This window comes from Haliotis cracherodii, unplaced genomic scaffold (genome assembly GCF_022045235.1).
Source record: "Haliotis cracherodii isolate W230 unplaced genomic scaffold, xgHalCrac1.p SCAF_13, whole genome shotgun sequence".
In the NCBI taxonomy this organism is placed as follows: Eukaryota; Metazoa; Mollusca; class Gastropoda; order Lepetellida; family Haliotidae; genus Haliotis; species Haliotis cracherodii.
This window is the reverse complement of record NW_027266268.1, coordinates 21,473,510-21,545,598: the sequence shown is the minus strand read 5'-3', so window position 1 is coordinate 21,545,598 and position 72,089 is coordinate 21,473,510. Positions and strand designations below refer to the sequence as shown.

The following is a 72,089-nucleotide window of genomic DNA, read 5'->3' as shown; positions in this document are numbered from 1 at the left end:
GAACGCTAGTGAACGTCGGTGATCGCCGGGAATCGGCGGAGAACGCTGGTCCGGAAAAAAAGTTTTGAACATGCACAAAAGTTCTCACTGAGACCAGCGTTCTTCAACGTTTAATTTTAAACGCTGAAGAACGTTTAAGAACGTTCGTGGAACGTTTTACTAACGTTCGCCGAGCGTTGCACGCGTTCGGCTATCGTTAGTCAGTCGTTACCCTAGCATTACTTGGTTGTTACTAATCGTTTGCTTTGCATTGAACGACTCACTGGCGACCTGTCAACGACCGCTGAACGGTCCCCTAGCGCACCGTAAAAATAACACGCCAGCAAGACGCTATTCTGTCGTTATTCACACCTTAGTCACAAGCTCAACACGCTCGTCTAACGTTGACAGATCGTTCGTCGCGCGCCAGTGGCACGTTAGCACACGCTAATGGTTTTCAGGGGTATCTTACTTGGTCGCTGTTACACGCTTCTCGTGCGTTAGACACACGCTAGTCATGCGTTAGGCACACGTTAATCACACGCCAGATGTGTCATCCTCATTCTAGAACGCTAAAAAATTGAACGATTGAAATGTTCAGAGAACGTTGACCAGAACGTCATGGTGTGACGGCCCCTTTAGATACAAAATGTGAGGAGAAAAGTCTAATTCACTATGCTACATGTTATCCTATCAAAATGTGTTAGAGTTAAATCCAACAGCTACAAGATGTTATCTTAGACTGCATTTGTGGCCCATCACGTGATTGTTGGGTTTGTTTTCTTACCGTTGTCGAATGGCAGGCGTAATTCTGTGTGGCGTCAGGCAACAAACACATACATTTTTGTGCAAATTGTGTGAGAAGCGGGTGCTACATTTTTACACTTTTCACTGATTTTCAGTGATCCATTCACATAATTTTCATCTCTATTATGCCTTTTACGCCCAATCGAATCTGTTTTGTCGGATAATCGAACCTGTTTTTTTTCAGGCGTTGACGTTTTATATCATAGTGTATATCTGAACTAGGGATGTAGGTATTATTGTTATGGTCATCATAGGCGAAGAGTTAAGAATCAGTTGTTGTGATATAATGAGAACATATTCAATCAATCAGATAGGTTAGTTATTCGGGTTTCTGACGTCTATCTCGCCTGTTGATGACAACATTTAAGACCAAATGAGTCGGTAGTAGGTGGATTTTGATTTGTATGGATTAAAATATACACCTTTGTACAGTACGCAATATACCTTTACTTGGTCTGAAATACAAGTCCCTTGGGATTTGAACTACTTTTTAAACAAGAAATGCTAGCAAAGCGTATTTCGTGCTTGTTTCCATATACCAGGGGGAATCTTAATAGTCTTAGAGGTACAAACATCAGTGAATTACATGTTTTGCTCCAACCCACAATTTGAATCAATGACAAAAAACAACAACTGAACACCCTTGAAAGAAAAACACAGAACAGGAGAATGACAAATGAATCGATATATCTTACATATCTAAATTTCGAAAACTGTACATATTATTTAATTAGTTTGATAATTATGCGTAAGAAAAATGTTGTGTCAGTTAATTTTTCACCCCATTAATTCCACTTATCAGTATGTTCAGTTGTCATTGAAGCAGATATATCACACTAACTATTGTTTGATTACGTTACAGCTTTCTAGACTGATGCCATGTCAGCCTCAAGCCTGTTTTCTATTGATGTGATGAGTGAGCATTTCACTTATATTTTCCCCACCAAGAATACTAACATACACTACTGGACATACATTGGCTCTTTGATCCAATGATAGTTGATAAGCATACATAACAGATAACGGAGTATGCTTTATGTGAAGTAGGAAATTATATAACTTCAAAGAATTTGAGTGACGCGCCAATGCCCGAGAAACACTTTTGTAACATTCTAATCACAAAGTTTGTTTTCTGGCACCATAAAGTCCAAAATAAATAATGACCCTTCTGACGTAAGTATTATTGTGAAACTAATAAATGCATTGCATGAATTGATTGTTGTCTGACATGTTTTTTGAAGATTCCTTTGGATTAACCAGTAAACATCAAACATTGTTAGAGCCCTGTCTTTAAAAACGAGACAATGTAGTTGTTGATTTTCATTTTGTTATCTGTGTAGTGCACGGTGTCCACTTACTTATCTTTTCTTATGATTTAAATTGCACACACGAATATATACTGTTGTAACAGTGAAAGTAGACAAAGCAATTAATGTGAGTTAAATATGTACATAAGGGAACTGAAGTTCAGTATGGACAGGTATCACATAAACGTGAGTGACACTTAAGGTCAAAACCAGAGGTTTTCTCTTAAGCCAAGGTATGTTTTTGGGTTATGGTGAATTTTCATTGTCAAGAGATGTTTGAAATTTCTGATCCTTATATTCTAAATGATAGGGAACGATGAGTGTTATACACTAATGAACTCATGATTTGAGCAAGGCTTATACGATCCATACAATACAAAGTGTGGACCCTGTTACTCAAGAAACAGCATTGCATGCCATGCAATTGTATTTAAAACAAATATTTACAAAGGCCATTTCTCGATGACAATTATTTGTCTGATTTGAATGGTATAATTTGGATTAATGATATTTTAATTGCATCTGCTTTTTTATATTTGCATGTATACGTAAGACCAGTTGTACAATTAACGATCCATTAACTTTTGTAAATAATAATCGAGTTACATTAACTTTTGGTGCCTTCTATTTTTTGAATGTTCATTTGTATGATCATATGTACAATGTAGATGCAAATTTGGCAAAAAAATATCAGCGGTTTAATTTTGTTCACTTCATAAACAAATGCTTTCAAATAATTGGAACATTGTCGTCTTTGTTTGTACAGGGTGTGAAATCACATCTTCAAGTGCAAATGTTAGACAATTGATTCCTGAAAAACATAAAGTATTTACGCATTTGCTTGCAGACGACGTTATACTCAGGTAATCGCATCACTTTTGTTTTGAAATGCTACTGTGACAAAAAGGTGTCTGAATGCTAATCTTTGGTCTCCTCTTGTGACAAGCATGGTCGCAGAAACCGAAGTGTTCACATCACATGTTTAGAGAAACTTAGACTCACCCATCACTTATGTCTAGTGCATCAATGTGTCATTTTTCCCGTTTTACTAAAACAAACTAAATTCGAGTCACTTCATCATTTCGCTGACCACATTTACAAATATTAAAATGTAACCCTGTTATGAAACAGCTACCTGATAGTTATTTCTTTGGTTCTCATGCACAGAACCTAGAGCAACACACAACTCACGTTAAGGCTAATATAAAAAAAATGTATGAATATGTTACGGCCAAACAGACTAGTAGTTATTTTTAATTCTGCTGGGAGGACACTTTTTATTCTGACCAACAGACCTATGTTAATTGTCTGAATGTTGTATCAAAATTTAGCAATAAAAAGGTTTCTATTGCGAATCAAGTTTTTTATCTCTTTCATGCAGTCTCACTCTTTAGCTGTTAACATGAGTATGATTACTAAGCATATATATATATTTTTTTGTTTTGGGTTAGGCAGGACTTCGCCGTCTGATAGCGGCTTGTCAGGTTGGCAAACTAACGCCTTCAAGATGCAGCCTTGCCTTTGTTGTTTTACAGTGGTGTTTCAAAATAAAGCACGAATAAAAGTTTTGTTGACCCCAAGATGGAATCGTGTTTTGGAAGACCAACAAACATATATCCCAACCTATTTAACGCAGGATGGAAGCAAGTGGATGTATGCACAAACTACAGCCAAGGAACGCAAACACTCGTTGATGTTATATACTTCATGTTAAATGGACTCACGTGCCACTGTTCGGGGGACAATAATTGTACACTACTTTTATCCGCCTTGAATAATCTCAGTTGGTGATGACATCACACTTATTTAAAACACAACTGAAAAATCTAAAATCATCATATATTTTTTTTCTTTTAATTAACCGAGATATAAGCGACCATTGATATTATATAAAAAAATCCTTTAAAGCCGTTGAGTGATGATAATTATCCCTTGCGAGGGAAACATCTAGCAATGATGGTTGGTTTATTCTCATGACGTTTGTTTATACCTGCTTGGGTGTTCCACTTCTTCCACAGCTAATTCAGTAATGTAGGCGTCAAGGCCCATAGTACAATGCAGATTGGATATTAACATTTGTCACGTGATGTACATGATTGTTTTTTAAATCAAGTTACACATTCCTCATTATAAAGACATGCTTTAAGAAAACAGAAACAGTATGGATCATATCAGAATTTTCAGAGTTTGCAGATTTATCATTAACTGTCGGTCTTTGAAAATACCTTGAGAAATTTATACCTTAAATGGGAATACGTTTCACAGATAAGTAAGACATGGTATTCATCCTCTACTCCTCCGGATGAACAGTTTGTACGAATAGAGTTCACAATATCACCGTCTTTGGACCTGCGACATACATTTACATTCAAATTGTGCAATGACAGTGGAAGTTTTCAACAATAAGCTCTGATTAAAATTTTATCATTTAAACAAGTTTAATATCTTCCAGATTGTAACAATGATTTTACTTTGCTGTAATTGCTAAGATAACGTGATTCAGAAATACTTTGGTGCCACTGTTGACAAAATATATGCTTTAGTCTTTGCTTAAATGAATGTAAAAATAACTCCAACATATGAAAAGCCACTAGCAAATAACAGATTTCTCACATCTAAAATCCAATTATTTTTACCATTATCACCAAGTACCTTTAACACTTTGCAACACTGATGTGGGTATCTATCAGGCATCATTCTAAGTAATTGAATCAAATACTTAGTTACCCTTAATTGGCTGGCTACAAAAATATTACCACGGCCTGTTTCACCAAGGATTGCCTTGTTTCAGGCAAACTTACCAACACCTAGAAAACATTTGAAATATGAGCAGCGTAAAACTTAGCACCCCATATGTCAGAACCATGCAAAAGTATACGGATAATTTTGCCTTCAAAAATGGTTCAAACAACTATTTTTCCTGAATATATTATAAAAAAGGCATTATGGTTTTCGATGCCTGAACAGCTAATTGCTTACATGCCATAGACCATGACAATCTGGAGGAGAACATAAGACCTAAATATTTATAGTAAATGACTACTCTTTTTGAAAGCCATTTACAGAATAGGAAAAAAATGACAAAATCATCAGCAAAGAGAAAGAGCATAATGTCCATTGTTTCTTGTGTTACAAATACCCCATGTTGGCAACTATTTTGCAGCTCTATAGCAAGTTCATTTATAAATAATATAAACAACAACGGACTTATAATTAACACACAACTATGTCGTACACTGCAGTCCGTAGTTCATTATTTACCTTTTTTACATGCGCTGACTGATGCATTTCTGTATTTTTAAGTACAGACATTTTCCAATGACATCCTTTAGTAATAGGTAAATACATCAATTGTTTCCTAATAACATAGTCAAAAGCTTTTTAAAAGTCTATAAATACACACTAAAAGCGACCTCTGGTTTTGCACTCATATTCAGAACAAAGAGCTTGTAAAACAAACAAATTATCAACAGAAGAGTTGTTTGGTTGGAACCCTGCTCGAGACTCAGACAGTAAATCATATACTTCCATCCATATTCTCAAACGTTTTTCTCTGATTGACGTGAAGATTTTTCCCATAACATTTAGCAGTGAAATGCCTCTATAATTACTTGGTTCACCAACTGACCCAGATTTATATAATGAAATAATCATACTTATATTCCAAGATTCTGGAAACACACCCATGTCCAAAATCTTATTGAACAATATCTTCAAGTATGGTGCAAAGAGATCCGATGGTAGTTTAAAGAATACAGACGGTATCCCATCCTCACCTGCAGACTTGCCCGTACTCAGATTATGACAGCGTCCTTGACCTCTCTTTCAGTGATCTCACCTCACAGGACTTCATCCGAAAAGGGTAAATCATTACAGTTATCACATGTATGAGAGAGCAGAAACTCCCCCACAACACAATCAAACTCATTATTATCAGTTCCCTGAAAGGGATTAAGAAGATCTCTGAAGTAAATCAGCCAGTCACTTGGAGATATAACTTCTCAGTGGACGTCTCTGTATGGCCTTTTTCACTTTCTTCCAAAACTGTTTACAATCACTGTGTTTAGCAGCGGTATTGATTTCTTCATTCATATGTAAGTCGTAGTTAGGTTTCTTTTTGTTCCATCTTTGGCTGATATGTACTGCTTTAAGTTTGAATCACACTTACAACTTCCAAATTTATTTAAAAATCAGTATTGCTCGGACTTCAAATCTAATTACAAGCTATATGACCACCCAATCAACTTGGTCGCCCTGTTACGAACAGCAATTTGCATGAACAGTCAAACCTTTCAATCAGTGAGTTGACGTTTAGACCGCTTCGACATCATCATACATGCCATATTCACTTTGAAGTTCCTACATCGTCAAATAATAAGAACGAAGAAACTTCATTGGACTAGCCATTCTCAAAGATGATTCATTTTCGCATGGAGGTCAGCAGACGTTGAACCCAGTTTGGCAACAAGTTATCAAAAACCTGTACGAACTGAACTAAAATATTTTAGGCAGTGATCAAAGTTATAGTTGGTAAAAGGAGTTACAGTCGTTAACAGAAGTTGCAACAAATGATCGATCCATGGTAACCACGCGGTAACAATGCCTACGTGAACAATAATAATATTTGACAATTCTTATTTCCCATAAACAATGTCAATGTCATGGTATTTGCATGGTATTAGGACTGGACATATGTACCCTTTTAGCGAACCCCTGGTGTCATCACTGATTTTCAGTGGCCCATTCATATAATTTCAGACAGACAGACATGTTTATTCAGTAAAAGGCCAATGGCCCAAAATACAGACATGTGAGCATGACATTTACAGGGCACAGAATTTATCATTAATTATATTGTGAGCATAATATAAGAATTTACAAACTAGAAATAATGTTTGCTCATTATAATGACTAAGAATATTTATTACATGAGAATTACTGTAATGAGTAGACATAGGAAGATTAACAAGGTATTTTTGTCTTAGGGCAGAATATAAATTACAATTAAAGAGTACATGAAATTCATCCTCAATGACATTAACTCCCTTACTACTACAATAGTTACAGAATCTGAGTGAACGGTCTGTTTTTTACTATATTTGCCAGATTCTAAAGCTATTTTAAAATTTGAACATCTGAATTTAGTAAAAACAATTCTTAAATGGGTAGGGGGTGGACATGACAAGTACCTTTCAACATTTAACATGGATTTCATATAATTTCCACAGCTATTGTGTTCTATTTCGCCAAGTGGAATCTGTTTCGGCAGAAAATATTGTCTAGTTATTCTCTTGCATTGACAGTTTATATATATTTCTGAGTAGTATTGACATGTAGGTGAAGTCTCCCGGGATTGATGACATTTTGGTAGAGTCAGTCATCGTTTCCTGAACGACTTAAAAACAGTTTGACATCACCGATCGCTTGGCTTGCAAAACCATGCACAACAAAATGCATATTGGAAGAGAAAGGCCTTGATGCTGGTTGATTATTTACACTTAGGTGAAATTTACCATTGTGAAGGTTGAATTTACTTGTTATATTCATCCACTAACAATACAAAAAAACTTAGAGCTAGTAATAGAAGAAATTCTTTAACCGTCTGTGTCCTCATAAGAACAGTCTGTTTCAAAATGATCAAACCTGTTAAAACAAATAAATTCATTATCTAAAATAGGAAATGATATACCCTCAAATCTTAAAGCAAATATCAGTACCCAAATATCAACGCAGAACTTAAAACTAATATGTACATAGCTGTATTATACAACAACACAAACTAATATGTACATGACTGTATAATACAATAATACAAACTAATATGTACATGGCTGTAGAACACAATAATACAAACTAATATATACATGACTGTATAATACAATAATACAAACTAATATGTACATGACTGTATTATACAATAATACAAACTAATATGTACATGACTGTATAGCACAACAATACAAACTAATATGTACATGGCTGTAAAACACAATAATACAAACTAATATGTACATGACTGTTCAATACAATAATACAAACTAATATGTACATAACTGTATAACACCATTATAAAAACTAATATGTACATGACTGTATAACACAATAATACAAACTAATATGTACATAACTGTAGAACACAATGATAAAAACTAATATATACATGACTGTACTATACAATAATACAAACTAATATATACATGACTATCATACAATAATGTGTATCTGCCACACTATGTCTAAAGACTCATTAGTTACAAGGGGGCACGGGTAGCCCAGTCGTCTAAGGCGCCCGATTCGCTGTGCAGGGTTGCGTCCCTTGGGCACGCCAGAAACCTATGATTGTGGGTTCGAATCCCGGTTCGCCCCAATTATGTTTCTAGGTTTGTCAGCACCATACCCGTGCTCGAGGGTTTCACCGAAGTGGTAAACGTCTGAGACCTGCATCACTTCGGGCTTTCCTCCCACATTAAGCTGACACGCCGCGATATAACTGGAATACTGTTAAAAAGCGGCGTTAAACCCAACTCACTCACTCACTCATTAGTTACAAAAGACTAGATTCTGGCGACGTTAGTGATTTGAATTATATATGTGTTAAAATTGCATGCTCAAGGATGTACTCCTTTGGGATTCGATGAACATGTCCATGTAATGTATTATGACTTAACTTCAAACAAATGCATGAATTGTCATTTTCGCATCGTTGTCTTTACAGAATTCTTAATTGTAGAACGTTAAGATCTAAGCACAAATCATTGATTTTCACGAAAATGCATTGTTCCATGTTGTCGCGGAATAGTCGACAGTGCATATCACCGTGACAAGGAAATCAAACGACCTTCCCAGAGTCCGACAGTCCCAGATTCCAGGTGTAATAGCTAAACATGTGTTGCTTATTCTAATTCCAATGTAATACGTCCCTGTATTTGTGTTTAAGTACCCTTCTTAATCAGGATCTCTACCATTCAAGTTCAACGGACTCTAAGAAATATGTCAAAAGTAAACAAGTATAGCCTTGACAACTGTATTGATCCAGACATGTAGCTACCTCATTGTCACGATGATCAGTCAACCGTTCCGCTGCCAAAGCTAGAGTGAAGCTTAGCCTCGAATCGTAAAGAAAAGACGATTAAGAGAAGGTATGAATACATACATGAATACAAAAAACAATTAACTACACAGAAAGGTTGCATTAGGTTCAGTGACAAAAATAAACCAACCGATAGTTCAAGGATTTACAAACACAAAGCACATCAATAAACTGATAACCCTTATCACAAGGTAATTCAACAATACTCATTTATGAACAATCAGATCACTCAATTGACCGGAGACCAATGCTACAACAAAGACTAAATATTTACGTAAGCAATTAGCAGCTCAATGGATACACGCTAGCAGTAATAATGGCAACGTGCCAGTTCTAGTACACAGATGACCAGATCTAAATACACAGAGGATATTCAGAATCAAATTTATTCTCAGAAACCACGAAAGGTGGTACAAGAGCATACTACAATAATTAACAAGAGTTTGCCATTAACGTGGCTATATCTCCCGCCCCTGTTGTAGAATATATGACATAATTAAATCTAAACAAACCCTAACCTTTTTTAACCAAGGTGGAACTTGTTATGAAAATTGTAAAAAAAGAAGTCTCCTGCCCAGCAAATGAAGTGTATATTATGTCAACAATAATGACATTTGATCACACAAATACATTTGAAAATTTTCAAAATTTTGTTAGGAGTAAAATGCAGCAGGGGAGCATCTACTTGATATGAATGCAAAAGATCCTGAAGAAACAAAATAAAATGCTGCAAAACACAATTTCTATGAAGTTCAAGAAAAAAAAGAAACCTTCTCCACAAAAACATGATGGAAATATAAACTGACAAAACCAGTTACTACATTTACTACTGAATCCATTAGGGTGGGAGAAAGAAAAAAACCCGTCACAAGTCATGTTACCTGCACTCACTGCGAGGAAGTAGACTGCCACGAGTGCCACACACATTTTATGTTGTGGCTTTTGAACAATATGGTCATACCATGTGATATGATAAAGTGAATAAACAAACAAGACGATATTATAAATGTGAATGTTAAAACTCAAGAGCACAAACGTCTTCATATCAACATGTTCTGAAAAGTACAGAAGTTGGGATGATGGAATTGATAATGAAGTCATTAAAAGAAAGTTACACTCAACCATTATTGAGGCACATGCTCACTTAGTAGAAGGCATGCACAGTTTCCCCTACTATGGAGATACCTCCAAATGATGACAAACACAAAATGTAGGCACACAAAAAAACTTTATTATGACTTATAAGATTCCTTAAACAGGTTAAATGTGTATCAAGTTGTATTTTTTGGCATTTAAAAGAAGAATTAATAAATTTCTAAAAGTTCAACTTGTTGCCATGGAAATATAAATTTCCAATTTTTTTGAATAGTAAAAGGCACCAGTTGAGCATGTACCTGACATACCTGCAAAGTTTCATGAAAACATATTGAACGGTTTCTGAGTTATGCTCCGGAAACGAACCCTACCTTCACAGAACCTAAGTCCATCTTGTTGCCATGGAAACGTAAATGATAAAATTATATAAAATTTCTAAATAGCAAAAGGCACCAGTTCAGCATGTACCTGACAGACATGCAAAGTTTCATGAAAAAATATTTAACAGTTTCTGAGTTCTGCTCCGGAAATGAAACGTGACGGACGGACGGATGGACGGAGCCCGTTTCTATATCCCCCACCTACTTCGTTGGGCGGGGGATAAATATAGAATACTAAACGAGCTCCCGTGTAATACCACAACTATTCACGAGTTTCATAAAATTGGTTTTACACGGGAGCGAGTTTAGTATTTTATATATTACTTGCCATTTATAACGTTTTTAGAATTATACTGTTGAGTGTGAATAGGATGACACCTACACGATCCACGGCATAATCCAATTAATCGCAATGTCGTTGAATAAGCCAAGGGATGTTGAGAGCTTTCAATATTTGTTCTAGAAACGTGTTCCGAGAGTACATAAGTACACGTTTTGGTATTACACAATGTTAATACAGCTGTATGTTTATTAAACGGGTGATCTCTTCACGGGCAAGTAATAATTATGTATATGTACAAACAGCAGACAAAAAGGCAGTTAATAACTGTTTATAATTTAATCCTTTTAGAACTACAATTAGCGTCACTTCTCCATTTCAGAAAACATGATCTTTAAGTATTTGATCTCCCCCTGACACTAGCCACATTGTTGTGCAAATTGACGGATTGCTAAATACATAAGATAATCTAATACCGTCTAATATATCCACAACACATCTAACCCAGGGATTTGTTGATGCAATAGCCTTGTTCCTATTAAGTGACACATATTGATATAACAGCTATGATATACACACCAGTTTGTTAGTTTGTGCCAGAAAGATATCATTCGTTTACAAATTATTATTCTAAATGGTAGCCTACCTTATTCGCCATATATCATATACAGAGGAGTTGAATTTCTTTATCCTTTGATAAGTCTGAGGAATTTGAGGTTTCTGAACCATAAGTTAATATTGGTAATACCATCGTATCAAAAGCTGATAATACACAGTCCAAAGGTAAATTTAAATGTTTTGATATTTTTATCAGACAAAACATTGCTTTCGATGCACTGTCAATAAAGGATTTAAGACTTGATACTGGTTTTCTATTCCTGTGAAGTACAATTCCTAAATACGTTTAAGTGTCGACAATATCTAGGATTTTATCAGAACAGGGAAAATTAAGTTTCGAATATTTCGATGTGCCACCACCGAAAATCACAAGTTATTGTATTTTGTTCATTTACATGTAATTTCCACTCTTCACACTATTCATTAAAAGAGTCTAATGCTTTCTGTAAACCTTCTGGTGATTAATCAAATAATACAGCATCATCTGCATACAATAACATTATAAATTGGATCCATACAAGTAAGTCTTTGTATTCATCATAGTTGAGATTAAATCTCCTCCTCACCCAGATGAAAGCAAAAAGGTTTCCACGTCGTTTATGAAAATTGCGAATAATAGAGGGGATAAGTTTTCTCCCTGTCTAACACCTGTATTACAGGGAAAGTAACCAGACATTTTATCATCACACTGTATCAACGATTTAATATTTTTATATAGAACTAACGTAAGAAAGTCTATGAAAGCGCAGTATAATTTTTGTTTACTATTTCTTAATATTTGCATAAGCATATAAATTACAAATATATTGTCAGCAGTTGAGAAAGATTTTCTGAATCTTGCTTGAGCAGGTGTTAGAATATTATGTTTATCTAAGAATTTAGTCAAACGGTTGTGTAAAATTCTGGTGAATAGTTTTCCAAAACAACTAAGCATAGGTATAGGCCTATACGAGTTAGGATCAAGCGGGTAACCTTTTTTCTTGTAAATCGGTTTAATTATTCCTACTAACCAATAGATTCTGGAAGTATGTCCTTTTCAAATATCAGGTTAAATAGTTCAACTAACAAAGGGGTTACTTAACCAATACTATCAATAAAATAATCATTTTCTATAAAATCAGTACCAGATGCTTTATTTCTCATTAGTTTTCTTACTGCTATCATAACTTCATGAGATGTGATATCTCTATTTAAAGTTTCACAGTCAAATTAAGTATCCTTAGTACATTCCTCCATTTCTTCGTCTTCTGGGGCGATTTAAAAAACTGTTAAAATACTTCAATTTCAGGACAAATATTATCATCCTTTTTATCTCCATTTAACATTTTCCAAAAACTCTTTTCGAGAGTGTTTGTGTTTTTTTCTTAACATTTTACCTAAGTTATCTTTATATTGTTTTACATATTTATCCATACATTTCTTATACGCCTTAGATTCATATTTTAACAGGCGTTTATTATAAATAGAATTAAATCTTTTCAAGCGGCGTTTTGCTTTCTAAAATCCTTTTCTAGCATTTATATATTCCTTTCCAAACCATGGTTTGTTCATCTTATATTTCTTACCGACACCCTGCCTCCGGGTCCGGAAGGCAGCGCGTGCAGCGTCTATCAGCACGTGCCCGGCCTCTTCAATAATGCCATTGATCAAATGTGACTTGTCTAGCCACATGTGCTTTCCGAGTGAAAATGTTTACCTTTTCAGCTTTTAAATTTTGTAGAAACCTGTCAGTTTTATCGACATTATAACGTTTTGGTCAAGGATGATTATTGTTACTATATTTACTTAACACTGGATACTGTTTGTTCTTGGAGTACAGTAGTGGCTAAAGAAAAAGATACTGGACAGTGCACATCTTAATACAGGGGTGAGAAGTCTATAATGGCTAAGTCAGTAAACACATGGGAGAGGCTATACCATAGTCAACTACACTAACATCATTTTCCCTACATGTTTATCCTGTCCCAGTCTACCATTACAGATAAATAAGTTAGGCTTTTTACATATCTCTATTATTTTATTACCTGAATTATTAACCCTTGCATTATCTTGATTAGCCCTGACCTGTGGTATATTAAGTTTATATAATAATTTATCAGGCTCAAGTTCATTACCCATATCATTTCTATCAATATCAAATTCTTTGAGTACTTAATATTGAATATGGTATAATCACAAAGCTGTTCAGTGCTTGCATTGAAGTCACCCATCAAGATAACATACTCACTTAAAGAGAGAAAATGACGTAAATTCTTTTCAATTTCATTAAATGTCTCACTTGTAAAGTAAACTGAATTTTCTGGAGGTAGATATACTGTTCCTAAAACCAAATCTTGTTTGGTGTCACATAGTGTCTTTGATATTTGTATCCACAGTACATATTCACAATCTTCTTCTATTATAACTGATATGTAATTTTCAAAATCACATCTTATTGCTACCCCAAGCCACCTGAACGGCTAATTGCTCCATTCCTATGCTGAAAGTACAGTTTATAACCTGGTAATTGTAGATCATTTAGAGAATCAGTTGTGGTTTCTTGAAATCATATGAAATCCATGTTTTTAATCAAATCGGTCAATTCCTGATATTCTAACCGCTTTCTAAGGCCACATACATTTAATAAAAGTAGTCTTAGATGATTGTGGTTATTTGCATTACAAACATTATCATTGTCATCATCAGCATCATCATTATCACCATCACCATCATCAACAATTTCACTGTTATCATCTATACATTCATTAAAAACATCAACATTATCAGCATCGACAGTCATGCCATCATTTTCTTGTACACTTTCAGTATGAACATTGGCACCAGAAGAGTGGATTTCACTTAATTCACAAGCAATCCACGTAATTAGTAATCCACGTTGTTATAAACTGCTACGACCTCAGTTTAAATACTTCTAGGTGACTTTGGAACACACAACCTGTTGCATTACCAATTGGCTGTGAACACAGATGGACAGCGTCTCGGCTTTGTAAAATGTCGTCGGGTACACCGACGCTTCGTTACTAACCAATAAGTTTGTTAGTACCTCATAAAGGGTATGTAGCATTACGCTCATATACCCTAAGAGTGACAAAGGCGCGGACCATGAAGGAGACCCGTGAAGATCCGAGGTAGAATCCCCTGATTGCTGTAAAAGGCAACTATGCTTGTCGTAAGAGGCGACTATCGGGATCGGGTTGGTCAGACTCCCTGACTTGGATGATGCATGTCATTGATACCAATTGCGTGGAACGATGCTCATTATATCAATCTCTGGATTGTCTGGTCCAGACTCGATTATTTACAGACCGCCGTCATAAAGCTAGAATATTGCTGAGTGCGGCTTTAAACAATAAACCAAACCAACCATGAAGGAGACATTGCCATTTGGGTAGTCTTTCACCCCAAGCAGCTTGCCAGGGTTTGGGAACTCGGGTTATGAAATGCATGTTCTTGGACATGTATACAATTCATATAAGACCAACTTGTGCACATTTATCAATCACCTAAATATCACATGCCCATGTTGATGGGCCTATTATGAGCACACGTAGCCCTGATCAATAAAAATAAATATATTTTCCTTTCTTTGAACAGAAATATACCAAATCACACATATATGCAATCCATAGAATGGAATCAAATGTTCTGCATAAAATACATTTCTCCGTTTATAAACCTTTAGTCCTGATGTAAGTCCTGATTGAGTGTCTTCCTAAAATTTCTTGTGGCCACATTCGTTAACCCTTGGTGCGTACTTCGCTTATTCACATCGTTTTTCGTGCAATTCCACTCCCTAAATGTGCGTTTAGGCGAGGGTCACTATTTTTAACCAACTTGTGTGAATACTGAGAGCAGAATAGTATTATTCAGATTAATGAGGTATCATAATGTTTGTATGCGTTCATTCACGAATCGTTCACAAAACATTGGTCTTAAATCCGCAGTATGTGCTTCAAATGGGACGTCAAATGGTCATAGTATCACAAATAATTACTTTGCTGACGAGTGACTATCCCGCAACCATTTTTCGAAAAATAAAAAAGTAAACGCCAGAAAAAAATCAATCTCAGTCATCTTCCGCGACATATTCCAGTGGGCGGAAAAGGCAAAATAGATGTAAAACATTTATAAATTGATCATTCGGTGTGTTGTTAACCGTTAAAACCCGATGAAACTCACGTATTGTTTCTTATAACGTATAGTTTCTAAAACACAAAAAAGGTCAAGGTAACCGTCGATGACATAGTAAAACGTTATTATATCGTTGACTCTGTCCAGGGAACTGTTACCAATACAAATATATATAAGCCATGACATAGGTATGACATCAATGGTTTCGCTGCTCCAGACTTGATCACTGACAGAACACCACCATACAGCTGGATTATTATAGCTGACTGCCGGGTTACAAAACAAACAAACAAAAAGCCACTGTGGTATCGATTTTGGAAATGACTTGTCAATTTTGCATCATTATCTTCTGGTTCAGGAGACGAGCTCGGTCTGTCTTCAGTGCTTCAACTGTATATGCGTGAAGTAATCGGGAGCAAATGGATACAAATACCATATTTGTAGCTGCTCTCATTCTACACTTTTCTTTAAGTGTGGCATCAAAGGGACAATTTGATGGAATACCGGACATGATTTTGTCCGGGTCTGTGTTCCAGATATTTCGAAGAACAACGTTACAGCAGTGTCGCCGACTGTGTGGCTATTCATCCAGATGTCTCTCGATCAACTGGTCGTCGTTGGCCAAGGAATGTCAGCTGAATTCAAAGACCGGGAACAGGGAAAGCTTGCAAGTATCTCACAATAACATCTACCTACAAGACCAACAGATGACACAGCAGGTAAGAAGGCGGGATTTGTTTGGAAAAAAGTAGTTCCAGAAAATCCTTGTAAAATATAATTTTACTCAGGATTTACAAACGACAATTTCACTGGCCAGGCTGGAAGGAATCACAAACTGACTTAATGGTGTTACGTCCCTTTCGGTAGTGTTGTAAGGCACGGCCGGAGACACAACAAGAACATTGTATTTTACTTTGAATCGAATATTGTTCACCTATATTATCAACATATGACAGCATTATATTATGGTATGTCATGGTAGTCTTCATGTTGAAATAATACTATATTTACTGAATTTGCAGTGAAGGCCCAAATGTGCAATAGAAAGATACAAGTACATTTAGGCTGATATCGAGTGATAATGTAAGTCATCCACCTTGCAATTACATAAATATATCTAGAACCCTGCTACTTATATGCAAGTGCATGTGGTTTTATCGCACGCAGTTTCTTTTGGTGCCTGGTATATATTAGGTTCCACAACAGAAGATTGGCACATTTATGTATGCGTGACTTCTGTTTTTTTTGTTTTGGTATAGCTGCCACCAGGAACAACAAGAGTCATCATAAGTTGACGAACCCCCACAAATTCGAAAGAACAAATCGTTTGACTGTTACTTTAAGTCCAACATGATGAGAGAATTCGTATTCAATCCATCTTTTCTGTTTATGGAATTGGGGATCGGATCTTTGTATTTCTATAGTCAAAATCAAACTTGTTCCCATGGAAAGAGGATTTTAAAAAAAAAATCCTAAATAGCAAAAAACACCACTTCAGCCCTTGAGTAACAAGTACCAATGTTGAAAAGATTTTAGTTCTTCTCCAGAAACGTCACCTACCTCCATTTCAGCTAAGTCTAACTTGTTTCGATGGAAAGATGGAAAAATCAAATTTTGAAAAATATCCTAAATTGCAAAAGGCACTACTTCAGCACTTGGTGCATACATGTACCAGGTTTGGAAGAAACGTCTTTCACAGTTTTCAAGTTGTGCTACGGAAACGACACCTACCCCACCCTTTTGAGACTAAGTCCATTTTTTTATGGAAATCAGGAAAAATAATAATACCAAATATCTCCAAATAGCAAAAGACACCACTTCAAGGTCTGTTTGACATATTTGCCAAGTTTTGTTAAAATATATTAAACGTTTTCTTTAGTTGTGCTGCGAAAATAAATCCACCCCATCTTTAGAGACTAAGTCAAGATTGTTTCCAAAGAAATCGAGTAAAAAAAAAAAAAAAAAAAAAAATGCTTACAAAATGCTGTTGATGGTGATCATATGTGGACAAATAATATACAAGAACCCGTCAAGATTGATAAACAGAAGAGCAAATGAACGTCTAAAATATTCTTTCTGGGGTCGTCCCGTATGCACATCGGCTCATGTTTCATGTCAACTCGGTTTTGGATCCATCCGCCATGGTGTCGTCAGGCCAGACCCTCATTACACTGCCATCACCACACTTCCCTATGGGCATTTGTTCTTTTTTTTTTAACAATTTCGCCTTGATACGCCTGTTTAGACTCGATCTAGTTTCGTCAGGCCAGAACACCATTACACTGCCGTCACCACTCTTCCAGGGGTTGTTGGTTGGTTGGTTGCTTTGTTGTTCAACGCCGCACTCAGCAATATTCCAGCTGCAACTCGAAAATTTATACTTGCTTACAGCAATATCTCATTTGTGCAACCTGCCAAGAATCGATCTCGTTTCGCGAGGCCAGACATCTCGCTGTGCCCAGGCCGATTATATGTTGTACATTCATTTTTTGTTTGAGTTCTGCTCATGATCATGACCGCCTGTTATTATTTGAGAAACCAGCGGGTTACTCACGCAATTACACACGCAGTCAACACGGCCACCAACTACTCGACCCTGCTCGAGGTCGGGACGCTCCCAGTATGCAACACGTTCAGCGTCCGTGTTCTCGACCTCAGTTTTGTTTGTTTGTGTGTGTTTATTGCCGCATTCAGCAATATTCCAGCTATATGACGGCGGTCTGAAAATAATCGAGTCTGGACCAGACAATCTAGTGATTGACATCATGAGCATCGCTCTACGCATTTGGGATCGATGACATGTATCAACCAAGTCAGCGACTCTGACCAACCGATCCCGTTAGTCGGCTCTTGCCACAAGCAATGTCGCCATTTACGGCAAGCATGGGTTCCTGAAGACCAATTCTACCCCGGTTCTTCACGGGTCTCTGGATCCCAGTAAGCAGGCGTAGCCGATCGCACGCATCGCCGTGCCGGGTAGGAATATATAGGTACAAGTTAAATCTGATAAATCAACCCCGTAACCGCATCCATAGGGGTTTCTAATAATGAAAAATAGATCTGGCTTCAGATAAAGGAAGTGAATAATTGCCTCCGTTATACGTCCCATTTCAAAATAGTCCCCCCCCCCCCCACCCCCCAAGCCCGAACAAAAGAGTTTGAATTACCAGAAATATTGTGATATACTGTGATCACGGATACTTAAAGCTGTTGGAATATCGCCGTTGTAAAGTTTCGTTATGAAAACAATACGTATATTCATACCTGTATTCCTCGACTATCTGACGCGCCGCATTGCCGGTGTTTACAGTACCTGAAACATATCGTCACCGAATTTCTTACGGACTTTTGATATAGTTTGGTTGGTTTGGGTGGTTGGTTGGTTTGTTGTTTGACGCCGCACTTAGCAATATTCAAGCTATATGACGGCGGTCTGTAAATAATCGAGTCTGGACCAGACAATCCAGTGATTAATATCATGAGCATCGATCCATGCAATAGGGATCGATGACATGCATCAACCAAGTCTGACCACCCGATCCTGTTAGTCGCCACTTACGACAAGCATAGTCGCCTTTTATGGCAAGCATGGGTTGCTGAAGACCCCGGAATCTACGAGTTATAGATATAGGTATTCTCATCATATACTTTAACTGTGAAACTATCGTCGCAAGATCGTCGCCGTTCTTAGTTCCGGCGGTATATACACTCTGTCTTCGATCTTCGAACGTTATATTCGGACGAAGACATTACGCATATTGCCAGAACCGATTTTCCAAGGGCTTTATAACGGAACATGAATATAGATGTTCTCATCAAAAGAGCATAAATATTTTTACAAAACAAACGACATACAAAAATGTATTTTCTGTGGCTGACAATTCTTTTCTTCAACAGCCAGAGCAACAATTATTTTTTAAAGCTATTTCTTGGATAACCCATCCCCCTATCAAATTGTTCGTCCCTACCTTATATCATGATATGCTTTATTAAATGTTATAGGCTATGTTCTTTGTCGTCTCGATGTCACCTGATATGTCAGTGTAATTTGTTACCCCATTTTAAATCCAGCAAATGCAGTATGCAATGTGTGTCCATGTCGTTTGATTTAGATGGTGAAACACACTGCACTGCTTAAAGTGCCTTAACAAGATATGTCTTAATGTATCTCTGGTTCCCATAAGCGACAGAATATTCATGTTTACATTTACATATTAAGAAAAAAACGATTTATGAGCTCTCGAGAAATGAGTGGGTGAGTGAGTTGGGTTTAACGCCGCTTTTAACAATATTCCAGTTATATCACGGCGTGTCAGCTTAATGTGGGAAGAAAGCCCCAAGTGATGCAGGTCTCAGACGTTTACTACTTCGATGGAACCCACGTGCACCGGTATGGAGGTGACAAACCTAGAAACATAATTGGGGCGAACCGGGATTCGAACCCACAATCATAGGTTTCTCGCGTATCTAAGGGACGCAACTCTGCACAGCGAATCGCGGCGCCTTAGACGACTGGGCCACCCGTGCCCCCTCTCAAGAAATGAATTACAGACATACACGCATATGACAGACGACACCGCGACAGAATGCCTTGACAAATTTTCTTCCACTGCTGTTTACGTGTCAGAAATAAAAGATTCAGGTACTTGCTCAACTACAGAAGCAGCTAGAAACAAATGGAATAATTTCTCGCGCATCGCTGTCCTTTTTTTGTTCTTTTTGTTGATCACTGGTGCAGTTTGTGAAGTATTCTCCTTTACATCGATTTCTTGTAACTGCTGGCGTTTGTTGTGCCCTTAAACCTGCAAGCTCTTAAGTTTACAATATTCATCAGTGGGCGGAGCTTATGTGAGCACGTCACACTAGTTTCGTATGCACTGCATCTCACCTGAACACGAAAGTGCATCGTACCCCTGTCGATTTGTGACACCATACTGCTTATATGCCGTCACTCCATTGTTTGCGGAACAATCACTATAACCTAACCAACCTGTAACTTCTTTGTTGAATAAGAAAACGATCATATCAATGAATCCATGTGAAATGAACAAAGCGAACTCAGTCAGTATTACAAAGTGGTGTTGAAAGATTGTGTATTTTTTAGGCAAGAATGTTACGGTAGGACATGTAATCTCTTAGATTGTCACTTTCCTTTTGGTCATGTGGTCCTGGAAATTAAATACTTGAAACATGTGCCAAATATATTAAAAATCAAATCTAAAAGGTATATGGAAGTATTTTGTTTCTTTATTTTCTCACACCAGTACGTCATAAGAACACTGTTGTTGAGATACTGTATGTTGAAGCATCTTGCGAAAACGAACACAAAGCATTATTTAGGCATCCTGAAAAGTAATTATTTTTGTTTGTTTACTAGTTTTGCGGCACACTCAGCAATATTCAAGCTGCATAACGTCGGCCCGTAAATAATAGAATATGGGCCAGACAATCCAGTGATCACCATCAGGAACATGTATCTGACCCATAGGGATACGATGACAACTATCAGCCAAAACAGCGAGCCTGACAACCCGATCCTTCTGGTCGTCTCTTACCAAAAGTAGATATAGTTGCCTCCTACGATATGCTTGGGATGCTGAATATTCAGAAATGTACACCAGAAATGTTTACTTGGGCTGAATACAAGTCCTAAAGGCAATATAAATAGAAGTGAAATAAAGACCACATCTGGACTTAATATAGAGAAGTGATATTTTATTAGGAATGAAAATGGAGCCCATAAGCAGTATAAATATTACTAATGTTTTATTAGGGATGAAGATAGACACCATAGGCATTATAAACAGTAGCAATATTTTATTGATGATGAAGAGGGACCCCCACAGGCATATATAGCGGTGTTGTTTTATTGGTAATGAAGTCAGACCCCACAGGCATTATCATTTGTAGTGACGTTTCATTGGGCATGAAGATAGGCCCAGTAGGTATTATCAAAGGTTAGTAGTAATGGTTTAATGGGCTCGTAGGCATTATACAAATTAGTTTTGTTGGGATGAAGATACCCACATACATGTAGGCATTAGAAAATACACTGATGTTTTATTCAGGATGAAGATAGACCCCACACTCATTTTATATGATAGTGATGTTTTATTGGACATGAATATAGACCCAATAGGCATTATAAATAGTAACGATGTTTTATTGGGATACAACTATATACCATAGGCATTATAAATAGTCCTGATGTTTCATTGGAGATGACGATAGACCCCACAGGCGTTATAAATATACTGAACCGCAAAAGAAAAGTCACCATGGATAGATATATGAAAAACCTTATTTGTCCAAACACTGTAAACATACTTTGAGACATATTAAAAATATGAAACTTGGCAAAACTGATCATCAAGGTTTAAATTAAAGTGTCAAATAAATGTTCCTAAAGTGAAACACAACTCTAATATCTGAGAAAATGACATCACAAGTTAATATCTGGTGTGTCCGCATGTGCATTTATGACTGCCGTGCAACGTCGATACATGGAATGGATGAGGCAGTTGATGAAGGCCATATGCACTTGAGCCCACACTCTGAGGAACGCCTCAGTTCAGCTGCAGTTGTCGTCCTTGGTCGGACGTCATTCAGCCGTCTTTGAATCTCGTCCCACAGGTGCTCAGTGGGATTTAAATCGGGACTAAGGGCAGGCCACTGCATTGTTCTGATGCCATTCTGCTGGAGGAAGTCTCTTGTTGCTCTCGCGGTGTGGGTACGGGCGTTATCATGCTGAAACTCGTGTTTGCGTCGACGTGCCAAATGAGGTATGGCGTGTGGTCTCAAGACTTGATCAATGTATCGAGCTGCTGTGACACCATTGTCTCTCCCTGGACCGATGTTCTGGAAGACCACAGGGCCGACCCAACTGTGCATGTCCAATTCCACCCCACACCATGATGGTTGGACCACCCCACGAATCTCTCTCAACACAAGCATCCGAATAACGTTCCCCACGGCGTCGCCAAACTCTCTGCCATTTGCTGTTGAGATACAGTCACGGTTGTCGTCTGAGAAGAGGACTCTTCTCCACTGCTGGTGCTGTGTTGTCCACTGAAGACGGTCCCAGCGATGACGTGGTGTCAGAATGGGTCCTCGGTGTGGCCTGTGACAGTGGAGGTGTCTACTCGTCAATCGTCGACGCACGCTGTCCGCACTAATGTGTCGCTGGTGTCTCCCCATGGTCTGTCGAGCAGTTTCCGCAGCAGTACCAAAGTTATCTTGAAGATGCTGTCGCACAATCTGACGATCCTGACGTCGGGTGATGACCCTTGGTCTTCCACTTCGTGGTCGGTCATCTGTAGTGTTGGTGGTATGGTACCGTTGATGGAGCCTGTATATGGTCCTTTCGTGGACTTGAAATGCATTGGCTACTTGCCGGGCGGTTTGTCCAGCTTGCAATCTTCCAAGGGCTTGGTGTCAATCTTGGCATGTGGTAGCATTTCAATAACGCATGAATGTTATCCGATCTGGGTGGATTTTTTAGGGCAAGAAATGGGGGAACGCATGTGCATTTCCATTTGCACGGAACTCACATGCATCGGGTTACCATGGCCGTTACCGTGATGCGCTTGGGCGATCGGTTTTGTCATCTGCTTTGTTTATTTATCATCAAATTTCATTTTTTGCGGACAAGGTAATGTTAAATTTTAGAAACTTTGACAAAAATTACCCAGATATTTAAATGACAACTTTTCATGCAATGTTACTTGGGGTGACGTTTCTTTTGCGGTTCAGTATAGTACTTCTGATTTGGGGGGATGAAGATTTACCCCACAGACATTATAGATAGTAGTGATGTTTTATGGGGATGAAGGGAGTCCCCCATAGACATTATTAATAACAGTGATGTTTTATTAGGGATGAAGATGGACCCCATATGCATGATTAATAGTATTGATGTTATATTTTTGGATGAAGGTAGACCACACAGGCGTAGTGATTGTTTATAAGGATGAAGGGATACCCCATTGGCAATATAAATAGTAGTGGTGTTTTGTTAGATAGACCACATGGGAATTAGAAAAAGCACTGAACCCCATACGCAATATACATACTAGTGATGTTAGGGATGAAGAGAGATCCCACAGGCATTATAAGTAGCACTGATGTTTTATTCGTGATGAAGATAGACCCTCATAGGCATATAAAATAGTCCTGATGTTTCATTGGTGATGAAGATAGATCACATAGGCATTATAAATAGCTCTGATGTTTTAGTTGGGATGAAGATAGACCCCGCAGGCTTATATATAATTGTAATGTTTTTCGGGGGATGACGATTGACCCAGTGGGCATTATAAATAGTAGTGACGTTTTTTTTATGAATATAGATCCCACAGGCAATTGAATAGTTGTTTTTTTTGGCTGACGATAGATCACATAAGCGTAGTAGGTATGTTTTATTGACTGACGATTGACCCAAATAGGCATCATTACTAGCATTGATGTTTTATTGGTGATAAAGATCGACCCCGTAGGCATTATAAATAGTAGTTATGTTTTATAAGGATGAAGATAGACCCATGGGCAGTATAGATAGTTGTGATGTTTTATGGGTGATGAAAATAGACCCCACAGGCATTATTAATAACAGTGATGTTTTATCGACATGAATATAGACCCTATTGGCATCATAAAAAATAGTAATGTTTTATTCAGGGGAAGATAAACCCCACAGGCATAAATAACTGCAGTGTTATGTATAATAGTAATGTTTTATTGGGATGAAGATTGACCCCACAGGCATTATAGATAATAGTACTGTTTTATTGGAAAACTTAAAACTCACTTGGAATTTCCAAGACCAAAGATGATCTATTGGACATTCATGCAGTGTTAATGTATCTGCCCATATATACACATGGTCATGGTTATCATGTCAAGTTGAAAACTTTCTGTTTTTGCCAGATTGTAGACATCCATTGACTCAAGGTGTGAGTTGTTCCTGTATTCAGATAAGTTGTAGAGCACAGGGAAACTTATGCAGATATTTGAGTTTAAAATGACTATAAAGAAATTGTTTTCAGTTAGAACATTTTATTCTTTAAACACAATGAAACCTTTTATACATTGTGTACAAGAAATTATCATACAGGCTGTAAATAATCAAGTCTCGACCAGACAAAACAATTATATATGATGAGATGTTATGGTCCTACAGATCAAGGTACAAAGACACGTAATGAATCAAGTCACTGAGTCTAACCTACTGGATCTAATTAGTCATCTCTTACACCATGCATTAGTTCCTGGGGACCTATTCTAAACCAGGTAACATACCACAATATTCAGTATTAGTGCGAGACGTTTGGTAATCACAATCCATTTATTTCTGTAGGAAACAAATAGTCAGTTAAAAAATCTTACAATCTTAAACCCCAATGTAATGCCAACTAACGTGGCTAACTAGTCCTTGGCTACCAAACACTGAATGATAACATAACATGATAATTTACATAATACCCATCATTAATAATGATTCTGAGAAGTAAACCAATATAAACTAAAAGACAAAATACCTCTGTGAACAATTGTAACTATCATACAATTAAGACCACATAGACCATGTGTATTAACTTCCATGTCTGCTGGGTAAATGAGACTGACAGTAAACATTGTTGTTTTAAAAAAGACGGTGTAGAGAAAATAAACTTTGAAAAAATTTGATAAGTGTATCAAAGGTTACATACATGCCAACATCTGGGGTTGGATAAAGGTTTCCTTGGGCAACTAAACCTTGCACTGATTTTGGTAGAACACATTTAGCAGGAGTCATCAGAAGATGACAAATCCACCAGGCCCACACAAATGAAAAAGAACAAATCATCCGACTGTTACTTTAAGTACAACATGATGAGAGAACTATCTAATCTGTATCTCTGTATACACGTTATTGAACTATCAAAACAATACCATGGAAATGGGATTCTATTTCAGGTATACATCACTATGAACAGAGTCAAAATCAAACTTTTGATGTGGAAACAGAAAAAAATATAAATTCAAAACATTCCTAAATAGCAAAAGCAACCAGTTGACAACCTCATCTTTCTGCAAGCATAGTTTCAAGAAAGAGTACCAATAGTTTTAGATGTATGGTCCAGACAAACACACCACTATAAACAGTTAAAGTCAAACTTGTTGCCATGGAAACATGAATTTTTTTTTTCTAAATAGCAAAAGGCGTCAGCCCTTGAAAAGAATGTTGAATAGTATTTTAGTTCTATGCCGGAAACGACACCACCCTCCATTTCAGCTAAGTCTAACTTGATTCCATGAAAACAGAAGAAAATCAAATTTTGAAAATTCAGTCATAGGTTCATATATGCATCAGGTTTGGATGGAAAGTCTTTCACAGATTTCAAGCTGTGCTCCGGAAATGACACTTACCACACCTATTTGAGACTAAGTAGAAAATGTCTCCATGGATATCGAGAAAATGAAAAATCCCAAAATATGCAAGAAGCAAAATGCACAACTTCAGGGTGTGTTTGATATATTTGCCAAGTTTTTTTTAAATCCACCCGCTTATGAAGTACAAATTGTTTCCATGGAAATCGAGAAAAATTAAAAAAGCCAAAAATCTGCAAATAGCAAAAGGCACAACTTCAATATCTGTTTGATATATATACCATTTTAAAAAAAATATATTGAACGGTTTTCAAGTAAGGCTCCAGAAGCAAAAGACAACAAGGCTTCAAGGCATCAACTACATCCACAAAAAGTGAAACAAGGCTTTGTAGAATCGACCACAAGACACACACGACATACTCACTGCCTGATAAATTACACATAAAGAAGTTTCTGAGTTGTGAGCTAAAGCAACAGCACCTACAGATTTGGTGTGCATTTCTGTGCAGTGATAATAATTCACTTACTGTGAACAAAAACACAAAATTCATGAGGTTAATGAAATGGAGCAATTATTAGAAAATGAAGCATTGCTATATACACTCAATTGTAATAATATCGTAAAATATCCACATGTACAAATATATATACCACCTTAACACACACACAGGTAACTCAATGTATATCATGTGCCAAAATGGTATGACAATATGGCTGAAAAGGCAAGCAGATTGGAATGTCATCATTGATTCGATTATCCATAGAGTTGTTTTTCATTAGTAAAAGGGCTCTATGAATAAGATAAGAAGAAGGTTTCACTACAATCTGTCAACTGGAATGACTTACAGTGAGTGAGTGAGTGAGTGAGTTAATGCTTTACGTCACATCGGCAGTATTTCAGGCATATCATGACGAGAAATTAAACATTTTCAAATACATATATTTTAACTAAATAAAATTTGTCATCGATGGACAGTTAAATCACAAAAATATTACAGATTAATATTTAAAACTAGCATACAACTATAAAAAGATATCACTATAAATAACGATACAATATAAAAATGGGCTACAGATCGCCAGCAGCTGAAGGTAGATCACCATGCTGGGGTCGATGGGGACTTACAGTACTTTTGCTACCTGCATGGACCCCAGCCGGATTTACATCATCCCTTCCGCAGTTGGTGATTATGACAAATTTAGCCAGGTTAAATGAACATATATACTATGATTAATATTGTGGAGGAAAAAACATTACTTTGAATGACTTAGTCTGACATACCCTCTCTGGGAGACAATCATTTTGAACTACTTCAACCCCCATCAAGGGTAAAGCCACTAACAATCTCAGTTAACAAGTTTTCTTCTACTAATTCTAAAATATTTAAAAATTACAAAACATATATTCAAAATTTATTTAATAATTCTATTTCTTTTAAAAAATCAATAATTAAATGAGAACTTACTTGATAAAAAAGATCCTTGTGCAATGAAACTTTGAAATATTTATCCCTTGCGATGGAAAAATCAATGCAATCAAGCAGGACATGCTTGACCGTGATCACAAGGGATACAGAATGAAGGGTCCTCATCTTTTAATAAATATTCATGAGTATATCTAGAATGGCCAATCTGACATCGTCTTAATACGACCTCTTCAAATCTGGACTGACAACCCAAGTAAATATAGGTATAACCGATATTTGCTTTTATTGCATGTAATTTTATATGGACCCACTTGGGTGTCCCACTTCTTCTGCATTAGATCTCTGATTACACATCTAATAACAGGTTTATAATCACTATAGGGTATCAGAAGTGGTGTCACAGATTTGTTGAGTGCTGCCTTAGCAGCAGCATCAGCCATTGTGTTACAAACGATCCCAACATGGCTGTGTAACCAACAAAAGACGATGTCGTATTGGCCAGTTGCAAGATTATTGTGTTTAATTATTTCAAGTAAAATTGGATGCTGACATGACAAACTTTTTATTGCGTGAAGACAGGACAATGAGACTGAATAAATGATAAATTCCTTATGTTTGGACTGGCCATTTATATAGTTTAGAGCAGTTAATATGGCCTTTGATTCTGCTGTAAAAATTGAAGAGTCATCTGGTAATCTGTTTGATATAGTTCTGGATCCAATTACGGTTGCGCTGGCAACAGAACCTCCATCCTTGGATCCATCTGTAAATATTGATTTGTAAGTGTTATATTCGCTTCTTAACTGATTATATTCTTGTTTATATTGTAGTTGGTTAACGTCAGATTTCTTTAGTTTATATAATGTAGGATCCCCTGTGGCTAAATTTATTCCTAAAGATATAGCTTCTTTTACGACTTAAATTGGAATTCCAGCTTGATGTAATTCTGGGTCCTTATATGGTTTATATTTTCAACAGAAATGGATACAATTTGCTTTAGATTTAGAAAACTTAAAGCCGTTGCAACTATCTTGCAATCGTGTGCATTTATTAAAATCGTCAACAATAACGACTCATCAATGGAGTCATTCAAAACCTTAGCTAAACTATTAATCTTAATAGTAAACAACGTTACTGATAAGATGCTTCCTTGGGGGACACCTTGATCTTGATCGTAAAATTTAGACAAAGTGGATCCCACACGTACCTGGAAATTTCTATCTGTTAAAAACTGAGATATAAAAGAAGGCAAATGGCCTCTCAATCCAATCTCGTGAAGATCTTTTAAAATACCATGTTTCCAGGTTGTCTCACAGGTGACCACAACCTATCAGGTTGAAGCCATTAAGGACATCACTTAACAAAACAAAAGTGGTTGACAAAGCCATTAAGGACATACTGGATGCGAAGATCTTTAACAGATCAAGGTCACCATGGAGTTTCCCCAATGTTGAAGTTGACAAGACAGATGGCAGCAAACGTCTCGGTGTCGACTTCCGGGCACTGAACAAAATATTCATGGAACTCATGAACGACGTACTACAAGACATAGAAGCGTTTGTCATAGCATATCTAGTTGACATATTGATCTTTTCAAAAAACCTCAATGATCATAGGTCTCATATCCAAAGTGTATTTGATCGAATAAGACAATACTCACTGAAACTTAAACTTTCTAAGTGTTGCTTTGTCCAATCTGAAACAAACTACTTAGTATTAGTGAACAACCAGAATGGAATCAAGCCTGAGGAGCAGAAAGTGGAAGCCATACGGTCGATGGGAGCCCCAACATCTGTCAAAGTGGTCAGGAGTTTCATTGGTATGTGCAAATACTATCGCTTCATTCCTAATTTCTCAAAGATTGCTGAACTGATTCTCCAGTTAGATTTTCTTGGACAGAAGAATGCCAATGGTGTTTTGATTTCCTGAAATAAAGTCTTACGGTGATACTACCACTAACGTTTTCTGACCCAAAGAATCCCTACATCCTATATACGGATGTGAGTGACAGCTGCATTGGTGCTTGTTAAGCCCAAATATGTGATGACGGGACTGAGAAGCCAATTATCTTTCTGTCACACAAACTGAGTGACACACAGACACGCTTGACAAACATTGAGAAAGAAGCAATACACTTTGGCCTAGAGAAGCTTGACCATTACTTGCATAATGTGGAGTTAGAGATCAAAACTTATAAACCATCAAAGTACCTATTGGAGTCTCCAATGCAAAACAAGAAGGTTCAACTCTTGGCCCTGGAAATAGCAGGATATAACTGTCAGGTATACAGTAAATACCTGTGTGGATCCACTATCCAGAGTTCCAACTGATGGGAATACACCTCGAGCAGACAATGAGGAAAGTGAACATTTCGCGAATGACAACAATCTGGAAATCAATGTGCTAGACTCATCGAAGTTTGATCCTGAGACGTATGCTCGTCCAGAACCAGAAGATGTTGCTGAGACAATGTTGCAGGACTCGAATCTAGATATGAATAAAGAACAGTCAAAGGATGAAGAGAAACAGAAGATAAAAACCTCACTGGAGAATGGACAGGAAGTTGCTATAGCCTCAAGGAATTCCTTGAAATGGTCGGTCTCCTAAACTGCATTAAAGATGTTGATGATGAGCCAGTCACCAGATTGTATGTACCTGTATCATTGAAAGGACAGTGAGTGAGTGAGTGAGTATCGTTTTATGCCGCGTTTAGCTATATTCCAGCAATATCACGGCGGGGGACACCAGAAATGGGCTTCACACATTGTACCTATGTCGGGAATCGAACATGGGTCTTCGGCTTGATGAGCGAACGCTTTAAACACTAGGCTACCTGACCGCCACCATTGAAAAGACAACTAATCAATCAATACCATGATGAGAATGGGCATATGGGTATGACAAGACGTTTGATGCCGTGAAGACAAAGTAATAATGGTCAAATGTGTACAAAGACTTACACGAGTATATTTCCAGTTGTGTAACCCATCAAGCCTGGTCTCTACACAAACAAAGAACTGATGTGAAACCTTTGCGAAGATAAGCATAGATCCATCAGGACCATACCCAACTACTCTGTCAGGAAACAAGTATATTGTCGATTTTGTGGATCTCTACAGTGGTTGGCCTGAGGCTTTTGCAGTCCCAGACAAGACTGCCGAAACCATCGCCCACATGTTAATAGAGGAGATAATCATTCAAAACGGCTCCCTGCTGGAGATTGTCACAGGCAACAGGACAGAGAATGTGAATAGTGTAATAAGAGAAACCCTCGCATCATTAGGCACTCATCATATGACAACTTCCTTTTACTACCCACAGGCCAATGGTAGAGTAGAATGCTTCTACGGGACATTACACGATATCCTTGCAAAGAAACTTGATGACAACCTAATGACATGGGATTTACACCCGAACCGGACATTAGCAGCGATTCGGTTCAATATCTGTGAGTCATTCTTCCTCTTGTACAACAGAGATATAGTACTGCCATTTGACACTCTTCTAAAACCAAGGAAGAAGTACAATGGGGAAAAGGAGCACAAGATTGCCTTACAACAACAACAGAAGTCATTTGTGTTAGTACACTGGCATGTGAGGATGGCAAAGAAAAGGCAATCCAAGTACATGTATGCTGACAGGACCAGCAAGCCAAATGAAAGCCATACTAATCATCATCGAGCAGACAGTCACTTTCATCATCCGGAGCCAGCTAGACGGCACTGTGACAAAAGTACATGCAGAACATTTGCGAATAGCAAAACTAGATGACTGGAAATTCCTAAGGACACAACCGACAGGCCCAGAAGGAAGGCATACCACATTGTTCCGCCAGACAGGTCAAGTAGTGAAGACTCAGGTCCAGAAACTGCTAATCCCATATCTCAGATGACTAAGCGATACCGCCATGAGAGATTGGACTTGGAAGAAGAAGATTACATATCACTAGTGGAGTTACAAAAGAGACTAAATGCAAGGAACAGGTCCTCTGAGACGCATCAGGAAAATGATCAAAAGTCAGCCGAAATTTATGGAAAGGCCGACAAACAAGCAGAGCCCCAAAGCTCCGTTGCAGATTGTGACGAAGAAGACATCTGTATAGAGTTCATTGAACTAAAACTAACAAGGGCTTCTACTGAAAACGCACATCCCAATAAAAATAAAAGGTTAAACAGTTGCTCCAGGCAATTGCTTGTATATTATAGTTTTGTATGGTTTGGGTGTAGAACCAGTAAATATGATTATTTACTCTTATGTTTCAGAGAGAATATGTTTCTTCTGGGTTTACTCTTCCTTGTGGGGTTAACACAGGTTTCGCTAATGTATGAAAAACATTGTATTTCGTAAACTGAAGGATATGACCACGACTAGGTCGAAATGACTCGTAACCTTCGTTATTGATTTAGAATCATATAATCAGTTTATTGGGAAGTGCAGGTATTTTATTGATCAAGTCGCAAGGATTGTTAGACAGTCCTTCACCCGCTACCACTCCGATAAATCTACAGGCATCTTAAGCATGTATATCAAATTAGACGAGGAAATTACAAGACTGAATTCAACCTTAAATAGCCGAGCAGACAATTTCTTAGAAAACGGTAGGTTGCGCACACGACCCAAGCTTTCACTATTGCCATTTGTTGGAAGTGCCTTGAGTTTCTTATTTGGCACTGTGTCTGACGCTGACCTAAGCGCTATGTATGTATGTATGCTTGCAGAGAATCAAGTAGGTATGGCACATGTCATTCAAGAAGAGCTCTCTATTATTCATACGACAAGGATTTAAGTATCGGAGAATTGACATGCCATTAATGAAGTCATTACTGATCTGGATACAAACCCTTTTTGTCATATTAAGAACACCTTGTGTGTGTGTGTAAGTTTCTAAATGAATTTGAGCACCCAATATAATTTCTTTGCCTCGTCAAGAAACATACTATATTGAAGACGTTTTAAGATTGACGTATGTATTCTGCTAAAATCGAAATGTTGTACTCCTTGTATCTTAACTTGAATTACAATATATGACATAACACAACCTTTCATCCACAGTGTATATTGAGACGTCTCTTCTTTATTATAAATGCAATCATAATGACACCCTCTATGCAGCAGCAGCTATGACCGGTAAGAAATTCGGTTTTAAATTACTCAGAATAAAAGTGGCCTAGCTCTTGAATCAAGAGGGTAGATTCATCAAAAGTACATAACTTTCCAGAACAAAAGCAAAGTTAATCATCGTTAATGGAACATCCTTTTTTTCTCTCCAATTCTAGGATGCGCTCGTAAAATCGCTACTTTTCAAGCACTGTCGCCACGGATTTGAATTCTTAAAAAGTCTGTCATGAAGGAAATACTACTATAAGCTCAAAGGCAAAGTTATTGAGACAAACCCAAAATAAAGGGATTCGTTTAAAAATGTTAGTGTCGTGAATGAAACTATTTTACATGGAAAGAATACTGCTTTAAGTATTGTTAACGAGCACACGAGGGTGTGCAGTCAGTATCCAGCTTGTTCAGTAAAGCAGTCGTGATGCCTCCAAGCGAGTTTCGAATCAATAATGGTCCAAAGATACTTATATTGTTCAACCAAATCAATATTTTCGTTATCAACAACAGCAAGCAGAACTTCGGTCTTCTTATATTTCTGAAATCTATAATCATCTCCTTTGTCTTTTTGACCATTAGAGTAAGAAAGTTAATCATGCACAATTGGACAAATTTTGAAATTTGAGACCGATAAATCATTTTCAGACTGCTTTATGAATCCGACCAGCGCAAACTAAACGGTTAAACAAATGTGAAAACTAATGATATAGTCATTTGTGTATAAACTAAATACAACAGGAGAGGGGACACAACATGGATGTTAAAGTCACAGTTGATTTGATACCATTTACAGTCTCAAACTGTGGTCTGTTAACAAGAAAATTATCATTTTATCATTGTTGAATTAACAGACATGTCAGATAATTTTTGCATAAGCAGACGAGGCTGGTAGTAAAAGCAAAGAAGCTTTTGAAAGCTACCTAAAACATAGATGCCAACGGGTTGTTATCATTGGGACGACCAGTTACGGCCTGAGTTCCACAAGGGTCAGTTTTAGGACAGCTAATGTTTCTTATTTTCATAAACGACATTATAGACGATATTGATAGTAATATAAGATTGTTTGCCGATGACACATCCCTATATGTCGTGGTAAATGACCCGAATACAGCAGCACATTGTCTGAATAACGATCTAAGTAGAATAACAGGCAGGTCGATTTCAACCCTAATGAAACAGTATCTATCCAATTTCCCCGGAAGATTCTTCCAAATGTAAAACTAATTTTGAAAATGAATAACACTACTGTTCAGGAAGTTCATTCTCATAAACATCTAGGACTTATTCTCCAAGAAGATTGTACGTGGAACGATCACATTGATAGCCTAGTCAAGAAAGTCAGTCCAACGATTTTGTCTCAGGAGTTTCAAGTATTGGTTAAATAGAAAAACACTGGAAACTATGTATAAATCTTTCATGTTACCGATAGTTGATTATTGTTGCCACATATGGGACAACTGCACAAAAGAGCAGGCGTTACTACTTGAAAAACTAAATCTAGATGCACTCAGAACTATTTGGGGGGCTGTTCGTGGCACAAGTCACAGTAAACTTTATAAAGAAACAAATCTTACGTCATAAGAAGAAAGAAGGCATTTTCAAAAGTTAAATATTTTTTTATATAATATGGTTAACAATCTAATACCGGACTATCTCACATCCGTAGTTCCAAATAGAGTGTAGGATGCAAGTGATTATAAATTGAGAAACTGCTCACAGCTGCAAACCACAACGTGTAAATCAAATAATTATGCCAAATCATTTATTCCAGATTCAGTTAATATTTGGAGCTCACTACCTATTGAATACACCAATGCCAGTAGCTTAGGAAGTTTTATGAGTTTTATAAAAAGCAATGATAGGAATGGTTTATACTTTGATACAAATTATGGAACAAGATTCTGTCAGTTTATACACTCCCGTCTCAGGCTTGGCTGCAGTGATCTTAACGCTGACAAATTTGCCAGATTTATATCCGACAGCCCGAGATGTTGTTGTGGCTATCATACGGAAGATGCACTTCATTTCTTTCTTACGTGTCCCTTAAACAGTACATTAAGGCAAAACATGTATTATTTCGTAAAAGGCTACGATTTAAAGTCAATTCTAAATGGTAATTCAAATTTAACGACAGTAACAAATCTTGAAATTCTGAAATTGGTGCACAGTTTTATTCTATCTTCTTGTCGATTTAGAGGTTTTGTCTGAGATGTTGGCTTTGCTATATGATACTGCGATGTTGTTGTGCTGAATGTAAATAATGATGTAACTGTAGTTATGGAAGATAATCCGGTAATTACACACTTACAGAACAATACTTATCTTTAATACCAATTATACAATGTATGCTATTTCTCATGTCTCTTTCAATACATTGCTATTTGTATATATATATCATGTTTGGGAGAGGCATTCAGATTTGCTCGTTTGCCAATCCCTCCACTTTATGGAAATAAATATGTTTGTATCAAAGCAGAGAAGTCAACAAACAAGATTCGTACATATAATTTGGAAGTTTGCATATACTGTTCAACAGTGTAAGAGTGGCATCCTCTACCGGCTCTGTAGGCATACTGACGTGGGTCAAGTAAATGTTCTATCTGTCTAAAAAGTAAATATTGAACAATACGTTCCAGGCATTTCATAGTTATCGGTGTCAAAGCAACGGGTCAGTAATCATTCTTAACATAATGATATGTAAATGTTGTAAGAACGATAACACTAGATGTCCCCCAAAGTAAAGGAATAACATTACTAGTGACGATAGAAGTTTGGAATATATATTTGAAAATATGAGTTGATCACGACATTCCTTCAGGACCTATAGCTTTGCGGACATTTATTTTCTTCCAAACTTCTTCAGTTAAAAACAAACTATACCAAAGTTGTTTTCTTTTATATCCAACATAAAGTGTGTATTCAGACAGAGGTGTTCTTAACTTGAGTACATAAAATCGACACTGGCCAGGCCAACCAGTATTTCATACTGTAAGCAACGATCCACGCCGTCGGGATAAATTGGCACGCAATCAACCTATTCACTGAATTTTACAACCCCACCCATAATGACGAGCAAAGGCTATTTGGGAATAACCATAGGGTTTGAATAATAAAATAGTCTTACTATGTTGTTTGTATGTATTTTAAAATACTTTTATAATCTCTAGACATAGTGGATGTATGTGACATTCCTGCCTAAAAGTATGGTAATGAACACTTAAAATGTGTATAATATTTGCTAAAGTTGTCTATGAAAGACTTATTCAGTCATGACAGCCAAGAATGAATGAGTATTATTGCTAGCCAAATAAATATATATATTCAAAACTAAATAATCCATTTTTCTTTCAGAGAGGTTAAGTACTTTTACAACAATAACAGTTAGTGAGTGAGTATGGTTTTACGCCGCGTTTAGCAATATTGCAGCAATATCACAGCGGGGGACACTAAAAATGGGCTTCACACGTTGTTATCATATGCGGAATCGAACCCGCGTCTTTAGCGTGACGAGCGAACGCTTTAACCAATAGGCTACTCCACCTCTCCAACAACAATAAGAAGCAAGCACTGCAATCAGAGCACAAATTCCGATTCATATGCATAAGGTGAGTGAGCGAGTATGGTTTTACGCTGCTTTTAGCAATATTCCAGTAATATCACGGCGGGGGACACCAGAAATGGGCTTCACACATTGTACCCATGAGAAAGTCCAACATTTTCTCAGCACACTTCGGATGGCGTAAACCTCTATGACCATATAATAGAAATTATTTATTCCCATATAATTAGGCTTAAGATATTCAGTTTCCTTTCCTATTAACTGTTATACACTCGCCAGAATGAATGCGCCATAAGATACTGCCCTCGCTTCCTTGTATTATATAATCATATAAACATTTCCTTTTAATGTAGTTAGAGGCATGCATATGGGTATATGTCTGCCTCTGTTTGTTCATGTAATTGCAAACACATTTCAGATCTTTTACTCTGAAATTATACCTGCCGTTTCCGAGGAACATGGCATCTACATCATAACTTGTGTACTATCGAGACAAAATGCGTGTTCAGTGTGGATTTACTGTTCAATTAAGATCGAAATGTACTTATCAAGATAGTGTATCATTTTAGAAAACTGCCATCTGACTGATTCAAGAACCAACACATCCTTTATTTAGTTTGGGCGGTTAAAGATTGTTCAGGAATTACCTGCCGCGACATACCCACGGAGAGTTTCTCAGATCTTCGTGCAGATGTATTGCTTCGGAGTGAAAGATCTACTTCAAATGAAATAACTTTGAAAGTTGTAGAATACACAATTTGACCAGACCCATTCCCTCTTGCAAAGCATACCTGTAAATCGTTTAGGTGGGTCGTAACACCTACCGAATGTGATCGTGACGGTTTCCAATTATTCATTAATACAATCAAAGACAGCGAATTGCGAAAACAAAGTCACACTCTCGTGTTCAGTCCTTTAGGCTTGATTTGTATTTATTAACAAATACAGAAGTGTTCATGATTTATGAATTCATACCTTTAAGGTCGCCCATAGTACGAGGGGCGTTCAATAATTTTGCATTTTATATATAAGACCAAGTCGCAGAATATATTTTGCCCTTTTATTTTTGAGTATAATCCCCATTCACCTCAATACACTTATTCCATTTGTCCTTCAAGCTTTCAATACCACTTTCATAAAATCCGCAGATTGGCCCTCCAACCACGCCTCTGTGGCAGCCTTTATGTCCTCGTCACCCTGGAAGCGTCTTCCACGTAGGGCAGATTTCATTTGCCGGAACAGGAAATAGTCACTGGGGGCTAAGTCTGGGCTGTAAGGTGGGTGATTTAACTGTTCGAATCCACATTCACATATGGAGGCCTGTGCAATTCTCGACTTGTGAACCAGAGCGTTGTCATGCAAAAGTAGGGTACCACGTGGTAACATCCCACGGCGTTTCTGGCGAATAGATGTTCGCAAATTTAGCATAATACTGTCCATTTATTGTAGTTTTTGGTGGCATGTAATCAATCAGTAATATGCCTCTTGTATTCCCAAATATGGTGGCCATTACCTTGCCAGCCTATGGTTGAGTGCGAAACTTCCTCGGAGGTGGAGGATTGGGGTACTTCCATTGCATGGATTCCAAGTTAGTTTCTGGGTCCCAGTGGTGGATCCATGTTTCATCACCTGCCACTAGACGAGAAAGAAATGCGGCTTCATAGAGATCCAGGAAGTCTCGGTTCTTTCAGTTCTCTGATGGCGATCTTGAGCTCTGAGGTTTCTAAAAATTTAGGTACCCATCTTGCAGATACCTTGGACATACCAAGATGCTCATGAATTATGGTTCCAACAGTTCCAACTGATATTTGGAATTCCCTAGAAAGTTCAGATACTTTCACTCGTCGGTCAGACAACATTCTTCTTTCTATAGCAGCAATGGTTTCCGGTTTGGTGGCATCTGAAGGCCTGCCTGACTTTGGGTCATCGTCTATGGACTCCCTACCCCTTTTAAACTGTAGAGACCAACGGCAAACTGTGGAATAGTGAGGAGCATCTTTACCCATCACTTTACACATGCGATAATGGATTTTTTTGACTATCCATCCCTCCTTGGTAAGGAACTTTATTACAGCGCGTTGTTCATGTTTGAGAGAATCCATGATTGTGACCAAACTTTGGTGAACGAAGCCCTCATATCTAACTTATTGTTGTGTCTGGAACTTGTTATGACACGTGTCAACCTGATGTTATGACCAGTGGCACACCTGCCGCAAGTTGACATTGTTCGTGTTAACACAAATGCCCAAGTTGCAAAACTTACTGAACGCCTCTCGTATGTTATCAAACTTTGGAACAATCATACAAGCACCTTATCATGTGTAATTATGATTATTTGTAGGCTCATCCGTGTGCAAATCAGCCATGCAGTACCAACCACATGTGCATCCCCGTCAACACTGCGAAAGCCCATATATGTGTACGTCTTGGTGTGTTCATACCACAAACTACTGAAGCAGGAATGGCAACAGCGTCTGCAACAAACACAACAGCTACGGCAACAGTACCTTCTCAAGCAGCCTCTTCAACTACATCTATTGTGTCTCCTCCTTCACTTGAAGTGTCTATATCTGCTACTACTACTGCCCCAACCACCACCCCTGCATTAACCACTACTACTAATACTTCTACTCCAACCACCACCCCTGCATCAACTACTACTACTACCCCAACCACCACCCCTATATCAACGTTTACTACTATCACTACCACTACCACTACCACTACCACTCCTACTGCCATCACCCCAAAGCCTGCATCAACTCATGCAATAACGATTCCTGATACAACCGAATTTGAAATGACAAGTCTTGAAACGACTACAACAACTCCTGCACCGACAACATCAGCTCCAGCATCAACGTCAACTACCGAACTGGCGAGCAGGTCTGATCCATGTATGTATGCGTCAGCGGTACTGTTAACTATTATAGTTAAAAGCCATAATTGGGTTTCTGTACCGTTGACGAGATAAAAAATATGAATATATGAAACATCGAGAAGAAATGGTTTTATTTCAGTGACTATTTGTATTTCACAAAGAGCACACCTCAATATATTTCTGTTTGTTTAAACCCTTTTTGGACATTGGCATTCTGTATTACAAATATAAGAACATGAACATTTGAAAAATTATACTACGTGAGATGACAATTAAAACTAATTACAAAACACGTCCGTCTGGCCGATTCCATGGCGTTTTCCAGACTCCAGAACTAACAGAGAGCCGATAACACAATGTTTGGAGCACCAACATATTGTCGTTTTACGCAATATTCCAGCAATGGGACACCAGAAATTTTCAAAATATATGTGTACCTATGTGGGGACTCGAACCTGGGCCTTCGTGTGGAGCGAACGCTTAAACCACTGTTCTACCAGTCTTGGTAACACTGCTCTGTCATTACTGCCAAGCAACATGGCATCCACATGAATAATCCATAGGTGTAATAGTTTATTTCAATTTTAGAATAATTGATATTGTTTCCTGGGAAGAGATATGCCAAGATGATGTCAACCATTTCCAATCTGGCGGCTTATCCGAAACATATTTAAACCACTGGGTCATGCCACAGCAGCCATAAAATATGCCCGAGACGGATGTTGGTGCCCTGGGACTATAATGTCTGTATCTGGACTAAGGAATGGTCATTCCATGAACAGGCCCATAACCACATGTCCACCTGTACATTAGCATGGGGCTTTTAGCAAACATACTGCTGTCAAAAACTACAACCGCTGTTGCTGTTCCTTCGCCATGTTCGTCAAACGGCGGCGTCATTTCACGCCGTCGATTCACGACGGTATTATTCAGTGCAATCAACTCTGTACCCACTTCATTTTATGGCTTGCGGTTGCTGCAGTCTGCTATCATAAGTAGTGGAACCGACGTTGCTACTTTTGCCTCAAGGGGGCACGGGAGGCGATTCGCTTTGCAGAGTTGCGTCCCTTGGGTACGCCAGAATCCTTTGATTGTGGGTTCGAATCCCGGTTCGCCCCTATTATGTTTCTAGGTTTGTCAGCACCATACCCGTGCTCGTGGGTTTAACCGAAGTGGTAAACGATTGAGACCTGCATCCCTTCGGGCTTTCCTCTCACATTAAGCTGACACGCCGTGATATAACGGGAATGCTGTTAAATCCGGCTTTAAACCAAACTCACTCGCTCACTCACTCACTCACTCACTCACTCACTCACTCTCTCACTTTTGCATCAACTTCAAATACAGTGACACTGAATCTCGGCTATGTGTACATGTGTCAGCTCAGCCCCCACAATACACTTCTGCAATGTTTCGAGTAATTTGATTACACAAAAGCAAAATAATATAAACTTTAATATGTTAATTTATTTATTAGGTGTAACAGCCCGTCAGTTATCACTTATCGAGGATTTTCAATTTACGACGCCGCTTATTAAGGATTTGATTTTAAACCCATCTCCAAAACAACACAAGGTTGTTGTCTTAAAATCGGCACCGTGACAAACTTTACTTCTTACACACACAGGGTATACATGGTGTACATTCTGTGTGTAATGTACTCGTGTGTTTTGCAGATAACGGCACATGTGTAACGGACGTCGACTGTGCTACGCCTCCTGAGAGGACTTGCTCTGGTGGTGTCTGCATATGTTCCATCGGATACGACATGGACGAGACCAGCGTTGTGTGCAGAAAGCTGACAGGTAACACGCAGTAACACTGACATCACCCCATGTATGAGTGAGTGAGTGAGTGAGTTTGGTTTAACGCCGCTTTTAACAATATTCCAGTTATATCGCGGCGTGTCAGCTTAATGTGGGAGGAAAGCCCGAAGTGATGCAGGTCTCAGACGTTTACCACTTCGGTGAAACACACGAGCACGGGTATGGTGCTGACATACCTAGAAACATAATCGGGGCGAACCGGGATTCGAACCCACAATCATAGGTTGCTGGTATGCCCAAGGGACGCAACTCTGCACAGCGAATCGCGGCGCCTTAGACGACTGGGCCACCCGTGCCCCCACCCCATGTATGACAGTATCATTTATCAAGTTTTGAATGTGACATTTAACATGTGGGTTACCATGATTATGCAAATAGTTTTGTCCCTTCTTATTAAATTGAAAACTGCATTTTTCCAAGTGTATGAATATATATAATGGATCGTCACTCTAGGCGTCTTTGGTGTTGATCGTGTCTTCATATTACAATGCGATGGGACGTTGCTCTTAATGTTAATCACTGGTTTGTTGGTGAGGCATTAAACAACAAACAGCATCTTTACACAGCAATGGTGATTATCACCTGATCATTGCGGTTTAGTTCGAATGTCCAAATAGTTAGTCCACCACAACGGCTCAGGCACACATCTTTCATTTTGTTACAGAATGCTCATCACTTGGATCTGAGTTCACCCTCCATGTGGACAAGTATATAAAGCAAACCAACTTTAAGACCATTGATGATAAAACGCCTGAAGAATGTGCCCAGTTGTGCTTGGAAGCAGACACAGTGTGCAGATCGTTTGAATTTGGTTCTAAAACCTGCCACTTGCAGGAAGTCACTTGGTTCAGTGTCAACAGCAAGAAACGTAAATCCAGCAGTGGTGCGCGTCATCACCAGCGTAGATGTAACTGGTGAAGCAGGCGTGCCATCACTGTCCCGCAGCATGGTCTAAATTTATAATTGTACCTTTCCATAAAAAAACCCCGATAGAAATGATCAAGACAACTTTCGTGTTTTTCTTTAGTGGGTGTGAAATACAGATTTATACCAGTATTTTTGACAACTGATATTTTTGCCATCTAGTTTGAGGAAGATGTGAAAAGAACAAGCTGGTTTTAGAGCTTATTATGCAAATAAATGACATTTCTATATTTCAATCTATTTTCAGCTAAAAAGGGCAGTGCTTCTGCGCCTTGCTGGTAGTGAGTGAGTGAGTGAGGTGGGTTTAGCGCCGCTTTTAACAGTATTCCAGTTATATCACGGCGTGCAAACTTAGAAAAATAATCGAACCAACAATCATAGGTTTCTGTCATAGCCAAGGGACGCAACTCTGCACAGCGAATTGCGCGCCTTAGACGACTGGGCCACCCGTGCCCCCGCTTGGCTTGTAGGTTTTACTAAAACATTCGCTTCTCTGTATACATTCCTGATAATAAAAGAGGTTTATTTACCGTACTGGTATTGAAATATGTTTACGACAATGTAACATCATGCGTATGTACTTCTAAAACGTATACCTATTTCATTGTACAGTCGGATTACGTGAAGGCTGAATTTTCTGTGTTTCGGCTTCTTTATTCCGTTCTTTACTAATGAATTGCTTTGTGAAATCACAACCTCGTGTACAAATTGTACACAACTAATTCCTGATGAAGTTAAAATATTGCTGCAGGTGTTTGCAGATTACGTTGTCCTCTTTTAAGCCTCGGTAGTTTGCTTACAACTGCACATTAATGTTTTGTAACGCTACTGTCACAAAAGGTCTCTAAAGGTTAATTGTACAATTACCAAGGTAACTGTTTTCACAAATAGTGGGAATTCTCCGAATTTAAAACGTTCGATCTATAAATGTGCCGCTTTAAAACTGTTTGGGCATAACGTTTAGTAGAACGCTCAGTTGGACAACAACAGCAAAATATATATCAATGCTGTCAATGTCTGTAGTTAAAGGCTTAACAAAGAAGATGTGTATACGTACTTAAAAGTAATCAAATAAAAAATGATTTTGTCGGATATTTGAATACCTCTTATGGTGTTTACGTTAAAATATGTTGAAAGCAAGATACTTCCAAACCCATTATACGGATCAAAGGTATTGAGTATTTATAATTGTGATGGTAAAGATAAAGTTCAGCTATAATTGACCTTATTCCGCTTAGTGAGGGAGAATTATATCGTATTTACACAATTTCGATCATTCGCAGTAAATTGTATTGGTTTAAACTCTCAGAATGGAAAATAATTTAACCAAACAAAGATTATGCGTCTACTGTTTGACAATATGTACACGTAGGTGGCGTATGTGTGTACGAGTATGTATGTGTTTTAAAATCCCATACGGAGAGGGGTGGTCGGGTAGCCTAGTGGTTAAAGCATTCGCTCGTCACTCCGAAGATCCGATATGGGTACAATGTGTGAAGCCCATTTCTGGTGTCCCCCGCCGTGATATTGCTGGAATATTGCTAAAAGCGGCGTAAAACCAAATTACTCACTCACTCCCCATACGGAGATGGGTTAAACGTTCGTTTCTGTAGTTCAGCTGTCACTTTGCACATTTTTTTATATGAACAAGTTTAAGAAATATTAGAAATGAAAGTCAGAAGTTCCTGTTCCTTGGAGGCCGCCGTGTTAGATCTGTACGTCATCTACACCCCGTGGAGGATCCTCAACGTTCAAGAAAACCAACCCCACTCACTCCGATTCCCAACCTACTCTTCAACAGTCTGTCCCTCCTACTCCGAGTGCCCCATTAATAATCCCCACTGTGCGAGCGTTGTTCTTCCCGCCTCCATGCCGCGTTACAGTCTTACAGTGATTCGCCTAAAGGTAACATATAGTGTGCTTTTGGTTAGTCGGGACATGACCCTCGGCCTGGCGTTGTCTAGCTGCAATACCTCCCGTCGGACGTCAATGACTGGGAGAAGGTGTTGCTGAAGAATATTGTCCCTATAGCGCACATCCGTCAGGTTTCCTTGGACATGGATAAGATTAGTACGGTTGGTGTAGGACATCGCCGCCCACATCATGACACTTCCTCCACCGAATCTGTCCACTTGACTTACACAGTTAGGAGCATAACGTTCATGGACCCGTCTGTAAACTCTGTTTCGTCAATCCCGTTTCTGTTGAAGAAACCTAGATTCATCGCTGAACCATATGCGCCTCCAATTTCGTAAGTTCCAGGCCGACATGTTATTGCACCAGAGGAGACGTTGGACGCGATGCTGACGTCGTAACACGTTCCAGAAGTAGCGTCTCCGGGCTCTCAGTCCAACCTCTCTCAGTCTGTTCCGTACTGTTTGCCCCGATATCCTTCGAAGTCCAGGCACCCTGGCCGCTGTGCTCTCAGCTGTAACAGTACGATCATGTAAATGGAGGACCCGGATGTCGCGATTCTGAGCTGATTCCGTCGTGAAACTCTTCAAAACTGATTCCACCTTTCGAATGCGACATGGCATTTTATAGACAGATACAGCATGCAACTCATGGCCCAATTTGCACGTGGAAAATGAGTTTGGTTTCGTTTTGGTGATGTGTTTTCAGAAATTTGTAAAACGTCTTATCAAACACAACGTTTTGCGTTTTGGTGGTTTTTTTAAAATACAGATTTGCATAGAAGTCTCCTATAAACAGATTTATAACATATTTTATCGATTCAGTTGACATATTCTTTGATCAGAGGATTTTTTAAAATTCAGCAACACCTATGCGTTTCTTTTTTGGAATAGTATATATTAAGAATAACATTCCAAATGGTTATCTGAAAAAGGTTTATCCCACATGAAACTTGTTAGATTGACAACTCAGCAAACTACAGCCACATATCGCCAATTTTGAAAAACATGTTGGGATAAAAAAATATGAGCACTTACGACAAACAGGTTCTATGTAACAAAGGTCAGATGTTGTCAATGGTCTGCATCCATATTGAGTTGAAGAAACTGTCACAAGAGTCTCTTTGCACATGTCTAATACTGCCAGACAGGGTCATGATAGGATTTTGATTCGAACAGTTACTACTGATGTAACAGTCCTGACCTTTGCATTGTTTAAAAGAATAGACGTGTCACAACTCTGTATAGCTTTTGGAATCGACAAGCAATTCAGACATGCGGCTGTTCGTGTCCTTGTCGGATTCCGTGGACAGGAGAAAGCCTTTCACTTCGAGCTTTTCTTGCAATAACTCGCTGTGACCAGGGGTAAACAAAAAAGACGAAACCGAAGGAAACATGGAATCTGTATGGTGAAACAACAATGGCTATGAATAAATTGGGGAAATTTAGCGTTTTGTGGTCTTAATGTATGATCGGTCGAGTATCTGTACACGATTTCACGAGGCACGCAAAGACTTATTCACTTAGGAAGTTAGAGAAATTGATTTCTATTCCTCTACATCAAGAAAGAATACTCTTTTCATTTGTCCACACTTTAGATTACCTAAATCAAAACAAATAGTCTACTAAGATTCAGTTATTTACGTTAAAGGTGCAGTTCCAAAATGGTCATTTTTCATAATATATTTAGGCTGCGGGTCATGCTCACACGAGATATACAAGAATTTCATTCCTCAATTGGACTTAGTGGCCATATTGGATGGTTTTTTTATGTGGCCCCATATCTGAAAATATTTTGAATGTCATTACCTACAACTGTGCCAAGGTTCATGCTTTTATCGCTAGGTCCACAATTTCTAACGAAAAGGCTCCACTCTATGTCGTCGTCGCCAAATAACATTAGTATTTCCGTTCTTTGGTTAGCATAGCCCATGTCGATATTCTCTTTAAAACCGACCAAACAGATTGATATTTTATTCATGTTTTCTTTGTTTATGGTCTACTCAGATGAATAGCGTGGTGCGGGGAACCATCGATTGGTTGATGATATGGATCAAGATTCGCTCTGAATCTTATCTCTGAATCAGCAAAAGGTGTCTCAACGGGTAGTTAAGTATTTTCTAACAAAATATCGGATAACTAGACAGTGTCAGACAATTAAATAATAATAGAGTAGTTTTATCAAATATGCAATCTAGAAATCGTTCGATTATCATAAAATGGTTTACATTATTTATTGATAATCATTAATTCATGGCAAACGACCCTTATGTGTCCACAAATTATTTTCCTTGAGGGTTAAATAGGTTCTCACATCTACATATGAGACATGTGCTAGTTCACATTAGTTATACAGTGTACTACTAAAGACTGTCAGTGTTACAGACTCATGTCATGTCTGTCACCGTGGTGGAGCTGGTTGGTATGCTTATTTGCGGTTTATTGTTTCAGTTTCTCCCCTGCATGACATTACCGGGACTCACAGGGGGAACGCCGGACAAAATTATGACTGGAGCTGTGTTCCGTATTTTTCGTACTTCGTCCTTCCAGCAGTGTTACCGACTGTGTATCTACTCGTCAGACTGCGCCTCGGTCAACTGGAGGTCAACTACTAGAGAATGTCAGATCAACTCACAGGATAACGATGCTCGCGGTTTGGTAGATTCCAAATTCAACATCTATGTACCAGTTGGACGGATGCTGCGACAGGTATGTTTTCACAATGCAGTCTCCTCCTTGTCCGGTCAAGTCAAGAAATAATGAACAGTAACCTACGCTAGTCTAAAAGGGACTAAAAGGGCTTTTTGTTTGAGACAGATTAGTATTTTTCAGTCACCGCCTCATGACATTAACATTTTTCTAAGAGTGTGTGAGTGAGTTGGATTTATCGCCGCTTTGAGTGAGTGAGTGACTTGGGTTTAACGCCGGTTTTAACAGTATTCCAGTTATATCTCTGCGTGTCAGCTTAATGTGGGAGGAAAGCCCGAAGTGATGCATGTCTCAGACGTTTACCACTTCGGTGAAACACGGAAACGGGTATGGTGCTGACAAACCATAGGTTTCTGGCGTGCCCAAGGGACGCAACTTTACACAGCAAATCGCGGCGCCTCGAGCTCAGACGACTGGGTCACCCTTGCCGCCTAAAGCCGCTTTGAACTGTTACAGTTATATCATGGCGAATCCGCTTAACGGAACGGATAGTAACAATGTGTAATCTTATCCCGCTAGCGTTGGTTCGTGCTCACACTATCAACCACTGATTTGTCTGGACAATGTAAACATTTGCTTTAGCTGGATAGTTACCGACTGCGATGTAAAGCTTTCACTAACTCACTCTATCTCATAGTAAGTTTCTCATTGTCGTTATATACTCAACAACAAAAGTTCCTGTGACACCAATATTTTAGTGTATTTTTCAAACAAGTAAAGTTTGGATATCAATATTGTAGTACATGTATGGAATCAAGTCACAAAAAACATGCACTCCAAGTTGACTTTTATATGCAAGCGCCGTGCATTTCACCACCCAAGAATAGGTATAAAAACATGTGCATTGACGGTATTCCATATGCATTGTTTAGCATTGTGCTGACAACAGCCTCTCAGAAAAACAACAAAATTGGCAATCATTTAACATTACGAAATGCCACGCCTGTCCGAAAATGAGCGTCTGCGAGCCATTGGTATGCTTGAAGCACGATCGAGTCAACGTGATGTTGCAAGACAATTTCAAGGCAATTTGGTGTTTATGGCAGCGTTGGCAACAGACGAATGCAGTCAGAGACCATCCTCGGAGTGGCAGGCCACGCGTAACCAATAATCGACAAGACAACTGGATTCGAACAACACATCTACGAAATCGATTCCAGCCAGCAACAGTGACTGCAAGAAGCATCCCTGGCCTTCAACTAATGCCTTCACAAACCGTACGTCGTCGCCTCACATATGCATGGATTGTCGCCAGAAGACCCGCCAGACGTCCCATTTTGACAGGGAACCACCGTCAAGCACGTCTACAGTGGTGCAGACAGCGTCTACACTGAACGGCCAGACAGTGGTCAGTGTTCTATTCACTGACGTGTCTCGTTTTCACCTCAGCCACAGCGATGGACGGATTTGAGTGTACCGACGTCGAGGTGAACGTTACGTTAATCAATGTGTCATGGAAGAAGATCGGTTCGGGGGCGGCAGCGTTATGGTATTGGGTGGGATTACAGCAAGACAGAGGACCCGTTTGATAGTGGACAGCACTACCGCGACGAGATCATCGGTTCTGTTGTTCTACCGTTTTTGTGTCGTTATGGCCCAGGCATTACCTTTCAATATGACAACACCCGGCCTCATACTGCTCGACTTGTTCAGGATTCTCTTAAAAAAAACAACGCGAATGTCATCCCCTGGCCGGCTCGCTCCCCTGATCTCTCTACAATCGAGCACATGGGTGATGAGATGGATCGGCGCCTTCGGCGTCAACAACGTGTTCCACAGACACTCCAGGAACATGGTTCAGTAGATATGGACAGATATCCCACAGGACTGTGTGCGACGCCTGGTCCTTTCCTTGAGACGAAGACGTGGACACACACGCTATTGATTTGTAAATTGACATTTTGGCATGTTCATTTCTTTTTATGAAATCACGCATTTTCTGAAGTCAGAATAGCAAATTAAACCATTTGAACAGTTACATGAGTATTTTATCTGTTGCAAACCAAAATTGTTTCAAATTTGGTAAAAAACATAACCTTGCATTAAATCTTATTCAATGTCACAGGAACATTTGTTGTTCAGTATACATTGATTCGTGAGTATCGTTTTCTCTATAATAGAAGCTTCCACAATCGTTTGGATTCTCAGTTCTTTTATGAAAATCTTTCGGTTTTTTGTATAATTAATTGACGAGAACTTTGTACTTTCAAAACGGGTTAATCTTTTTTTTACTTCTGTTGTCTGAGCTATTCAAACCGCTTAAAATATTTATTATTGGTGTCTTTGTTCTAGCCTTCGACGCTAGGCTGTATAATCGATTCAAACCATTAACACGATCGTTTTGTCTAATGTTTTGGGGTAAATGCACTTAAGCTACGTACACATACTTCTATAATGATTTTTCTAATGATATATTAGAACCTATTGTCAGTTAGATTTACATTTTTCGATTTTCACAGTGTAATTCAATACCGCTGCGTCCATCATGACCGTACATATGCAGTATGTTCCCAATTAATCTATCCGGGTTGGCAATTTTTCGGACTATGTGTAGCATCAGAATACCGTTGGAAAGGGTGCATAACAGGCTATGAAGTTGTGACATATATATGCCAGATTGTACAAGAAATGATATTACGGCGTCATCACCATGGTTGGTCCCATTATTTGTAACAGTCGTGAAAGATATACTTACGGGAAGAATTATGTTTTCCCGAGATGATTTAATCAGTCATGCGTAAAGAAAACTCACGTGACATGCATGGTATGCCCGTGCATCATGCTACCCTCGAGTATCTCTAAAAGCAGTGTATCCAAACGTTAACATAGCTTTCTTAAGCTCGCTTTTAAACAGTTATTCAATGACATTGTGTAACCATGGCACGAAGGCGATTATTAAACCCCACAATATGGCAAATAATCGGCATACATACCGCAGGAATGTCTTGTAATGCCATTGGTCGGAATTTAGGTTATCTTCACACTGTCGTAAGCCGTTTAGTCGAGAAACATGCTCAGACCGGTGATGTACAAGACCGTCCCAGATCCAAATGACCGCCAGTGACGACACATCGCGAAGACAGGGACCTTCTTCGTCTCATACGCCGAGAACCCTTTTAAACAAGTACTCGTCTGAAACAGCTGTGGTTGTACATGTCCAATCGTCGTTTCAGCGCCAGAACCGTCAGATACCGGCTGAAAGCAGCAGGACTAAGGGCGAGATGAGTCCTAAAGCGTCCCCCGTTAAGAGATCAGCACAAAGCTGCTCGTTTAGCATGGTGTATTGCGCGACAGAACTGGTATCTGAGAACTTGGAGAGGGATCCATTGGTCAGACGAAAGTCGCTTCCTACTCCACGTCTCTGATGGAAGAACGAGAGTTTGGAGGCACCGGAACACGGCCAACACCCACAGGAACATTAAACTGACTGTTGCATACGGCGGGGGCTCGGTAATAGTTTGTGGATGTATTTCTCATGATTGCAGGTTGGATTTGGTCACCATAAGGGTCAACCTAACAGGGGCTAAGTAGAGACTTTAAGGAACAGTTTCACATGAAACATCAAACGTAACTCGTTTACTTAATCCTGCAGCTCCATACATTTTTAGGTATTGTCTAAGGTCAAAAACAGTACCTGTGTTACCATGATGTTTTTGTCAGTAGATTCCAATCGCAACTCATCAATATCTTCTTTATTTGTTGTCAAATGTTTGTTCTATCAGATGACATTGGTATCGCCCAGCTCCTGTGCTCAGTCATCCCATGCCATGATTTTTGCCATTTGTCATGGTTCAGAAATAGGGATGTGCTTACCTTTTTCTTTGTGTATATTATCAAACTACAACACACCTTTAACTTGGTATGCTAACTGTGTGAGTGGCTAGTAGGGCAGGATATGCTTACCCTTTTGGTGAACACTTGGTGTCATCACGTTTCGGTGATCCATTCACATAATTATCACCACTATTTTGCCTTTTAGGCCCAAGGAAACCTGTTTCGGCAGATAATCAAAAGTGGCTATTCTCTTGCGTTGACCTACGCCTATATTTCACCGATTTGAGATCGATTTCATATAAATTTCCACTGTTGTTACTTTGATGTTTTAACCTAAGATAAAAATATTCGCACGTTGATGTCTAGAGTGCACCTGGTGATCTGATGCTGTTTTTCACTTGTAGATGAGTCCATGCAACGAACGCCCTTGTTCTACCAAACACATGTGCGTCCCTGTCATCAAGTCCACATCCCACATATGTGTTAACCTCGGTGACTCCACATACCTACCATCCACATCAGAAAGACCAACTCCGGAATCAGGAACAACTACCGAAGAACAACAGACAACTACCATGGATGAAGTAACCGCTACCCCAGATCAATCCACGGCTACACAAGAACAACCTACTTCTACCACAGAGGAACAAACGGCTACCCCAAATCAAACCACAGCTACCCAAGAACAACCCACAACTTTCACCGAGGAACAAACGGCTACCCCAAATCAAACCACAGCTACCCAAGAACAACCTACTCCTACCACAGAGGAACAAACGGCTACCCCAAATCAAACCACAGCTACCCAAGAACAACCCACAACTAACACAGAGGAACAAACGGCTACCCCAAATCAAACCACGGCTACCCAAGAACAACCTACTCCTACCACAGAGGAACAAACGGCTACCCCAAATCAAACCACAGCTACCCAAGAACAACACACAACTATCACAGAGGAACAAACAGCTACCCCAAATCAAACCACAACTACTACAGAAGAACAAACGGCTACCCCAGATCAAGCCACGGCTACCCAAGAACAAACAACTATCACAGAGGAACATACGGCTACCCCACATCAAACCACGATTATCCCAGAACAACCTACAACTACTCCAGAGGAACAAACAACCACCCCAGATCTAACCACAGCTGCTACCGAATTCGAAACAGCAACTCCAACACGTATGTAATCTTGAATTTAAACACTTGACCTGAAACTAAACTACTTTCAGTTTAAAATGTGTACTTTCTGTATTTGCCTTAATGTTTTGCCCAAATAACTTTAAAGGGGAAAAATCGCGTTTAATATACCCTTGTTTCATATACAATGTCATCTTATGACGTGCTACGTTGTCTTGAGCAGAAGGTCGGTAGTTCGATCCTCTGGCACCGTGATACCAAAAGACGTTATTGGGAGCACTTCTTGTTACCCTGCCTGGCGCTCCCTCATAAAGAGGATAAAAAACCATGACTGACCGATTCGGAGTGTGCTACCTCAGTGGGCTAGCACTATCAACGCCTTTATATAAGCGACCAAATTCTCGATCTTAATGTGACGTGAAACCCACATTTTACCTCACCTTTCATCGCATGTTCAACATCTCTCATCTTCAAAACCCCTCTTGACAAGCCACATGGCGCTGAAACGTTTCATAGATGATCCCAATAGTGTCAGTGATACGATAATATTTTGAACATCCTATCTAAAGCGGCTGTATTTGCAATGTCATTTGGCCATTTTGTGAGCGTGAACGCCATGGGTCTTTGTTCGTCGGCAGTCCAGTCATCACGTAATAGATATCCAACTTTCAATCTTCAGAACCTAAAGACGTCAATGTTATTATCTAGTATGGTACCTGGATACAACAACAATTCAAATTGCAATTATTTTTTATTTTAGTGCTAAATACAGCTTTCACACCAACCTCTTCTCCTCATTAACCAGCAGTCACGACAAGTGATCTGCAAAGAATTTGAAAGCTATATGACATCAACATAGTTTCTTTTGCTGTCTTGGGCACGGATGGACCAGTCTTCTAAGGTGCCGCAATTCGCTGTGCAATTCACTTGCCAGATTGCCCCGATTATGTTTCTGGATTTGTCAGTATAATACCCGTGCTCGTGGGTAGAGGTGGTAAATGTCTGAGAGCTGCATCACTTCGGGCTTTTCTCCAACATTAAGCTGACACGCCGTGATATAACTGGAGTACTGTTCAAAGCAGTACTGTTTAATCCAAGTCACTCACATACTTTTGCTGACATAAAAAGCTAATAGATTCAGCAAGTAAGTGTTAAATATAAAGGCAATATCATTATAACAAATGTTATACATGTATGAGGCCATCATTACCCATGTGATGTTTTCCAGTGTCCGCAACATGTGACAAAGACAGCGACTGCAATTCCTTCCCCGATACGACCTGCTCTGATGGCCTATGCACCTGCAGTATTGGATACGACCTAGACTTGGCCAGAGACGTGTGCAGGAGTATACAGGGTATGCACCTAGTTTAGTATTTCCGTTATGATTCGTTCATCCTAAATATAGGTTGGTGTGAGTTTCAGTCATGATGTATTTGTTCCCGACAATAACAGTGCCACCTGGCAAAACTAATTATGTTTGGAACATTTGTGCTTTCAATTGATTCTTTATGTTTTGACATAGCGGTGACGTTAATGGAAACCTACAATAGCCTGGTACCAAATGCAACAGTGCTCTGTCTCCCACATTGGTAAACCAGTGAATGGGCCAGGAGACACACTGCCAACCAGTTGACACGTTGTTATCACAGGTTGCTCATTAGTCCTCCTACCACAAGCATGGGATACTGGGGACCTATTCTGTCCAGATTGTCCGACAGGGATTTAAGGTTAACATTGGTCTACTTGTGATCGGTGGTCAACTGTGGGTTTTGTCGCTTTATGGACAGTGGTTTTCCAGAGATACATAGCACGATTCATTTATCTAAAATGACTCAGTGGGTAAATGTAAGTTTCGGACATGACCATATATTTTAATAAGCTATTTCATATTTTCCCAGAATGTCCCAGTTTGGGATCAGACTTTACCAAATATCGGTCGAAGTACATCGCCCAACACAACACTGAAGAGATAAAGCCATCCACGCTGTCGGAGTGTACACAGGTGTGCCTGGCAGCAAGCTACACCTGCAAGACCTTTGACATGATCAATGGTGGCTGCTACACACAAGAGGTCACCTGGTTGGAAGTCGCATATTATAAACGCAAATCATCATCCTATGGGGATAGCGACCATTACCAACGTAGATGTAATTGGTGAGACAGATGATCCCCAAACCATATGTAGGTCTTGATTATTATGATAAGTCCTGCATTATGTCTTCAAGAATTTGTTTGTGTTTGTTGTCTCTCTCTCTCTCTCTCTCTCTCTCTCTCTCTCTCTCTCTCTCTCTCTCTGTATACTTCAACAGCTGGGTTTTAAGTTTGGTGTGTTCATCAACTCTTTGTCACAGAGGCAACAAGTTTGCACAATAAAACATTCGTGAATAGATCTTGCTTATTTAACCGTTTATATACTTTAAATCTAGCAAAGAACGATTGGCTACCAAAGGGTGTTTCAAAATAATTTATCACAACATCTTCCTTTGAATGTCAATTCTAAAATAACAGGGGGCACGGGTGACCCAGTCGTCTAAGGCGCCGCGATTCGCTGTGCAGAGTTTCTTCCCTTGGGCACGCCAGAAACCTATGATTGTGGGTTCGAATCCCAGTTCGCCCCGATTATGCAACTAGGTTTTTCAGCACTATACCCGTGCTCGTGGGTCTCACCGAAGTGGTAAACGTTTGAGACCTGCATCACTTCGGGCTTTCCTCCCACATTCAGCTGACACGCCACGATATAACTGGAATAATGTTAAAACCGGCGTTAAACCAAATTCACTCGCTCACCCACTCACTCCTGAATTAACATGTTCGTTGGCCTTCTCCATTCGTTTTATTATTTCCTGACTCTCCATATATGTACCATGATGACTTAAGTGAGTTACAAAATTTACATCGCATCGGCAACTGTGTAGCCATATAGCGATGAGAACAAGGTATCCAATGTAAAATATCTGTCGACAGTAAAACAGTCAGGTAAATCACAGTTTAAGAATAAAACCGACCTGATCAAAATTAAAAATACATCACAATACAAAAGATTAAGTCTCATCAATAAAATACCAGGCTTAGACAAACAATAGTAACCATGATGACGGAAGGGTCTTGGTCGTTTGAAAACATGGGCGTACCGCCCAATCCTCAAACGTCAAGCAATAGGACGGTGGTCTGTAAATAATCAGGACCAAACGATCTTGTGATTGACATCATGCGCATCGATCTACGCTGTTGGCATTCGACAACACGCATCATCCAAGTCAAAGAGCCTGACAACTCGATCACGTTAGTTGCCTTTACGACAAGACAAATTCTTACCAATTCTCACCAGGACCTTTTATCCAGTTAGCTACATGGTTCTTATTTATGACAAGATATTTCGTTCTAGTCGAATTCAATTTAGCGCGGTAACCAGTTCTACATTGAAAACACAGAATGTTTATCTAGATCTCCTTAATAAACCCCCTCTGATTGAAACAGCCCATTTGACGGCCGCATCTCCGAGAGCTAATATATATAGAATAGTGCTGTCTTCTTTTTCAGTCATTGTCGGAAGGCATATTTATATAATGTTTGGGCAATTGTAGGTTACTAAATGCAGAGTTACTACAATATTCAAAGGCTGTATGCCAATACAGTTTATGCAGACAACACAATAGAAATCTGAACAGAGAGTGCATTTCAATTTAGGGGGGTAACAGAGAGCTTTGAATTTAGAGCTTCTTTAATACGACTATGACGTCATATCATTTGCGTCACAATCGGCAAAGCGTTCGCGTTTTATTTAGCCATGGTAGAATGGAGATAACATACTGTGTTTTCAATCTAGATCTAGGTAACGTGTAGATTTAACCTCGCTAAGTTTTACACATGAAAAATCACGCTGAGCCTTCAGTTCCAAATTCAACATAGCGCGGTTAAATCTAGCCCAACATTGAGTCAGCAAATTATTGGCATGCATGACACGGCAATGTCACACAGACCTATTAGACGTCAACCTGGTTATGACCATACTGTCGCCAGCAGAATCGTAAGAAAACAAACACCGACAGACACGTGAAGTAAAGGACCGTCCACTACCAGGGCCACGCCGAAAGACAACTGTACGGGAAGACAGGTCTCTGTCTTGTGTTTGTTTAGTTTGTTTGTTGTTAAACGCCACACTCAGCAATATTCCATCTGTATGACGGCGGTCTGTACAAAATCTAGTCTGGACCTGACAGTCCAGTGATTGACGTCATGAGCATCGATCTACACAAGTGGGATACGATGACATGCATCAAACCAAGTCTGTGAGCCTGACCAACCGATCCCGTTTGTCGCCTCTTCCGACAAGCACGGGATGCTGAAGACGTACTGTAACCAGGAATCTTCGTCTTGTGAGGAGACAACCCTTTGCTAAGAGTAAAGATTTAAAAGAACAATCATGGCTTCCCAACAACCTTAACTGTCCGAAACCGCCTAAAATCATTTGGGTTGAAGTCACGAAGGGTCATCAGTCATCCCTTACTGCTCATCATCAGATACTTCGATTGGCTTAATATGGCTCGACGTGATTGTGTGTTTACAGACTCAGAAACACTGTGCATATCCAAATAAACACCGTACCAACGGCCCCGTAAGGTAGAGTCTCCGTGCCGGTGCTGCGATCAATATCTCATGAGTGTAAACAGGACATGGTAACAGTACGAGGCAATTTCAAAGGCGATCGTAACAGCCAAGACATCCTCAATCTTGTTCTTGTGCCATATTTTGACAATCTTGCACTTTCCACTTGACCCATGTTTATAGACTACAACGCTGGGATCCATCGTTCCCGAGCTGTGATTTAACAATTTTGCTCAAATACAGTACTATCACAACTGTACTGCATAATGATATGTGTTTTCATTTGTCAATAGTCTCTTCCTACACATTGTATTCTCCACCATAGCTCAGCCTTGACACGAATGACACCTTGTTGTTGAACAATTATGGTTCCAAAACCGGGGGTGCTTGATTAATTTCTTGATGTATATATAAGTAAATGTGTGTTTGTGTGTGTGTGTGTTGTATGGGTCTTTAGGCCAAAAGAACAATAAAGATTGTTATTGCCATTGAACATGTTTCGGTATTTAGCATGTACCAAATCGTTGAAAGACGATATACTACTGTTCCTTTAGGTCATCTCTGTTAAAGGAGACTCAATATTTTATTGATATACCGTATTCGATGGTAATAAGCGCCCCGCTCTAATAAGCGCCCACGGTGATATTTGCTAACATATATATATTGGCTAGTGAAGAAGCCCAATCAGCATCCCTTCCGATTGATCAATGTACACAAGACTTATTTATTCGCGTATGATACGCACTCGTGTGTTATATGCACCCTTAATTATTGGCAATTAAATCCTGGTAAATTTATACCTGTGGTATATAAATATTTCAGGCTGTCAGCATAAACCACGAAATTTATCATTCAATTTTATTATTTTTTCACCAAAAAAATATTCTGATAAGAACTCCCGTTTCTAATTTTGAGAGCGCCCTGGGCGCTTATTACGTCGAATACAGTATGTATTTCTATTGACGTGTTCTTTGAAGAAATTAACAGGTCAACTTTCCAGAAAAAAGACAACAATAAAGGAAAAGAATCGTAATGCTATTGTTGGCGGGAAGGTGATGCCAGAAGGTTCTGCTTTCGCTGAAATTCTGAATATTCAGAAACTCCATCCACCACAATCACAGAAAAACTCCAAAGGATTCCAGGAAAGCATCACCGACAAGTACTGTTGAAAGCTTTCCCATGCCGACTACAGATACGACGCAACGGTTACAACCCAAACCAAACCTCAACATTGGGAGTAAGCCACACCCACGTTTGATTGACAGCAATTCAGACAGTGAATCACTTGCATATGACGAAGTTTGTTGGCAAAAATGTCAACCAACGGAAGTGAGGAAATCTGTTTCTGTTGTTTTGCTGACTTTGGCTCAGTGAACTCATCCGCGTGTCAGCAGTGGACACATCTAAAGTATTGCACTCCAGTTAGAGTTGTGCGGACCCACTCGGAGCTTTTGTGTCCATGTCACAATGACTGCAACACGCTGTTAATATGTTAAAAAACCTGGTTTCCACGTTGAGAAGGGTATTTAAACTTTTCCTGGCACTAATTTTGATATGATTTTCTACTTGTTCTACTTGGTCATCAACGGTTGTCTCTGCAGTTTCCACAAATATCTTGGCATGGTCGTACGTTGGGGTCTTCGGAACATCTCGATTGAAGGAAGGAATGCCACATTTCCGAAACGATGACAGGGCAGTAAGGTATGCCCTCAACCCCAAAGAACATACTGAACACCTGTTGACACCTGTGGTTGTATTCTCTGGCATATATCTGTGACGCATATCATTAAAAAAATTCTGAAATTTGAAATTCTGAAATTCTGAAATGAAGCTCCCAACATCCTTCGGCTGGAGAACACGTGATGAGTGGGCTGGCAATACAAACAAGATGATATTTCTTTCTTTGGCCCAACTAAGCAAAACAACATTGATGTGAGATCTATGTCCTTCATAAAGAATAAATAGTGGTCTTTCAGGTGATGCTGATATGGCATCCTTGAGTAAGTGAACAGCTAGATGTCTCTAAAAACTTTCACTGTTGGACCATCCTCAATCGCTGACAGTGCCAGCCATTCCATGTGGGCAGTCTTGCAGAATGCTTGTTCATACTACCTGCCTTTGAAAAAAGGAGGTATGACATTTCCGATGGCATTTCTGCATCCAATAACTGTGGTAGTGCTTGAGCGTGGGCATGTCACTGCAACAGGGTTGTCTTCTGTGGAGCCGACAACACATGGGGGAATATGGTGTTCAATCAGTCCATTGTCATCCATGTTGTAGATTCGCTCTGGTTTGTCCTTCAGATCATACCTGTCCAACATGACTTCCAAGTGGTTATAATAATGACATACATATTTCTTGGATGTCGCTTTTGCTCTTTGAATCTCCAGAGATCTTGGCTTCTAAACCTTAGGTTGTTGCCACCTCTTCAAGAAACTGTAGAACCATTGTATGGAGAAACAAGCCTTATTTTTCTTTCAAAGACTGTTGTAATGGACACAACTAATCTTGTATAGCCATAGCCGAAAAGCTGCCATACTTATGTGATTAACCAAGCTGCTTTCCTCCACACAAGTTATAAACGGTTCTGGTCCGGACTTAGTGCATGGCTTGTCAACACCCCCCTTGATTGTGACAAATTAACTTGATCTTGGGACACCAAATACATGTGCAGTTTTACGGACTGGCACAACATCTTCAGTAACAACATCGTATGCTTTAGTTAGTGTACCAGGAGAGAAATTTATGTAGGAATCCTTGCCATGTTGAGAGTGAGTGTGTGAGTATGGTTTTACGCCGCTTTTAGCAATATTCAAGCAATATCACGGCGGGGGACACCGGAAATGGGCTTCACACATTGTACCCATGTTGGGAATCGAACCCGGGTCTTCGGCGTGAAGAGCGAACGCTTAAACCACTAGGCTACCCGACCGCCCCTCCATGTTGAGAAGGAAACTGAAATAAGGAAAACAACATAATTTAGAAAATGCAAAGAAAATCGTAAAAAATATGGCCAAAATACGTTTCCATGTATTCACAATTCGGTGAAAGAAACCCCTCATGCCATGTGACCGCTTCGAGTTACCAGACGACGCATCGCTAGCCGATTGAAATCATTCGTACCTTTTTTCAACCACATTTAAATCTGAGGTATGTGATACATTCTGAGACGTTTCTTTGTTTTTTTGTATTAAAGTACTTACCTTTGGTAGTTTTAGACGAAGCATTTTGTTTAGACGACTGTGGAAGCGCTTCCAGGTAGCGCTCTTACCTCGATGGCGTCACACGGCTCGTTACAGGGCGAGAAATTGCGATAAACATCATTACCGTCCGAAAACATATGACCCGACGATATACACAAGTCGTTGTTGGAAATGAAATCTTCTAAAAGCTTCCCCTTGCTACTTGCTGAGTACTAAACCAAAGTCGATGGTGTCCCCACAGTGATTGAAGAGTTAATCACAGAGAGCTTGAAGTTCAGACTGTTGGGCAGAAGGAGATGTGAGCAAACAGGTCCGAAGACAGCTGCGGAAGAATTCAGGGTTGAGAGTGTTGTTGACTGGCTATTAAATCAGCTTTTATGCGTCAGTGTAGGAAATGTTTTGTTCACACTGAATTTTGATGTTGTCTACCACACAGGGCAGTACATTGATGAAGCAGCACGGTTATTGCCTCTGTCAGCATACTTGATGTCTTTGACACGAGTACCATCATTGTCGTCACCATGGCGATAAGAAACAAGAGAGTTGGGTATCATTTTGTTGTGAAGCATCGGAATGATTTAGTGACATTCGCCTCAATTCCGATGTTGGTATTACCAGCTTTAATAGAATGTGGAATAGATAAGTGTGCAAAGGTCAGCATTAATGTATGTGTGTTGTCAACGCGGCCCTTTCCTGACGGTGAGGCGTTTAACAGCTGTGACAGCCTGGTCTTCCAACAATACAGTAATTTCTTCTACCGACTAATAATGCCTCTGCAAGAGTTTAATGTTGTTCGTGCAGACACAGCAACCACAACATGTGCAAACATCGATAAAGGATTATCGATTATTGGAGATGGTTTCTCTGTAAATATTCCCGGAAAAGGGAGCCATCACGAAGGCGAGTGACATTTGTAAACACGCAAGAAATACTAGAAACTACTATTGAAATGGAAAAAGGGTTTAGTTAAATGGGTATTTGATCCTTAGCCTCAATCACCAGAAATCTATCACAGAAATCTAAATTTTAAAATCTTCTTTTTTACGTTGAATTGTCTTTTCATTTTCATTTGAACCAGGTTGTTGAAGTGACATGATGAAGAAACAATGATTCAGCACCCCTGCTCCCAATCAATGATGTAGCGCCAACAAGGGATGTGTAAATTACACTGAATCTCCAAGATGTGAACACTAAGGATACAGAGATGCTATACTCCACCAAATATGACACAAAGAGCTTATTTGTCTAACAACTCCCATGTCCGACTGGTTAGGCCCATGACAATAATGCAGACATTCATCAAACGGAGGTCAACATAACAGTTTCACGGCCAGGGACACCAGAAATTGGCATCACACATTGTACCCATGTCGAGAATCGAACCCGGGTCTTCGGCGTGACGAGCGAACGCTTTAACCCATAGGCTATCCGACCGCCCCTAGTTAAACCAAGGCCAAACAATACATTGATACAAATCACATCGAAGAATGTACAGGGCTTACCATAGCCGATTGATAGAACCAGGCGCATTCTTCTACTCGTCTCATTGAAGTAACGGTCAAAGTAATATATTGGGCCAAGGAACCGTTGTCCTCGAACCAGTGCCGTCAACTACTAGATTTAATTGTCTACACCGACAAAGGCGCAGAACCCACGGCAAACAGGTTGCCCAATTCGGTCGCCTTTAACGACCAGCAATGAGGTCCTGGGAAAGCATTCTAGCCCTGGTCCCAACGGGGATGATGGTGTTTGGGTAAAATGTAGTTCGGAGTATGAATTGTGTATGTATTCTCAAAACTAAAAAAAAAACAATTAAGAAAACAACAACATTGCCTTATGGTGAGGCGAATGTGAAATGGGGGTTTAACGTCGAGTCCAAGGTTATTCAACTGGCTGCTTGTCCTAGTCCTGCCTTCAGACGATTGCCACAAGAAACGGGAAACCGGCTTCCCGCTATTGATTAATGGTAACTTTTTTTGGTTTTGGTTGGTTGGTTTGTTGTTTAACGCCGCACTCAGCAATATTCCAGCTATATGACGGCGGTCTGTAAATAAACGAATCTGGAACAGACAATCCAGTGATTCATATCATGAGCATCGATCCATGCAATTGGGATCAATAACATGCATCAACCAAGTCAGCGAGCCTGACCACCCGATCCCGTTAGTCGTCTTTTACGACAAGCATAGTCACCTTATATGGCAAGCATGGGTTGCTGAAGACGGGTCAACTTTTCTTTGGTACAAATGATGACGTCATTTCGTCAAAAGCATATGATATAACAAGGACCATGCAAACTCCTTCATTAACGTTTTCATTGCTAAAATTGAACAAATTTGCCATGGTCTGTCTCATATTTTGACTGTACCTTCGAATAGGGATGAACCAGTGTACAGGTGTCCGTTTGCTGACTCATCTGAAGGCTTCCACGGACGAGTAAGTTGAATAGTCAGCTAGTCATGCTACATGTGCCCCTAATGCCATCGCATAACGTTAATGACTGACAAATCTTGACATTTTGCTCTCAACAATAACAAGATACCCCACTCAGTCACATGATACTTACTTCTGCGCCCTTGTGTTATCCCCTTAACGTTGAAAGCCAGGCAACAACAAGTACCACATTTTAGAATATTTTGATATAATGGGGCCAGGCATCCAACCACGTACCATCCGCTCAAGTAGACTGAGGAGCAACGTAAACCATACCCCTTAGTTGATTTTATCATATGTTTCATTTTCAACTGAAAATACATAAAGAGAACAATATTATGTCAGAAAAGCATCTGTACTGACACTTTGTCAGGACGCAAAGAATACCTGTATATTGTTCCATTTTTGAAAATATGATTAGATTTTTGAATAATTCAAAACAAATCGCAAGATACACAACTGCAGAATGGTATCTTAGACACCTTAACTTTGAAACTCAATAAATGTACTTTTTTCGGCACAAACATTCACAACATAATTAGAGACATGTGGCTGCAAATGTATTTCTTACCACAGTTTTCATGAAACTAATATATTACTTTTCACAAACTGTTAGATAGACATAATACAATTCAACACCAGTTCTTTCAATTTCCAATTCACTAAAAACAAACCCCGTATAGTTTTTCCCCCTCAGTTCAGATCGAAGCGTCAACGATCGTAAGTCTATGTTGCAGATGTAAGACAAGGTCCACTTACTTGGCGTAAGTTTTATATGCATTATTGATTAATTCAGAAGCATCAAATTGATTCTAGTATCTCCTCATTGCCTTTACTCTTCGCCCATTGGCATCAGCCATAAGAGACGATAGTAAAGGCTCTGAAAAAATGGGTACAGTCAGCGTCGTAACATTTTTATTTATTTTATCCTGTTTCGTGTCTTGTCAGAGTGATAAACTGGGACTGTACTTAGAAAATGCGATTCAGGACAGAATCCTCCCTGGTGCCGTGTTTAAAATATTTTCCAAGACTTCCCTATTGCAGTGCTACAGGCTGTGCGTCTATTCAACAAGGTGCGTTTCGTCAAACTGGATCAGAACGGCTAAAGAATGTCAGTTAAATTCACGAAGTGTTGAGGATCAAAGTTTACAGGATTCTCACACGAATATTTTCCTGCCTGTTCAAGTTATTTCTTCACAGGTAAGACAGCATATTGGTAATAATCGCCCAGAGATCGGTCTCATAGGTTCCGTCGTTGATTGTAATCAAAGATAAATTAGTGATCTATCATTTCGAAAGGTTTTGGTATAATAATTGATGATTTGGTCTATCTGAATGTAATTTGAATTATCGATTGATGATATATAAAGCCGCATGGTTCATGTACAAACATGCAAATGTAAAAAGTGTTGCTGACATATAAAAGTAGACAAAAATCTAGTCTCTGAAATGAATATATCGTACAGAAAAAAACAGTTGTTCAATTATCTTAATAAAAATATAATAAATGGGAGCCCAGAGACTCTCTTCATTTTCAGATACTGTAGTAATCTAGACTTGCCAAAAAGTATAGACTTGCATGGGCTGTATTTGATATATTTGTATCAGGGTCTGTATGACAGACTAATATAAAAGTTGAGCTGCAGCTACAATGAGAGCTAATTATGCTTCATTACGCTTCTGGGGGCACGGGTGGCCCAGTCGTCTGCAGAGTTGCGTCCCTTGGGCACGCCAGAAACCTATGATTGTGGGTTCGAATCCCGGTTCGCCCCAAATTATGTTTCTAGGTTTGTCAGCACCATACCCGTGCTCGTGGGTTTCACCGAAGTGGTAAACGTCTGAGACCTGCATCACTTCGGGCTTTCCTCCCGCATTAAGCTGACACGCCGTGATATAACTGGAATACTGTTAAAAGCGGCGTTAAACCCAACTCACTCCCTCACTCACTCATTACGCTTCTTTCTTAGGACCATCCGTGTTCAGATCACCCTTGCAGTAACGAGCACATCTGTGTCCCAGTGACAGGATCTTCATCACATGTCTGCTTGCGTATCGATACATACGGACAGATGGTGTCAAGTATGGCAAGTGTCTCTTCAACTACTACTGCCGGTAACCCTGGGATCAGCAGCGCAGCTCCGACCACTTATATTAGTAATGATGTATCTGCAAGCAACACTTCCACCACAGCTAACCGGAGTCCCGTTGAAATAAGCAACAATTCCACCACAACTAACAGTAACCCTGTTGAAGTGAGAGACACTTCCACCACAGCTAACAGTAACCCTTTTGAAGTGAGCGACACTTCCACCACAGCTAACAGTAACCCTGTGGAAGTGAGCGACACTTCCAACACAGCTAACAGTAACCCTTTTGAAGTGAGCGACACTTCCACCACAGCTAACAGTAACCCTGCTGATGTGAGCGACACTTCCACCACAGCTAACAGTAACCCTGCTGAAGTGAGCGACACCTCCACCACAGCTAACAGTAACCCTGTGGAAGTGAGCGACACTTCCAACACAGCTAACGGGAGTCCCGTTGAAATAAGCGAAAATTCCAACACAGCTAACAGTAACCCTGCTGCAGTGAGCGACACTTCCACCACAGCTAACAGTAACCCTGCTGAAGTGAGCGACACCTCCACCACAGCTAACAGTAACCCTGCTGAAGTGAGCGACACTTCCACCACAGCTAACAATAATCCTGCTGAAGTGAGCGACACTTCCACCACATCTAACAATAACCCTGTTGAAGTGAGCGACACTTCCACCACAGCTAACAGTAACCCTGCTGAAGTGAGCGACACCTCCACCACAGCTAACAGTAACCCTGTGGAAGTGAGCGACACTTCCAACACAGCTAACAGTAACCATGCTGAAGTGAGCGACACTTCCAACACAGCTAACAGTAACCCTGCTGAAGTGAGCGACACTTCCACCACAGCTAACAATAATCCTGCTGAAGTGAGCGACACTTCCACCACACCTAACAATAACCCTGTTGAAGTGAGCGACACTTCCACCACAGCTAACAGTAACCCTGCTGAAGTGAGCGACACCTCCACCACAGCTAACAGTAACCCTGTGGAAGTGAGCGACACTTCCAACACAGCTAACAGTAACCATGCTGAAGTGAGCGACACTTCCACCACAGCTAACAGTAACCCTGCTGAAGTGAGCGACACTTCCACCACAGCTAACAGTAACCCTGCTGAAGTGAGCGACACTTCCACCACAGCTAACAATAATCCTGCTGAAGTGAGCGACACTTCCACCACATCTAACAATAACCCTGCTGAAGTGAGCGACACTTCCACCGCATCTAACAATAACCCTGCTGAAGTGAGCGACACTTCAACCACAGCTAACAGTAACCCTGGTGACACTACAACCACTTCCATAGCAGCTCGTAAGTAACATTATTGTCATCACCTCAACCTACATGTACATACGTAATTCTTTTCATTTAAACATACTGACAGCAAACTGCGTCGATGAACCATGCTTAAAATATATAATGCAGAAAAAACACATGCACAGGCAAGTCAAGGTTCCATCTGAACAAACAGTCGAAATTGGGGATTATATCGGAAATAATTTTGGTTCCTGCAATGTTCGCCACATGTCAACTATACAACTGTTTGAAAGCTTAACAAAGGCTTTGAGTGACTGAGTGAGTGACGCCTTGAAGGATGTAACCCTGATTACATAAGGTTTGAGGAATAGTCCCAGGACGCTCTTTGAAATCTGTGTGGAAAGACCGCGCTCAAATAAAACTCAAAAGTTGAGAAATGTAATTTAATAATGAGTTTCAGACACTTTCTGCGCTTTGTGAGCAGATTCATTTGATGGAGCATTTACATCATCTGAGTGGATGTTTCTTCCAGCTGTATGACGGCGATCTGAAAATAATTGAGTCTTGACCATGAGCGTCGATTCACCCAATTGGGATACGATGACATGCATCAATAAGTCAGCAAACCTGACCCCGACCCCGTTAGTAGCCTCCTACAAGCATAGTCGCCTTTTACCGGTAAGCATTGGTTGCTGAAAACCTAGTTTTCCCCTGATCTTCACGGGCCGTGAGTGACTGTCGTCTGATGTTGACCAGGCAATCAAGTCATACAATCTCATTAAGATCACATCTTCTAATCCCATTATATACCCCCATAAAAGGTCGCGTTTGGTGAACCCTAAGTAAACATTGATAGCCAATTCTAAACGGACGATGCGTGGGCCATTAAGCCAATCAGATATAAGCTTTCTGAAACGATTCGGCTTCGAAAACTTCCATCGTAGCAGAAGAACATAAATATTCCCCCAATCTTCCCGCAATCATACACCCTTTTGGATGTAGAAGCCACGTCGCTACGAAACGACAGTATGTTTGAAAATATAAGTGACGGAACCATTTCCATATTCATAAGAATCTCTGCCCAAAACAGAGTCGATTGTACTATTCCGACTACATAATGAGCATGTTTTTATAAATGATTTATTCATAGGCGTTCGCGAAAAGGTGAGCATATTTTGCCCCACCGGCACACCTCTCACACATGTAAAGGCAATTGTTCAGCTGAAAAACACAGGAACATAGGGCACAAGTCAAAATAGTGAATTACATCGAGCTGATTCTTGTCATTGATGCGTCCGGTTTGGAAAAGTCCTTAAAAGCTTTACCGCGGCCTTGAATGTTCTTACCTTCATCAAAAAGCTTCTGAGCAAGAGTCATGTGACGCTCTATGAAATCTGGATAGAAAGAGCTTGCTCGAGTATATCTCAAATATTGTGAAATGTAGACTCGAAGGGCAGGAGCTGCAGGAATATTGCTCTACATAAAGGGAAAGTTGACTGCAGGAAAGTTGGAGAAATATCTTTAGAGCGCATGGCTTTATGGGTTTGCATTCGGGACTTCTCTATTATATTCGTTTTCGAGATACAGAAATCATCAAAGCAGGACTCAATGCTTCGATCACTACTTCTGTGTATTTAGGAGCCTCGGAGCTGCTTAGCTGATAAGAAAGATGCGACGTGTCCTCAAAGAGAGGTATCGTATCGGAGTTAAAAAATCTGATTTGAATTAGATTAACAAGTCATACACAATCGGCGACGTCAGACAGCCTGACTACCCGATCCCTATTTCACTATGGTATTGGTGATCTTGTGTGTCACGGATCCCCATAAGGTAGTTATCAGGAAGGAAAAACGTATATGAATATCAAGTGTTATGACTTTTGGGTACTTTTTTTCAGCCGATGGTTCATGCTCAGTGAGTGCTGACTGTGCTGTTTTTCCGACCTCAAGTTGCCGTGATGGTTTCTGTACATGTAATATAGGGTACGATTTGGATGTGGCCAGAGCAGTTTGCAGGGACTTAAGAGGTACATTAACATTACTTTAACGTGTAATATTGCACATGCCAAAATGTTATTTATTAGCAAACGGGTGTCACAACCCTGCGATCTTTGAGATGTTCGTCTGTTAAAGAATGTCATTTAGCGTCGCCGTCACCAGTTTCACTTTGAGTTGTTTTAACGGGTATGGTCATGAGTATGATACTGTACTGGAATTATCGTGTATGCTTGTTTGTTGTTTAACAACGACCGATATTCCAGCTATATTGCGGCGGTCTACACAATCAATCAGATTAAAATTAAGATTAAAATCATCAGCACCAGTCTATGCAGTTGGGATACGATGACATGCATCAACCAAGTCAGCGAGTCTGACAGTCCGATCAAGCCAGTCGTCTCTTACGACGAGCATGGGTTGCTGAAAACCAATTATTTCAGTTTGTGTATGACAGTTGAATACACCAACTAATATTCAGTGTATGAATAACAATTCATCGTTCTTTCAGAGTGTACCATCTTTGGGACAGGCTACAACCATTTCCCGGGACAGGTTATTTGGCTAGAAGATAAAGAGAAAAGAACCTCCTCATTTTCAGTAGCACAGTGTGTTCAATTGTGCAATGAAGCTTCAACCTATGTATGCAAATCTTTTGAAATAGACACCAAATTAAACGGTTGCTACACTCAGGTTGGGACCTGGCTTGATGTTAGTCAGGACAAATACTACTATGCAAGCCGTTTCGATCATTATCAACGAAAGTGCATTTGGGAGGTTCAGTAAGCTAAAGCCGTTTTTGCCCGTCAAGTATATGCAGTTTGTGAAATAACGTAGAGTATATCATGCTTCAGTTTTTTTCTGTTGGGTGGAGAGAGAGATTTTAGCATCTTCGCCCTTCAGTATATATTCATAACGTGACAAATGTGTCTGTAAATGACGTCATACGAAAAGGAGGTGTTAGCTAGTTTAAATTCATGACTAGACCTTACTTGGGTGTTCGACCTTTTCTGCATTAAACTATGGGCACATGCATTGCGGCATTGTTGAAATCACTAGATATGAATACAGTAAAATACGTTTATAACGAACACGCTTATAACGAACTTTATTTTTGGTCCCGGTCATTTGCTGTATAGATGTTTTATATATGCTTATAACGAACTACGGTTATAACAAACTAAAATTAGTGGTACATTTGAGTTCGTTATAACCGTAGTTTACTGTACCTCATGTGCTACAAGCAATATCACCATTGCTAGTTAAGCAACAATTGACAATAGAAAGATTTCATTTTAAAATATGAAGATTTTGTTGGATGTTTGGGATGTCTCAAGATGCCTGTTTTAAGATCCCTTGGGCACTACAAGGAATTAGGGAAGAAGGATTTAGAGAAGATGACAAAGTGTTAAGATTTATTTTATATGTTTCTGAATAAATCCTAAGGCTATTTAATAAGACTTGGTTTCATCAGTAAATACGGCACTATTGTCTGTTTATCTTTTATCTTTTTAACTCACTAGCAACTGTTCAACCATTGTTGGATCCAACAAAGAAGATAAGAGTCGTATTTGGATCTCAGTTGGACATATGAATGCCGAAGTATTAACTGCTTTTTATCAGATTTTCATAACTTTGTAAGTCCTTCCGGTTAGACGAGTTGCCAAGAAGTTAAAGACAGCTTTTGACATGGCGTAATATTATCAAGATCTATATTTGCTGCTGTTATATGAGGTTTCATGTCGATCCCCAGAGGTGGAACCAGCTTCGTTGTAGTTTGGAACAAGAAACCAGGGTTATCATTATCCCCGCCATGGTGCACATTAGAATTTTGTTTGTTCATCTTGTAGTGGATATAAACTATAAAAAGAGTCCTGTTAAGCGGCATGAAGAGAGAGGCACACTGGCTGCTTCATGGTATCTGAAAAAATAATTAAATGTGAAATTAATACATACAAAAGGCCCCTTCTCTGGAAAGAAATACTTAGATACCATAAGTGTCTCTTAGATAAGCTACTTTCAGTAGTTTCTGAGAAAGTTTGTCACCATTGTAGACAAGATGTAAGCATTAAGTAACATAAAATGAATCAAGAAACTCAATAAACGGAACCAACCTCGGGTCCAATTTTCGAACGTAACTCTCAGATAATCATGCAAACTTTCATTCATAAAACTTCAGTAGTGAGAAAACGTATCCACTTTGCACACACAATACACTAAGTTGAAAAGCACGGAGCAAGGGCCATAACTCTGTAAAATATAATTGACAGGACCAATTGATGACGTAATTTCATTGATGTAATTTCAGTAGTTGCTCAGAAAACTGGTCCCCAATAAGTTGAAAAACATGAAGCAAGGGACATAACCATGTAAAACGACACCAATTTTAGAACACATTTGAGATCGTAACCAGTAACATTGTGTAAAATTTCATTGCTCAAACTTGAATAGTTTTTGAAAAACAAAATCCACATTGAGTGAGTGAGTGAGTTGTATTTAACGCCGCATTTAACAGTATTCCAGTTATATAACGGCGTGTCTGCACAGTGAATTGCGGCGCGACGATATCGCATTTGCATGTCAAGGGGCACAGTTCGTGATCTACGCGGGTTGGGCGCAAGGGTCGGGCCAAAAAAATGTCTTGATGTGGCAAGGGTAGAAACTAGGCTTTGAAATAGGCTAGTGGACACGCTTGCCTCGGGAAGATGCCTTCACTGCTGATATACTCATGTCATGATGGATCGTGGCTTTTGTGTTTTATCGCTGCACGTTCCCCATGTTTGTCCATTTTTCAGGTCACAGACCCCTGTTTATTTTACACATTTACTTAGTTGAGTGAATGTTTCGTGGGTATATCTCTATGAGATTACATCAAGTCCATATCAAAACCTGTGAAATATTATGCAACTATGTGAGACTGAACTTATAAATCGCTCCTCCCAATTGAGTATATCGATGTTCATGATTTCAATCACTGGATTATTGTCTCATCCAGGCTCCATTGTTTACAGATTGCCCCCACATAGCTCGAATATTGCTGTGTGCGGCGTTTAACAACGAACAGATAAAACATCTAGGGACAGGACAACACACCTGGAACTACTTGAATGTTTATCATCTCGATTGACGACGGCGGCAGGGGAGTACAATCACATTAACATTCATTATTAAACGAGAGCGTTGTCTTTAACGTGTACGATATCAATCGTTGTTTACAAGTGTGTTATTCCTAATTTGTAATGTGACTCAGTCTTTGAACGTTTGAGCTGTCACATCTTAAGTAAGGAGGGTTTTGTGCTCATTAAAGAGAGGACACACAAAAGGTCTTCACAAATGCGCGCGTGGGGAATCGATCGATCCATCCATGGCCTTTGTCGTGACGAGTAAATTCAAAACGTCAACGCGTGAGAATATTCACCTTTTATGATTGTATTCTGTTGTTCTTTCTTAACAAGGTAAAACATTAACAAGCATAAAATACTCATATCACCCGCCAATATGACATGTCCGGTTGTCTGCAAGGCAAAAAATATAGTACGGTTTTTAAGACCTGCACCGGAAACGAGTACTACCGCCAAGTCAAAGTCGTTGCATTTGAAACACGAAAAATATGTTTTTCAAACATTCAAAACTATCAAAAGCACCAGTCCAACTAGACTTATCTGTGCGCCAAGTTTGGTAAAGACAGTTAATGTTTTTTTAGTTCTGCTCCGGAAACCAAACGTGACGGACCGACAGCACCCAATCCTATAGCTATATCCCCCTTTCACTTCGTGGCGGGGGACAATATTTTAACAAATATCTTAAAAGCTGGTAGCAAATAATACCGAGATAAACCTGTTCTAAGAACATGTACGCTTGAATAGAATGATCCTTGGCCCAAAGTGTAACTGTACATGTTCGTTGCCCTCAGTGCATCTATTTGAATTTTCTGCTGGAAAAGTAATTAGAAGCGAACGCACCTGAAACGCCTCAACTCCGGATGTCACATAAATATTCATCATAAACCGCAAGTGTGGTCTTCTATGGTCTTATTTCAAAAGTTTCGTTTGTTTGCTGTTTAAGGCCACACTCCTCAATATTCCAGCTTCATGTATGTGAGCTGTTGACACGATGACACCAAGGCAACTAGCCTGTCGTCGGGATCCAAATGGTCGCTTCTTCCGACCAGCAGCGGTTGAGGATGAGGTTTTTAAAACTCTGAATCCAGATGGGTAATAATAAGTGTTCAAAACGATTGTCTGGATATCTTTATTTTTATTAGGACAAATCAAAGTAATTATGTATTGCTTACTTGTATAAGAAACCATGACGATGCCAACTATTCCACAAAATTTACATACGAGCCTGATTGCTTCAATGCGCTGCATGGCGATGCGCGAAAAGGGACTAAAATGACCAAACAGGAAGTTCAGTTCGGCACGCGCTAAATGAATGGGTATGTCATTTATAGTCACATCGGCAGTTGTTAAAGTATTGTGACTAAACAAGTTTCATATGTTGATATAAAATAATGAGGGAGACGTAATCTGAATATCATATTCCATTAGTGGGAATTGTAGCTGATACCTTAATTTGACGAAAGAGTTGTTAAAGTAATCGGTTTTTACTTGATGGTAAGATATTTTAACATGAATTTAAAAAATACTCGATCTTGATTGGTCAGTCAGAGGTTTCAAACCAGGATAATTCCCCTCTGAAACAGCTGGTTTGGCGGACACTTAACCGCGCACTGATATGCATCTGCACTTAGTGCTTTCCCTTCAGATAGTCTTCAGATATGTTTTAAAAATTTCACTCGAATAAACACATAGACGACATTTGCTTGACTTCGCCGGAAGTAGCTCTTGGTCGAGTGCATTATGACTCTAGGGGTCATGGGTATATTCAAATTGAAGTTCTCAGTGACATATCTCAATGAGATAATATTTAACAATTAAACATAAGATAGTCACTTGAATAATTAGAAACATTGTTATACATATTTGTTTTTCTGTTATATATTTTATGTTTGCATTATATGGAAAAGTATAGAAAAGTAAACCAATCTTTTCATATATGGAGTGTCCTGCTCGGTCAACCAAACGTTACATTTCATTTTAGAATGGAGCTAAACCCTCTTTGTTTTCAACCCGTGAAGAGCCGGGATAGAATAGCTCTTCAGCGACCCA

At 39.3% G+C, this 72,089-nt stretch overlaps 3 protein-coding genes across 3 annotated transcripts; all 3 read left to right on the top strand.

The window, feature by feature from the left end:
• The first annotated feature begins 16,106 nt into the window (after positions 1–16,106).
• Positions 16,107–41,775, top strand: LOC139459735 (probable maltase-glucoamylase 2). Its single transcript, XM_071241385.1, has 4 exons — positions 16,107–16,406; positions 38,492–39,047; positions 40,708–40,836; positions 41,522–41,775. The coding sequence occupies exons 1-4, from the start codon at positions 16,107–16,109 to the stop codon at positions 41,773–41,775; spliced, it is 1,239 nt and encodes a 412-aa protein (XP_071097486.1).
• Positions 41,776–46,088: 4,313 nt separating this feature from the next.
• On the top strand, positions 46,089–53,484 carry LOC139459729 (uncharacterized). The gene is made up of 4 exons (XM_071241376.1): positions 46,089–46,403; positions 50,582–51,365; positions 52,552–52,680; positions 53,225–53,484. The coding sequence occupies exons 1-4, from the start codon at positions 46,089–46,091 to the stop codon at positions 53,482–53,484; spliced, it is 1,488 nt and encodes a 495-aa protein (XP_071097477.1).
• A 10,152-nt stretch (positions 53,485–63,636) lies between these two features.
• LOC139459732 (uncharacterized) lies at positions 63,637–67,704 on the top strand. Its single transcript, XM_071241381.1, has 4 exons — positions 63,637–63,766; positions 64,136–64,978; positions 66,822–66,950; positions 67,430–67,704. Exons 1-4 carry the CDS (start codon positions 63,637–63,639, stop codon positions 67,702–67,704), a joined length of 1,377 nt encoding a protein of 458 aa, XP_071097482.1.
• The last annotated feature ends 4,385 nt before the right edge of the window (positions 67,705–72,089 follow it).

Excerpts from the sequence above, each read along its gene's own strand:
- LOC139459732 (XM_071241381.1), top strand. The coding sequence starts at position 63,637 with ATGGTGTCAAGTATGGCAAGTGTCTCTTCAACTACTACTGCCGGTAAC. Across the intron at positions 63,767-64,135 it reads TTCCACCACAGCTAACCGGA|CTAACAGTAACCCTGCTGCA; the intron begins GTCCCGTTGAAA and ends ATTCCAACACAG. Across the intron at positions 64,979-66,821 it reads AACCACTTCCATAGCAGCTC|CCGATGGTTCATGCTCAGTG; the intron begins GTAAGTAACATT and ends ACTTTTTTTCAG.
- LOC139459729 (XM_071241376.1), top strand. The coding sequence starts at position 46,089 with ATGTCTGTCACCGTGGTGGAGCTGGTTGGTATGCTTATTTGCGGTTTA. Across the intron at positions 46,404-50,581 it reads TTGGACGGATGCTGCGACAG|ATGAGTCCATGCAACGAACG; the intron begins GTATGTTTTCAC and ends TTTCACTTGTAG. Across the intron at positions 51,366-52,551 it reads CGAAACAGCAACTCCAACAC|TGTCCGCAACATGTGACAAA; the intron begins GTATGTAATCTT and ends GATGTTTTCCAG.
- LOC139459735 (XM_071241385.1), top strand. The coding sequence starts at position 16,107 with ATGGATACAAATACCATATTTGTAGCTGCTCTCATTCTACACTTTTCT. Across the intron at positions 16,407-38,491 it reads ACCAACAGATGACACAGCAG|GCTCATCCGTGTGCAAATCA; the intron begins GTAAGAAGGCGG and ends GATTATTTGTAG. Across the intron at positions 40,837-41,521 it reads TGTGTGCAGAAAGCTGACAG|AATGCTCATCACTTGGATCT; the intron begins GTAACACGCAGT and ends ATTTTGTTACAG.